At 32.1% G+C, this 72,089-nt stretch overlaps 6 protein-coding genes across 9 annotated transcripts in view; 1 reads left to right on the forward strand and 5 right to left on the reverse strand.

The window, feature by feature from the left end:
- Positions 1 to 13,710: 13,710 nt before the first annotated feature.
- On the reverse strand, positions 13,711 to 15,975 carry LOC101214048 (very-long-chain (3R)-3-hydroxyacyl-CoA dehydratase PASTICCINO 2A). Its single transcript, XM_004133699.3, has 9 exons — positions 15,812 to 15,975; positions 15,628 to 15,739; positions 15,505 to 15,523; positions 15,308 to 15,396; positions 15,147 to 15,200; positions 14,462 to 14,532; positions 14,287 to 14,368; positions 14,054 to 14,150; positions 13,711 to 13,952 (listed from the first exon to the last, which is right to left on the reverse strand). The coding sequence occupies exons 1-9, from the start codon at positions 15,880 to 15,882 to the stop codon at positions 13,882 to 13,884; spliced, it is 666 nt and encodes a 221-aa protein (XP_004133747.1). The 5' UTR covers positions 15,883 to 15,975; the 3' UTR covers positions 13,711 to 13,881.
- A 1,224-nt stretch (positions 15,976 to 17,199) lies between these two features.
- Positions 17,200 to 26,578, reverse strand: LOC101217250 (mechanosensitive ion channel protein 2, chloroplastic). 4 transcript variants are annotated; one of them, XM_031883185.1, is made up of 14 exons: positions 26,340 to 26,578; positions 25,185 to 25,337; positions 25,019 to 25,078; positions 24,668 to 24,828; positions 21,509 to 21,632; positions 21,306 to 21,400; positions 21,077 to 21,190; positions 20,799 to 20,859; positions 20,149 to 20,298; positions 19,951 to 20,061; positions 19,590 to 19,757; positions 19,379 to 19,492; positions 18,766 to 18,822; positions 17,200 to 18,559 (listed from the first exon to the last, which is right to left on the reverse strand). In XM_031883185.1, exons 1-14 carry the CDS (start codon positions 26,430 to 26,432, stop codon positions 17,678 to 17,680), a joined length of 2,343 nt encoding a protein of 780 aa, XP_031739045.1. In that variant the 5' UTR covers positions 26,433 to 26,578; the 3' UTR covers positions 17,200 to 17,677. The 4 variants fall into 4 exon arrangements, with proteins under 4 accessions (XP_031739045.1, XP_011650599.1, XP_031739047.1 ...); XM_011652297.2 differs by having other exon boundaries at positions 26,336 to 26,570; XM_031883187.1 differs by lacking the exon at positions 26,340 to 26,578 and adding an exon at positions 26,180 to 26,317.
- Positions 26,579 to 32,316: 5,738 nt separating this feature from the next.
- Positions 32,317 to 36,776, forward strand: LOC101217480 (protein NETWORKED 2D). Its single transcript, XM_011652298.2, has 2 exons — positions 32,317 to 32,752; positions 33,036 to 36,776. Exons 1-2 carry the CDS (start codon positions 32,659 to 32,661, stop codon positions 36,599 to 36,601), a joined length of 3,660 nt encoding a protein of 1,219 aa, XP_011650600.1. The 5' UTR covers positions 32,317 to 32,658; the 3' UTR covers positions 36,602 to 36,776.
- A 163-nt stretch (positions 36,777 to 36,939) lies between these two features.
- Positions 36,940 to 40,990, reverse strand: LOC101214291 (protein ecdysoneless homolog). The gene is made up of 5 exons (XM_004133700.3): positions 39,742 to 40,990; positions 39,006 to 39,341; positions 38,681 to 38,814; positions 38,025 to 38,191; positions 36,940 to 37,393 (listed from the first exon to the last, which is right to left on the reverse strand). The coding sequence occupies exons 1-5, from the start codon at positions 40,884 to 40,886 to the stop codon at positions 37,214 to 37,216; spliced, it is 1,962 nt and encodes a 653-aa protein (XP_004133748.1). The 5' UTR covers positions 40,887 to 40,990; the 3' UTR covers positions 36,940 to 37,213.
- Positions 40,991 to 43,847: 2,857 nt separating this feature from the next.
- LOC101217714 (AP2-like ethylene-responsive transcription factor AIL6) lies at positions 43,848 to 48,499 on the reverse strand. The gene is made up of 8 exons (XM_004134218.3): positions 47,973 to 48,499; positions 47,272 to 47,860; positions 46,904 to 46,986; positions 45,358 to 45,366; positions 45,180 to 45,268; positions 44,967 to 45,040; positions 44,748 to 44,875; positions 43,848 to 44,675 (listed from the first exon to the last, which is right to left on the reverse strand). The coding sequence occupies exons 1-8, from the start codon at positions 48,109 to 48,111 to the stop codon at positions 44,233 to 44,235; spliced, it is 1,554 nt and encodes a 517-aa protein (XP_004134266.2). The 5' UTR covers positions 48,112 to 48,499; the 3' UTR covers positions 43,848 to 44,232.
- Positions 48,500 to 66,429: 17,930 nt separating this feature from the next.
- LOC101217953 (nucleobase-ascorbate transporter 11) overlaps positions 66,430 to 72,089 on the reverse strand; it is a 7,490-nt gene continuing 1,830 nt past the window's right edge. Inside the window, exons 2-10 of the mRNA XM_004134219.3 lie at positions 71,618 to 71,715; positions 71,225 to 71,395; positions 70,493 to 70,593; positions 69,812 to 69,947; positions 69,510 to 69,560; positions 68,322 to 68,609; positions 67,493 to 67,727; positions 67,040 to 67,320; positions 66,430 to 66,924 (exon numbers count right to left, since the gene is read on the reverse strand). Coding sequence (XP_004134267.1) covers positions 66,703 to 66,924; positions 67,040 to 67,320; positions 67,493 to 67,727; positions 68,322 to 68,609; positions 69,510 to 69,560; positions 69,812 to 69,947; positions 70,493 to 70,593; positions 71,225 to 71,395; positions 71,618 to 71,715 — 1,583 coding nt within the window. The 3' untranslated portion in view covers positions 66,430 to 66,702. The remainder of the gene's footprint in view (positions 66,925 to 67,039; positions 67,321 to 67,492; positions 67,728 to 68,321; positions 68,610 to 69,509; positions 69,561 to 69,811; positions 69,948 to 70,492; positions 70,594 to 71,224; positions 71,396 to 71,617; positions 71,716 to 72,089) is intronic.

A 72,089-nucleotide genomic window follows, 5' to 3' on the forward strand; every position in this document is an offset into this window, starting at 1 on the left:
CAAGCAAAATCGAATCACATTGTCATGTGATAGAAGGATTTAGATTTTGAAACTCGGGGCAAATTTGCCCCAAATTTTAAAGCATTTCTCTTATGTTTTTCATTTCAGAGCACTTGCTAAACTACACCCTTCCTAAGAACAAACCTCTGAAAGGATTCAACGAAGCAATACGAAGAAGGGAGTATTAGAGGGAGATGGAAGGCTTCAGAAAAGGATAAACGACCAATGAGAGATAGAAGATGGAGAAGGACCGACGTCAAGTTGGGAGGGGGAAGGATTCTTCGACGGAGGAGAGAAGATGAAGAAGCACCAGTTCGTGGACCAAATAACCAACTCCATTCCACTCAAATTCGTGGGCCAAATAGCCCCCACCCAATAGTTTACACCTTAGACATGTCAACAACTTTGGTATATTTGATATATAGACAAACTATAATAATCAGTTTAGCTTCCAAAGTTCTTAATTTTTTTGCCTATAATCTTTTTTACCTAATTAGTCTATAAATTTGAAATTGTGTGGCTGATAGATTCTATAGTTTTAGTTTTACATCTAATTGATCCTTGATATGTTAATTTTTTTTTAAAAAAAAAGATTATTTATTAGTGTTATATGATATGTAAGACTGAATTCTATGTTTAATTGAAACTAACAATATAATTTTATGTTGAGCATGATATATATATATATATATATTATACAAATTTAAAATATTTCATGAGTGTTTGTTTCAAGGTTGATATTGGAATAAGTAAGATATCCTAAGTCCATTAGTTTCAAGGTTGAGATTGTTTGGACAAGGCTTAGAAAATCGAGGCTTCTTATACTCTTTCCCATGTGTTTGAATAGTGTTTTACAATTCAAGCTCATGGGTTAGATATTTTTTTTGCTAATTTTATATAGGAAGTTTGTTGGTTAACTTTCAAACACCACGTCCGATGACTATCATCGATTAACCTCTAATCACCATTTCTGACGACTCTATTGGTAAACTTCAAACCACCAACTCCGCAACCACCAACCAACCTCTGGTCATTACTGACCAACCTTAAACGCATTAGTAAGATAATATGCATACCAAATATTGTGAAGTTCTGATCGCGTACCACCAACACGATAAAGGCCTGCAGCAGGGATATTGTGCAAAGAGATTTTTGATAGTAGAACATGTTTCACGAAAGGATTATGCGATGGAAGGTCACTATGCAAAGATAGTGTGTGACGAACAACTGGACAAATTGGGGATACTCCACCTAGGAACAGTGATGTGAGCTTGATTGGACCCTACCGTCCAATCAAAGTTAAGGATAAGGGTTGGGTAGAGATACATGACACTTCTCGATTGAACCACTTTTTGCCGTCGACAAAGGTAATCATTTTGACATGGAAAAACTCACCGGAGAAACCTATAAATAAAAGAATTCATATCAGTTTAAAGTGCTTTACTCTGAGCTCATTTAAGAGAGAATTAAGAAGATTTATGAGTTTTCATTAGATCCAAAACAAGCCTAGATCTGACAAGAATTGCAAGAAAGTGCAAAGGAAAGTCTTTGCTGAGAAAGCTAGGCTAAGGAGCTAGTTGACTGTAATTGTGAGTGGTTTTTCTTACAAAATATTTCTAATTAAAAAGGATTTCTAAAATGTGTTTGAATCCTTAAATGTATTTCTATTAAGACCATGAATTATATGATTTTCCTTGTGCTTTCAAATTCTTGAAATGCATATATGACTTACCACGGATAAGATTTGTTGTACACTAGAACAGTATGTTCTGGAGAATGTATGATAACAAATAAAGATAGAAATGAAATAATCTTTGTACCTTGTGTGATATAATGTCTCACACTTGTTGTGTGTTCTAGTAGGAAATAATATTGCGTGGAGTTGGGAGAATTAGGGAATAGTGTCGTGTGAAGTTAGGGAGGGGTAGAGAATAGGGATAACCCTAATTCATCGATTTGTGGGCTAAACAGCCCCTAATAGTTTACAACTTAGACATGTCAACAAATTTGATATATCTCATATATAGACAAACTATAACAATCAATTTAGTTTCAAAAGTTCTTAATTTTTTTTTGCCTATAATCTTTTTTACCTAATTAGTCTATAAATTTGAAATTGTGTGGCTCCTGGATTCTATAGTTTTAGTTTTGCATCTAATAAATCCTTGATATATTAATATTCTTTTGAAAAAGATGATTTATTAGTGTTATATGAGATGTAAGACTGGATTTTATGTTTAATTGAAACTTAAGAATATAATTTTATGTTGAGTGTGATATATATATATATATATATATATTATACAAATTTAAAATATTTGAAAGGTGTTTGAAGGTTGGTATTGAATGGGTAAGACATCCTAAGTCTATTAGTTTGAAGGTTGGGATTATTTGCACAAGCTTTAGATTAAAAAGCTAAGTCAAGTCTTCCTATACTCTTTCAAACAATGTTTTACTATTCAACCCCACGTGTTAGCTCTATATTTATATTTTCTAATTTAATATAAGAAGTTCGTCTGTCTACTTCCAAACACCACGTCAATGACCATCATCGATTAACCTCTGGTCACCATTTCTGGTTGCTCTATTGATGAACTTTGGATTACTAACTCCACAACCATCAACCAACCTCTAGTCATTACTGACCAACCTTAAACACATTAGTAAGACAATATACACACCAAATATTGTTTAAAGACTGCGTATTTAGTACATGATTGTTTAGATTCGGTACTCAATCATGTATCATTTCCTACACGACTACGTATCGTGTGTTGACTATAATATTTTTTGTATTTTTCATTGTGGGCTTGTGGATTTTTTTCGTTTTTGAAATTGTTATTTTGCCGCTTTGTTATATTTGTTTTAAAAACCCTATAAAAAACTGAAATAATACAAATTTCAAGAGTTATCCTAGTGGTAAAATTGCCTCCTAGCCTCCTTTAAACTGGTCCAAGCCTCATTTCTTACATTATTTCCATATTATTTTTAAAAATCTATAAAGCCCCGTCAATAAAATTTATGGATTCACCGTATATGTGTCTATCTTGTCTTAGATTTTTTTTTTAAAAAAAATCTCATAAATTTCTAAACTTTTAATTTTGTATTAATTGATAACTTAAAAAGTGTGTATCAAGTTATTAAACTTTCAATCTCACAATATGCCTTGAGTTAGTTGCAAACGTAGTAGTAGTAAGACCTAAAGTATTAACGAATATAACAAAATAAAAAAAAATGGATGCATGTATACAAACGTTTAGATTCCTTCTCAAGATCTAGCAATTATAGGCTATTTGTCGCCAATAAGTATGTAGTAACATAGTTTATCATATTTACAATTTTTTAAAATTGTTACTAAACCCATAAAAGTACTCTTCATTATCAATTTACAGTGTGTTTGGAAGTAATAGTTGTAGTATTAGTGTTTGAAAGTAATAGTTGTAGTATTGATTCTCGATAGGTACTGTTCATTTTCAAAAATTGATTTTCAAACCTTCAATTTTATATTTGTTACCAAATTTTTTTAAGTGATTTTCTTGTATTTAGAATTTCCTTATATTATGTTTGATTACCAAAGTTAATTTAGATATACCAATTAGTAATTATATTTTTTATTTAAAAAATAATTATCTAACTAAATCATATGATAAAGATCTATTTCTGTCTGTTTTATTATTAAATTCTTGTATGCATCATTTATACAAGTATATATAGGTATTGAAAAAAATTCAAAACATATATAATAGTTTATTTTATTAACAATGACTAACCAACGATATAATAAAATATATCACCTAATTTTTTCAAAATTAATTTAAAATGATTTTATATATTTTTTATATCAATTTTAATTCACATCAAACGTTAAATAGTGAATTTGGTATGTCAAAATAAAACATAAAAAAAATTACTTATAAAAAAATGAGAAGAAAATAGGAAAAAAATAATGACTTTCAAATTTGATGGATTTTTTAAAAATAAGGACTACAATTATTGTTGTGAGATCCAATATTTAAACATAAAAAAACAACCATTTCCAAACTTTATACCATCCTTTTCTTCTTTAGTGAGTAAAATTTGTACGTAGTTAAAAGGACAACATTACCACCAAGTAATAGTAAAAAATGTTACAATAAGAGGACATAAGTGTCATAGAAAGATCTACCATTAATATTCTAATAATATATTTAAAATCCATTTTATATTAGTATTGACATAAAATTGAAATAACAACATTATATATATATATACACTTTTAATATATTATTCAAAATGATATACTTCATATCCATATATCAACCACCTGGTTGATATGCTTTTCTTTTTGTTTGAACATAGTACATCAATTTAATGGATATAAAGTATATCTATATAATTTAGCATTGATATACCAAATTAAATGTGACTAACTTGCCATCAAAATCATATCACATTTTCAAAAAAGGAAACAAATTAATTAGTGTACTTTAATTTATATTCATTGTATTAGTTGAAACAATTAATGCAATTAAGACGTGCCACGTGTTGAATTAAAGTTTTTGAAAACAACATGACTTACAAAATGAGAGTATTGAAACCCACGTCATCAAATGGAAAACAATTCAAAATCAAAATGAGAATGAAAACAAAAACAAAGTTATGGTAACGTGTTATATCAATTACATAAATGATTACTTTACTTAAACAAGTATAATTAGAATCTAAATAGATACTCACCCATAAATGAGAGTATAATTAGAATAATAAAACTAAAAAGAAAAATCATACTATTATTATTATTATTATTATTTTGCCATATTTGGAATTTGAAGTTGGAAATATTTATTTGTTTAAAAAGTTTTTTGTGTGGCAGTATTTACTCATTTTTGGTTTGGTGAGAAAAGTGAGGATATCATGAAGATAATGCAATCCAAATTATTATGGTTGGTGGTAAAGTCAAAAGTGTGGATATCAATAACACCCGTTTATTGTGGTCTTCATCATTTTCATTTTATTTTCAAAAATAGCAATGGTTTTTCTTTTTTCTTATCAGCTTCCAAAGCTTTTATCTACCAATTCTTAGTAATATCAAACAAATTGATATTGGTTAATTAAATGTTAATTATGTAAACTTTAATTAGCGATTAAAAAGTATGTTTTTCAAAATTCTAATTATTTATTGTACTAAAACCAGAAATTAAGAAAGAGAGTGGGTATGAGTGTGGAAAGGTATATAAACTAAAATAATAAGAATACGTGGTCAAAGTAATTAGAAATAATATAAAAATATATGTATGTTGAATATGTGATGGACAACATACACACGTGTTTCTTAATCAAATAAAGTTAAAAGCACTAAAACCTAACCCATTGGATCTATATATTGTTTTACAAAATACATAATAAAAGAAACACTAGTTCTCCACCTCACCCTATTCATATTTGTGGTATAACGTCAGGTTTCTTGTTACGCTTCCAATTTTACTTCAATCGTGTTATGCCAAATTACATTCATTCCTTTTATTACTATCTTTTTAGTCCTTTCCTTTATTTCTTTTAAAGAAATTCTATTTTTTTTTAAATCATAATTTTATTTTTTATTTTTGCAAGATCCTCCTAGTTTTAGAACAAATTGTTTCCTATCCCTCTACGTTCTTCACATTTTGGAAGGTGTATTCTACAAATTATAATGCAAATTTGTTATTAATTATTATGGGATATTGTGAAGTTGACAAAATATGTATATTTATATTTTATAATATAGGATTGCATGGTTGAAATAATTTAAAATAAGAATGCAGTTTGTCCAAGTCGTCAAAATTGATGGTTGTTTTGCATGGACCATATTAATAATTAAATAAAGATATTACTAAATTAGAAAAACGAGAAAAATACGACAGAAACCTTTCTTTTTTCATCCCATATAATATAAAACCCCAAAACTATTAAGAAAACACCACTCTAGTTTTTTTTTTTCTTTTTCTTTTTTCCTTGAGTACTATTGGAAAATAACATTATGGGATTTGAAAGTAGAGACAAAATCCCATTGAGTTGTAGTAAACGCTTGGGCTGAGAAAATGCTACAAAGATGTAAATAAATATTGCAGAATGATTTTGGGAAATGGTTATGTAGTATGTGAGATGCATACATTGCATTTGAATTATGGTGAAAGAAACAAGAAGAAACGATTTATTTGCCAATTATGATGAAGGATTTAAAAAGAGAAGATTTCTTATGATCTATGAAAATGATTGTTTGAGATAGTGGGAATAGTCTAGACTGATTTTGTTTCAAACTCAATGCCTTATCATCACTATCATGTATTATTCTTACCACCTAGTTCTTGCAAAATGAATGTAATGCGTCGAGACCAACTTTGATAAGTCAAAAGGTTTGAGAAAATTTCACTCATTAGACTTTTTTATCTAACATTTCCATGTTTTGTTTTATCTCCAAGTAGCAAAGGACATCTTGCGTTGAACTTGTAGTTTTTGATTGCTTGCTATGCCCTTGCAATTGCATCATTGGTAGTGGCTACTGTTACCTCGCGTAGCATATAGAGCCCTAGGCGAGAAGAGTCAAGTGATCGCCGATTTTGGAGTCTGTACTTAATCCTTTAGAAAAACTTATGTACTAAGAGTCTAGTGTATTCTTATGATTTGTTCATCGATGAAGTTTTCTTATTCCATATATGACAACTTTGTGTTTTACAATTTATGGCATTTACTTTCACTTACTAGGCATTTAGCGTTTTATCTCGAGGGAGTGACATACTGAAATTCTAGGTGGCACGTCTCCACTTAAATTTGAGTTTGTAAAATATACTAACTTTAATTTTCTTTGTATTGTTTTCGTTGCAACTGAATTTTGCAACGATGATTAACAAGGCTCCATGACAAACAATATCACGTGATGAAATTTTTTCATGAATAATTATAAGTTTCATTTTTCATGATAGGTCTCAATAAAAAAAATGAAACTATTATTAATTTAATTAAATGTTGAAAATTCATTAAAAAAAACTATAGTTTATAAAGAGATACTCATTTAGTAAGCCTTTGTGATATTGAAATTTAACAATACATGGATGTTTAATATTGTGTATGATTAGGGATTTGTTTAAACAAGTCTAATCATATCAACTCAAACTAACATCAACTGAATGAAAATTTACATTCACTCATTCCTTCGTTTAAATCAAAGTTCGATCTTTGATCTTTATGATTATTGTACTATAAAATATATTAGTTTAACAAACTAATCTTTTACCATTCCGAATGTATTATATTGTCTTTCAAAATTTAATATTGTATTGTTTGTTAATTAATTTAATATATATAATTTCAAAAGGAAAAAAACTTAGCACATGCAACATATTTACGTATTCTAGTACCTAAAAGAGGGGCAAATATCCATTTATACCATTGAACACTTTTAAAGTTTTATCAATTTAAATCGTAAACTTTCGTAAGTGTATTCAATTGAAACCTCCCATTATGTTTGATTCGAATAAATATTATGTGAAACTTGTAATTTTTTCCATTGATATACCTATGAAATTTTAGAGTTTAAATTGATATGCTTATGATTGTTCATGATTTTAATTGATATAATTGTTGGTTTAGAATATAAGTTAATAAAACTCTCAAAATTTAGAAGAAGTATACATTCCATATATATATTTAAGGGTTTGTTTGAATTGATTTTAGAAAAAAATGTTTATAAAAAAACTAATTTTTATTTAAAATCTTTTGATAAAAATAGTTTAAAACACACCCGAAAAGCTATTTTGAGGGGTTGTTAAGTGGTTTTTTTTTTTCTTTTCAAAATAACTTATTTTAAAATTAAACGCGCTAGAAAAGAAAATGTAAAAAACAATATTAGGAAGCCTTTGAAAATGATAGGAAGTAAACTTGAATTAAGAAGATAAAAGTTTATAGACAAAATGGGTAATAATGGAATGTAACCTAACTTTGATCAAAAACAAGAAAGTAAACCTAACTTATAAATCTAACTGCCTTTTTAATTATATACTAAATGTGATTTCATTTAATACCATTGTCTTTTTTTATATTTTATTTTATGTTTATCATATTTATGTACTTAACAAAAATAGACCTTTCAATAATTTGATAAGTTTTTAATTTTGCACCCATTTTGGATAGGGTAGAAATGGTTTTGATTGAAGCTTTTATCAATTTACATTTCAATTATTTGTGATAGTAATTTTGAACCTAAACAAGAGATCTAAAAAGAGAAAATAAATTAGGAATAAAATTTAGGAGAAAATAAGTTTCAATATTATTTATGTAAATTTAGTAAAAAATAAATTGCCACTTATGAGTGTTATTATATAAGAAGAATCACAGGGGAGGATGCCTTTTGAAAATATGTTATAGCAAATATTTGTTATTATTCTCAAACTATCACTCAATCATTTATTTCTTTCTCATTTTTTAATATCCTAATCATTCTTTGTTTTACGGAAAAAAAATTGTTTCTTCAATAACGTGTGTATTTCTTCTCCCATTTCTAAGATTTGAATCATTATTTCTTATATGGAAAAAAAAAATTGTTCTTCCTATCTTAATCTTGATTTTAGGATATCAATGACACATTATTCCCAGTACGAAGTATACTAGTTATTGTTCGGAGTAATTTAACTACAAAATAATAAAAACTAGAAATACAAGTTGTTGTAGCATTTTATGTAAAATATATAATGAAGCCTTAACGCATAAGATTGGAAGAAATCAAGGAGAAAAGTAGAAGGATTGATCAAGTTGGACATTGTGAACTATAAAAGAACTTTATCCCCGTTTTATCTTGTATAATTGTCTTATTGTAAGATTGTGGACAAAAAAAAGTATAGTTTGCCGATAGAAAGTCAGGTGAGAAGATGCACATAACTAGCAAGGCAACGACCATAATGAGCTAGGCGATCTGAAGCACTAGCAGACAAAAATGGTTGACGCAAATGTCAGAAAAAGGACAGAAAGACATTTGCACCTTCGATACAACATTATCAGAAGAATTAATGGAGTGTATAATAACCTGTCACATCAACTCTCGCCTATAAATAAAGGTGTATAATTCAGTATTAAGTGAGAGTCACATCAACTCTCGCCTAGAAATTGGATTTCGGATAGCAAGCTCACACTTTCATACTTTCTTAAAGTTTTAAGTGAGAGTCTAGAATAAAAGAGAGAGAGATTTCCCCTCATCACAACAGGCAAAAATCTGAGCCAAGGAATATGAAAAATCATATTATGAGGCTTGATTCATTTTTTGCGTTTCATTTTTTATTTCATTTGTATTAATGAGTAATATTTACTTTATGGTCAAGAGGCGTAAAGTTTTAATTATAATACTAATACATTTCTTCTACCATTCTCCCATATCTCAGTTTTACCATTTTTATCCCGTTTAATTAGTCAATGAACCACGTAATGTTCTATTAATATTAGAGAATCTTGATGTATGTATTATACGTTCTGTTAGCTAAATGCGACCATTAGTGCTTGTTTGATTCGAGAGAAAAGAAAATTGTGTTGACTGTGATCACTTGGCACATGATAACCCATATTCAACTAACCATGCGATGAGGAGATTGTAGAAATACAATCAAATCCCTAAATTCATCTTTTGTATAGGTTGCAGAAATGCCAATCATGTGTGTCGAAAGCACTGAAAGGATGCTCGCCTTAAATTAGAATAAATTTCTTATCATGCATACAAATTGATTAGATACAAACCATAGCTTAACTTTAAGTATTTGAATCCTGAAAGATGAGCAATTATGACAAAGACACCGAGAGGATGCTTGTCTTAATTATGAAGTTAATAGTTCCTTTGTATGCCTCAAAATGTTAATCCATAACAAATTGCAATTAATTAGTTAAATATTATCCTTTCATTCCACGTCTGCTATATGAGTTTGGATTTCTCTACATTTCATTGGCATGCCTCTCTTGCATTGCTAAACGCACCTTAGTGTATGTAATTAGGAAAAACATATTGTGCATACTTATACTATATAGACTATACCACATAAGGTTAATTAACTGCGCGATAGACTCAATTAGAACACCAATTCTCTGAGTTCGACCCTTGACTTAAGTACTAGGAAACCTCTCTTAGCTTACACTTGGGTGATAGAGAGAAAAACTTGTACTTCATGCATGACATTAGGAAATCAGCAGCACGTAGGTAGGACGTGTATCTTTTATCGTATCATCCTATCCTAGCCGCTTACTCAGTTGCTCAATTAGAGCCTAACATGGCATATCTTCGAAGCAACGTCTGTAGATAATCAAAATCAAACAACAAGCACATACCTTAATTCAATTGGTGCGCTTATTTATCTTGCTAATAATACAAGATCAAATATTGCATTTTTAGTAAATTCATTAGCTAGGTATAATTCCTCTCCAACAAAAAGACATTGAAATGAAATTAAGCATATACTCTATTATTTTCGAGAAACAATTTATATGAGTTTGTTTTATTCAAATCAATCAAACTTTTTCCTAGTAAGGTTTTAACGAGGCATATTTCATATATATTGTAACGTCCCAACTTTTTATACTAAGTTGAAATCATTACCTTAAAGATAAATAAAAAATTCCATACTTTCTTAAAAAGAGAAAAACTAAATTATTATTGAAAATAATTTAAAACAAGTGTTCATAAAACATAATTTGACAAAATTAGTAAGAATATCATGAAAACATGTCTGAACTGGTTCTAACTAATTTTAAAGAAAAGAAAATAAATAAATAAAATGTTTAAAATTAAAATAGTGAAAACGAATATAATGAAAAGCGAGAATAAAATTGAGTCCCCATATGGCATTTCATAGGTCCTTCATGTCGCTTGCCAACTTTCCATTTCCTAATGGTGAATATAAAAATATATCTAATAACACTATTGGTGTCGCTAGGTGATCGATTCACTTTCCATTATGAGGTACCAAAAACTATTGTGTGCTTGATGGAACACACACAATCTAATGATCCCGTTACTCTGATTAGTTGGTGAATTCGAAGGAACCCACATGAAATCGATATGTAAGTGACCTTGTCAGACCACTCATAAAACATGGTATGACAGACTTGTGGTTCCGTCGAACGCACACAATCATAGATCTGTAAAAGGTGGTGATTCTAAGAGACATCGTACATGTTGGTACACATCCTAATAACCAAAGTTAACCGACACCATAGTTCAAAGCATGTAGCAAACACCATAAACATGAATGAAAAATCAATCATAAAGTCCATAATCATGTAATCCGTATATCATGCATAATCATCATAATATATCAGTCATCAACTACAACATCACATTATGCATTTTAGCTACCATTAGTGCGTGATAGTAAATACATGCAAGGTAAGCTTTTACCTATTGTCAATGCATAGTCAATCAATACATACAATCTCTATATGATTAGAGAACTAAAATTGTATATTTCTAAAATTGATTAACCAAGCACACCATCTTTCATAAACCACTAAAATCTTTAACTCTTCCGTTTTCCTTCAAAATACTTAATTTAATAATTAAATTTAAAATATATAGATATATATATCAATATTTTAAAATTTTTGTAAATATATCCAAATTTAACAAAATTGGTCAAATTCTATCAATGATAGAAATTTATCAACAATAGACTATGTTGCAAATATTGATTTATCACTAATAAATCGTACAAGTTTATTAGTCATACAAGTCTATCAACGATAGTTTTGTTATATTGGTAATTTTTTTAAAAATATTATTATATCCTTAATTATTATTCCTAGATGGTCATCAATTATAATTATCTTTTATTTATATTTTTAATTATAAATTAAGAAAAACATTTATATTTTCAATTATAAATTAACAAAAACACATGTCATCCATCTAAATTTAAGATTTATTAAAAATTTAAGGGTAAAAATCATATTTACTTTTATAAATTTGTAACTAAGATTTTAATTTTCATTAAATTGGACCTCAGACCAAAAAATGGTTGCAATCTTATAAGGTTTCAGTTCTGAAATGATTTTAAAAAAATGCATTGTGGGGTTTAATAAAACTAGTACAAAAGTGGGGTTTAATTAATACAAGAGCTACATATTTTTTAAAAGAAAATTATGAGTATGAAAGCTATTAAATGCTCGATTTCGAACCATAAATAGACAAATCTTTGATTTTAAGCATGCCCACTTTCTATTAAACTACATTTAAATAAATTGTTCATGACCTGCTAAATTGATGAAGAATCAAAATCTTACTACATATACATATATATTATAATATGTTATCAGATTGGTTGATTTTATATTATCTTTCAATTAGTACTGCACACAACTTTGAAGCCTTCAAATGAATATAATTTTGATAGACATTATTGAATTGAAAGTCAGATGAATCGAAGGTTCCACAATACACATCATCGCATCCATAATTCTTATTAAAATATTTCAATATTTAAATAAAATACTCTGACCATCAAACATCAATATAAAATTATACAAAACGTCAAAGATATTCACAAATCAGTAATCATTGATGCGGAAAGGAACCACAACGTTATAGTGTTGATTCAATCGTAAATGTATTCACCTATACAAATAAATCGTTACATAATAACTAAAACTATGTACTTCAACTGAAATTTAAAATTAAAAGAAAAATAAGAAAATAAAACTATAGTTCAGTTGTTTAATTATCAAATTACAATGAAACCATTACAATAGAAACAAAGTGAAAATCTTCCCCTTACATCTTTGAACTAAAAATGCCATTACACTAGTGTTTGACTAACTTTAACATAGATTTTAAATCCCATGTGTATCCTTATGGGGCATTTGGAGCAAATGATGAATAGTGAAAAGTGAGAAGATATAAAGTTTAAAGAGTTGTAACTCATAAGACCTACTGTATAAATAGTTGTTGAGGTATAAAAATTGATTATTAGAATGGTAGGACTAGTTGGAAATGACTTCGGACTTAGGTCCATTAGCAACATAGGAGAATTTTGAAATGCCAAGAAAGTATAAATAATAAGGCATGAAATGTTTAAGATTTAAGTGTGCTGGTAGTGATAACATAACTCTATTACCACACGCATGCTATCGCTAGTCGGACGACTGGTTTACGTGATAGGAAAACATAAGTAACTTGTCGTTTACAAGACCCACTAAGTCCATAAATCTTGGGCCAAACATCCTAAAAGAATATTCTATTTTAGTTTATGAATTTTCTAAACAAACCAAACAAGCCCACAATTATATGAACAATTTGTTTAAGAAAAAGTAAAAACATGGACGATTATGATTCTTTACAAATTAAAATAGACATTATAAGCATTGAAATACCAAATTAGTTTTTGCTTTATAAGTTTAGGGACAAAAGTAAAATTTACATTTTGAATAAACCATATTAAAATTTTCATTTTGAATCAATCATATTAATGTAAAGCAGTTTTCTAAAGTCTTTAAACATGGGGATGGCAATACCATTTGTTTGTTTTTATATTATAATGTTAATACAGAAAAAAAAATCCAAGCCAGATAATATTAGTCCGCCCATAAGATAATCTTATAATTCTGAAAATGCTAGATGCAGGATTCCGGTAATTCATCAAATTGTGTTATATTTTATAAATATTTTGATTTATTTCGCTATATATGAAAATGTTATACTATATGACTTCTATATCGAGAGATAATTAATTTTAGTTTTAATTTTTGAAAAATCATACTTGGTTGCAACTATTAACTAAACTGGTGAGCAAAAGTCCTGAAAAAGATGAAGAAAATAAGAAATGAAAATCAGAGATAAATATTCTAAAAGTACATTGAATTGAGACGAAGTGAATAGGATAACATTAGCCTTAGTTCTTTCTACTCTTTTTTGGATTTTGAGAGCGCTTTTGACCTCTGAACAAGCATGTAGCTATACATATGAGGACTTCCTGCACCACACAATTTTTGAAGAGTTAAACCAAAGGAACCAAATAAAACTAACAGAACCAATAGAACCACAGCAAAATCAAGAACTCGGAACCACTCGAACCTGGTGCATAGATTGCAAGGACAAGAATCGCTGCATAGAAGTAATCGAACGAGAAGTTCCATTTGTTTGGCATCCTATAAGAATACTTCCCAGATTCCTGAAACCAACTCAATACAATCATTTTCTGCTATTGAGATGATGACAATAACAATCTTCTTAAAGAAACTGTGCCTTATAGCGCTATATGTGGGTTCAGTTATTAGTGAATTACAACATAAAATTGGATTTCTTACCTTCATGTAAGGAAGAGCCAGATAGATCAGACCGATTTCACTACTGATACCAGTTACATACAACAATAGGAATGTGCTATACCTACACCATATGAATGAGAAAACATTTTAATATCACAGGTGCAGATAACATCACGAATTATACCTCTTTTGCTGCATAAATCAGAGTCGGTACCTTAGCCATATAAGCAACGACGGTGCAAAACCAAACGTCTCCTTCATGCCATAAAATGCATATCGGATAATCTGCAAGCAGAGCATCTTCTCCTTTTAACTGAACCATTCGACTTTTGGATGGAAAGACAGAAATATAAATGAAAACTATCCAGTAAAGCTAAAGTCACTACTTCGCTATTTTCCTTCATGGTACATCTTGAAAACTATATGGCTTGATTAACTTGGAGATATATTTCGAGATTTGTGTCCTTAGAGCTACACTCGTTTTATAAATACTTCAAGAAAAGCAGTTTTTACTATCCTACAAATCATGTCAAACTCAATCTGAATCTACTAAGTTGAATAAGTAAATGACCATCTATCTAATATAGCTTTATGACAAAGAATACACAGTGAATGGCGGCACACTTGACAATAAAAAACAAGCTGACAATGAGCACATTTTTCAAGATGATATGCACATCACACATCCACCATCTAAATGCAAAAAGATGATTGCAAAGATTTTTTCAGAAAGATCTTGGACAGATCTCTTGTTTTTATGAAAGGAAACAACAAACATTTTTCATTGTTATAATAAAATAGACTAATGGTCAAAGTTACAAGAGCACATTAAGTACTAAAATAAAGGGTGAATAGATCAAGTTTGGAATCAAACAAGCTAGGGGGTCTTGGGTACTTGCCTCTGTGATGGACCAGCTGATAACCAAGGAGGTAACAAGTATATGATTTCTCACCTTCCAAAAGCAATCACAGTAATCAGTTTAGCATCAATTCAAATTACAAATATAAAGCACTATTTTATGATAAATTGAAATGGGGGAAAAAACGAAAGGGAATCAACCTCGGGGAAACTCCATAAGATGCCCCAAGTCACATACAATCTTGAACCTATCTGTGGTAATGTTGCTGATACAGGGGATCTTACAAGACCTAATTAAACCAAAACCAAAACCCCAATTCAACTTGGTTCTTAAAGGCAAAAAACAGGGCAATAAAATCTTTTCACCCAAATTTGTGAACGAATAGAAAACTGCTCACCAACGAGGCCATGGAGAATCTGTGAAGTAGGAAATAAGAGAAGTAATTATAAAGGAGTTCATATTAAGCAGTAAAACGATAATCAGCTCACATCCAACAAACCCAGAAACGATATGGGCATACCTCTAAAACAGCGGCGGTTTGGGAAAACTGAAGAGGGCGTTCAACGGCATTGTAGACGTGTTGGTGACCAGATTCCTTCAACTGCTTGATACAGAAATAGAAGACTTGAACCCTGAAAGAGGGAGTAAGAGTTTGAGAGAAGTGAGTGGAAGATAGATCGAAAGAGAAGTGATAGAGAAGGTACCATCCGAAGAAGAGAGTCCAATTGTAAAGAGTGAGGTAGAGACGCCTAAGAGTTGACAAAAATCCTGCCATTGATGGAGAAATGAGAAGAGGATTCAGGATCTGGCGAAGCTTTATATGAACAAAATGGGGAAGGCGTAAACATCAGCGCCACTTCAACACAACACTCCCCAAAAATTTAAAAACAATTATCAAAATTTATTTTTCTTCCTGAAATTATTACAAACCAAAAAAAAAAAACTCTTTAAAACTAGTTCAAAATTAAAATTTTTACTGTTTAAATTATATTTACATACATCAGTAAGATCATTTGCTCTTTAATTTTTCATGTTTCATAATTTTCTTACAATATAACAAAATGTTGATTCAATCCTTGTAGGAATGTAAAAATGTCAATGGATGAAAGTTTAATATAACGTATAAAATACAATTGTTTACTTAAGTAACTTTCATATAGAATGTCATGCATTAGAGTGATTTTGAAATAATTAACATTATATTTTGTTAAATTTAAAATCCATGTGAAGCATGTCTTTCATTCAGTCAAAATTGGTTTCAATATTTGATATTTCAAATGTGATTTTCATTTTAAGTAACACAAAATCTTTAATTCAAAGTTTCTAAAAATCAATTAGGATTAAAACCTCTTCTGTTATTCTTATTAATAAAAAAAAAATACTCTTAAAAATAGATGTATAGTTAGTTATGTTATTTTGTTGGGTATCATTATATTTTGTTGAAATGAAAGTTGGAGAGATCCTTAATAATGTTGGTGTTATTTCCCCTATAATTGAAAAACAGTTAGACAGCTCAACTGCACCAAATGTAGGAGCATTTAGTTGAGCTTCCCAACTACCTTCCTTCTTCTTCATTATTCTTTAATGCTTCTCTCTCTCTCTCTCTCGCTCTCTTCAGTAATAACATCCCGATTTTAAATATGGGAAGTGGGAACACAAAGTTGGACCAACTACCCATTTTAGAGTGTCCATTTTGAAATAACAATTCAACAAATGGCTCAAATGATAAACATACTTTTCTTTTACAAAAATGAACCAATTTACATGAACATACAAACATATGCATACCCCTGGTGAAAAAGAAAAACAAAAAAATCAAAACAAAACAAACTATCTTGAGATTGGAACTAAACATCTTCTGATTCAAAACAAAAATGCAGTAATAACCCATGTTATCTCAACGTAGCCACAACATCAAGCAGATATTAAAAGAAAAGAAAAATGAATTAATTAAAGGCCATTTAATATCTAATAACGATTTTTAAAAAAAGGTGGTACTTTGGATCATCCCATCTGACCACTTACACCAGAAAAAAAAAATATTCCAAAAAAAAAAAAAGGAAAAAGCAAAATTTGTCCGACTCGGAGTACGTTGGATGCAATCCAATCAACTTTGATTTTGCATAAAATGGTGTAACAAATCACCACAAACTGAGCCATTTGGGTCATTCCTGGTATTCTCTTGAACAACATTCAGATCTTTCAACAAAAGGTATTTGATTCAATCCAGCATATCCTTTGTTAGTACATATAATTTATAGTTCACAAGATACAGGTTTTATGTACAAAGCGTAAGCTCTACACTGGAACTTTTTCAAAATGAAGTGTTGTCATCGATGGCCGCTTCTCCCGAAAGTAATCAGCTTGTTTCAGAATTCAGTGAAACAAGAGTCAAAACAACACCAATGTACATTCATGGCCTACACTAATTCCGTTGCAAACAAACTGTAATCAGGTGAGAATACTTTGTTGCAGCACTGAAAAAAGGCAGCTTCAAAGGGCCTCAATGCAAACCTCTCTGTCAAAAAAGTTGTTTACTTATCTGGATACCCTGCATCAAACTAGTCTCACTATTCACTAGAGGATGTGGTAGGAGATGAAGGAGACTGACGTTTCGTATTCTTATCTGTCGTTGTTGCTCCATTGAATGCAGCCAAATCTTTTGCTCCAGATGCGGTAGTAGGTACATTGTCCTCAATAGGAAGTGTTCTCTTAGAGCCGTCCAAAGCAACACCAAGGATTATATTCTCTTCTACCCCAGGCTTCTTTGTTGATGGATTTGAAACTGTTGTCTGCTCACCTTCGATTCTTGGTTGTGAAGCTGCTGCTGAAGTAGTTCCTCCGGGTTTCTTAACATCTTCCGGAGAGGAAACAGCAGGAAGGGAAGGCTTGAAGTTCTGCATGTTACTTCCCAAGCTGTCTTTGGATTGCTTGGGACGGGAATCTTCCAATGAATTATCAGCATCTGATTTAGTTGGTTTGGCATTAGAAGTTGGCGTATCAGAGGTACTTGCAGCAGACTTTGATGATGGTTTATATTTCAATTCATTGCTTGATTTGTCTTCAGAGGCTGACATTGAAGCTTTGGAATGCTTTTTTGTATCACCGTCTCCTCCAGTCTTGACTTCTATCTTTCTATCAGATGACATTGTCTCTTTAGCTGCTTTACTGTCACCTGATGACCGTGCAATGGGCTTACCATTTTGTTCTCCAGTTGTACGTGATGTCCTGCTATGGCTTTGTTTTCTATCTTCTCCATAAACTTTGTAAGGAGGCTCAATCATCAGCATGCGGCGATTCAAAGTTGCACCACGGTGGCCAAATATTGAATCAGAAAATGGAACATTTTCCAAGTCTGAATCACTATGCATCTTCTGCATTGTGCGGATTGGCGTTGCAAGTCGAGCCCCATGGTGCCTAATGACTCTAAGAAGATCCAAAATTATAGCTTCCTGATTCATCAGATAACAAGTTATTGAAAAGAAAAGAAAGGCTCAGAAGTCAAATGTATTCAGACAATCTCCAGACCAACAAAATGGATCAATGGAATTTCTGAAATTGCCAGTAGATAGTTGAAAGAATGAAAAGTATAAAGAAAAATTTAAAAAACAAAAGAGTGAAAATAATAGAAATAACAAAGCAGAAAAGATCAATTTACCTTTACACATAGGTATTCTTCAAAATGTGAAGTCTTGACAAAACAAGATATCAAAATCTAGCAAAAATAGGACATAAATCAATTAGGAAACATGAGACAGAGCCCCCTACAACTTAATATAAAACAAACAACGATTTATGATGAAAGGGTGCATAATCTATCACTTGTCCTGACAACAATCACAGATCCTAAAATTATAATGTTTGAAGACTAAGTCAATTGATTAATTCCCCAATCTAATAAATTCAGGATAAGTAGAGATCTTAGATCTATAATGGGGCCAAATCCAAGAGACTTTAATTTTAAAACTGCCCTTCCAAATATTGTCATTCCACCATACCAGGTAAAGCGACCAAGCACACTTAAAGATGCATCAACCAACTCGACAATACAAACTATTCACTTGGTTCTTATTCAAGTTGGCAAAATTCATCAAATGAATATCCTAATTTGCAACATTGCACCGGCATATTTGCTAAAGTCATTTTTCCATTACCCCATTTAAATATGCTTTCCTAAGTAGGAGTTTATTTAAATTATTCAAACGTTTGAGGACAAAATTGAAAACTTCAAAGAGAAACATAATATTTAAGCCAAAATGTCTAATACTGACCAAAAGTGCCTGATTTTCAGAATCCACGTTTTCCAAAAATACTCTCCTATGCAATCTCTGTTGTTCAACTTGAGGGTTCTTTGCCAAGACTTTCCGCATGTCTGCGACAATGTTCTGTGGAGAGATAAGAATACAATCAACATAAAATATGTGCCTATATAGAATGTATACATACATTCATACCAAGAAAATCAAAACAAAATATTCTCACGTTAATTTTATTGACGTCCAAATGGCTGATGGCAAGGTGGGTTTTAATCCGCCAGTGAGTTTTTTGACTGAGATTTCTAACGACATTCATGGTAAATTGATGGTTTGGTATGTGAACTGCTTCACGATCTTCACCTCTAATGATTGTTGGCGACCACCACCCTACGTGCTGCAGTTGATTGAAATGGAAATAAATGCCTCGTGTCTTCGTTCATATACAACATGTTACTGTTTCTAACAATACATTAAGAGTTTGAAACTTCTAAGACATTAGTGTACATTGAAATACTAGATTTTGGCAAATTACTTATTTGACATCAGCATCTTATGGTACATGATCAACTCAACAGGAACATACAAACCTCAACAGTACCAGAAACTTCGTAGCCCTCAATCTTTGTTTGGATCCACTCATTAACAACAAAAGGACGAGTTGCATGAATCATCACACTTGAAAGAAAGTTGGTGAAAATCTAGGTTCAGTGAGAAAAATCTAAAATTAGTTTAAAATAAACTCCAAAGAAACAGCGAACACAAACCACACCACCAATCAAAATTACCTCACGGCCAGCTAATGTCAACAATACAGTCCCAAGACCTCCAGCTGTAAGCAATTTTTGGGTTGAAAAGCCTAATAGCTCCATGAACAATGAGATAGCAGCAACCCATACTGCAGAATATACAGCTTTCCATGCAAATTGAAAGCCCATCTGCCCATAGACAAACTTATATCACACTTCCACGGTTTGAAATAAACCATTAACAAAAGTTTCAGTGAGAACCACATGTCAAGAATACAGAAACCCATATCATATGATATCAATGCACTATTTAACTGAAAACAAATAGCTCCATATGATTGTGTACTTGAAGTTAGTAATTCATAAATGAAAAGCTGTTTGAGCGATTTCTTTCTGATACTGGCATAAACAAGATATTGGATGCCACTCAAATTGTCTTCAAAGTGAAAGTAAGCAATATAGCCATGTATAAGCAATAGGTTCAATAGGTTGTGCTAAATTGCATCATACAAGAACGTGAGAACGATATTCAAAAGGTGCCTTCAAGTATAATCTCACATACCATACAACACAGAGCTTACAACAAAAGACAACCGGTTTGTCACAATAAAATTTTCACCAACCATCAGAAACCTAACTACATGATATCTATCAAGCTTAGAGTAAAAATGTGATGTCACTGTACATACATTTCTGGCGTCACTTGATTCAGTACTCTCTGAGAAGAATTTCTGTGCTTGTTGAATCATGCTACACAGGCACGAGCGAAAAGAAAAAACGGGGACCAAGGAGAGCAAGGGTTAATAAAATTGAATTTTAAAATATTTTAATATTTATAAGCAAAAAGCCCGTGTAAGGTTAACATATCGTTGCAAGCTAAATTATCATGTTGATAGCTATGGTAGATTTCTTCTTTATACAGGTAAACTCATTGAGCATTTCAAACGACAAGATCTCATATGCTCACCTAGATAAACAATATGCAGAGGCCAGCACAGTGGACAGCGACCTAACAAAATTCAACACTCGTTGCTTCACAACTTGGCTGGACTCTGTACGTAAAACTATTGGATCTAAAGCTCTGCAAAAGCAAGATCAGGAATATCAAACAAATTGAGTACGAAAAATATCTTTGAAATTGCGACTGTAAAGATCAGTTCAAGTCTCAGCATATAAAAAAACTATATCTCAAGAACCTGCAAATAAGTGTTGCTCCAGTCCATAGCAATAATGGTTGAAGAAACAAGGTCATGACATTATACGTCCGACTTTTCTTCCAGTTACTATCATTCTGCAGGAAAATTATAGAACAATATGAAAACAGCAGAAGAATTAAAGAGAAAAGAAAGAACAAACAATGGCAATCTGACAAAGAGAAACAGAAGTTAAGTCAACATACATGGAATAGGCTTCTTGTATAACACAAAAATGGTCCAAGACCCCATACAGCAAATAGTATAATACAAACTGGGGGAAGTAACTTAATCACTGGAGGAGGACAACCACCTAATACATTACAAAACCTGCGTTATATGATCAAATGTGAAAAACCAGCAGAGCTCAAATACAATCAATTTCAATCTTCAAGCTCATATAGAAACTATATTAATGATTTAATAGACACATCACACATGAATATTTTGCCACAATGAAAATATCATTAATTACTCAAAAGATGAAGAATGCAGATTAATTTCAAGAGTCCAAAAGACAAAGGCCAGGGAACATCTCAATTAAGATTAAACTAAATATATATCGTGATGGCTTTATGTCAGTTTTCAATTTTGACCCTAGCCTTCCAAAAACTTTAGTTTCATCCTCCATACAATAAGGTTCTTCAGAACATATCGAGTTGAAACGGAACCATCCTATGCTTTAATTTTATTGATTGAACTCCCTCATATGCAAGAAGAAAAAAAGTTAGCCATTTCACATCACACACAATCCATAATAATTTACTTTAGCCATTTTTTTAGTGTGTACTACAATATAAGAAATAACTTAGTGAAAAAACTTAATATGTAAAGGGTTTATATCATATCTTGGTCCTTAAACTTTCTATCTTATTCTATTTTGGTCATTAAACTTTTAAAAACATCTGTTTTAGTAACTGAACTGATAGAAAAAGCTTACTTTGGTCCTTGCCATTAGGATTCCGGTAACTCTACGGAATGATGATGTGACTTCTAAATTTGGATGATTAAGCTCTAAATCCATCATATTACTTAAATTGATAAATAACCCACAAATCTTGCTAATTTATTCTAGAAATCTTTTCTGCCAAGACAGAAACATATTTATCAAATAAACCCATAAACTAAATTTTGTTCTTTTTTCTCCAAAACTCAAATCTCTCACATCCTCTCCCCCACCCAATACTATTTTTTTCCAAACTGGAATCTTAAGCATATCAGAAGAATATTGAGTAGAATAAATAAATAAAATAGAATTGACATATTGGTGTTAACATCTATGGCAAGGTAAAAATAAAATAAACTAAAAAAATTAAAATAAGTACAAATTAGGGGTTTTTTAAAAAATATAACAAACCAGCAAAATACTTACACTGTATAAAACAATTTAAAAAGCGAAAAAACCCACAAGCCCACAGTAGAAAATACCAAAAATAACCCAGTCAACACGCGATTAATTGGTCACTCGTGTGCGTAATATATTTGTTACACGATCTTGTATCAAGATCATTTAGATTTGGCTCGTAAACCAATATCCAACGATTTTTTTCAAGATTCTTTGGTAAATGATTGTTTTGCTTTTGCTACATGATCCAAATCTAAACGATTTTTTTTCAAGATTCTTTGGTACACGATCGTTTAGATTTAGCTAACCAAATCTAAAATATCCTTTTCAAGATTCTTGTTACACGATCGTTTAGATTTGAATGATTTTTTTTCAAGATCTTTTATATTTGGTATATGATCTTTAACCAAATAACACTTTGAAAAAAATAATACAAGATTTATGATTGATTGAAAACAAAGACCATTATTTCAAAAAAATATAAAAGAAAAATTATAGAAGGAGAGAAGAAAAAAGATGGAAAGAAAGGGTAAACTTGGAATATTTAAAAAAAATGGCCGGCTTCATGGGCTTTTTGATTTTGTTACACAGGCCGTAAATATTTTGGTGTTTTATTATATTTATGAAAATTAACCGACAAAAAATAAACTCTACGAAATTGCAAATAAACATTCTCACAAAGAATCCACCCCCACCCCCTCCAAAAAAAAAAAAGAATCGCAAAATATCCAAAACTTGAGACATGAGTTGAGAAAGTGAGTAGAATGTCAATGCGCCAAAATGGTCACAGTCAAAATCTTGAAGCCAAGTGATTTTTCGAGTTCATCAATAAAACATCAATTTACCATCTGACCTCTAATTAAAAATTAAAACCCTAAATTTTTAAGAGTGACCATCTTATTGGGTAGCCTAGGCATCCACATATAAAAGTCACCTCATCATTTCATTAAAGAGTTAACGAAATCCTAACGGTAGGAACCAAAATATGCTCTTTTAAAAATTTAGAGACGAAGACATTTTTAAAAGTTTAAGGACCAAAATAGAACAAGATACAAAGTTTAGAGACAAAAATGGGGTTTAAACCATATGTAAAGTATCAAACTTTTTCAAAAGAATGAAGCAACAAACTGAAAACGGCACATGAATTTAGGCAAAAAAATTGTATATTTAGCTTATATTAGAAAAAAACAAAAAACAAAAACAAAACAAAAGGAGGTAATTCGTCAATGAGTATTCCTTGGACAGTTATACTGAATGCACCATTACAATCATGGTAACACCATGAAAAAACGAAGTCCTCAAGCTTAATTTCAAGCTAGCCCCATGAAAATCACTAGATACACAATTAAAATACTTTTAGTGTGAGAGTAGAGATGTGAGAAAAAACAACCAAAAAGTCACGAATATGAATAAAATACAGTCATTTAAAGCCTGAAGGCTGAAGGAATAATAATTTTCTGGAGATACTGTAGGTATTCTTCAGAGGAAGGACGTTGATGATGGATAGTTGCTTTTTCCGGGACAATGTAAAGAATATTTTCTCAGATGGTAGAGACTCGATCAAGTATTTTGAGAAAATGCTGCTGATCCAAAATCCCTAATCTTATTGTTTTCTTAAAGCTCTAATATTGTCCTCAGTTCAACTTGTTTCAAATGATTAGATGAAAATTGCAATATATTAGCCAACATCACCCATGAAAGCACTGATGTATCCATCTAAAGTTCTATTGAAATCTTTCCTATATATCATAACCAAAAACCAACATAGATGTTTCATATCTAGGCCAAATGACATGGGAACCAATATTTGGGGACAAAGAAATAAACTTATCTAAACTACATCCAGATGGGGTGATTTTTTATGGCAACATCTTTGATGTTAATAGGGGATGTGTGTAAACAGGGATAAAAATAAGATGTTTATTTCTACCTATGACAGTGAGAACAATCTTATATTAAGTCAACCTTCGAAAAAAAATTAGGCACAGAATATTGATACACGAACCCAGACAAAACTAACCTCATCAATGTCACTATAGCAGCCTTCATCCCAGGAGGATCCAGTGGTTGGTTTGTCATCAATGATGACTGGCACCTGAATACATTGTATCTAGAAGGCACAGTGTAATTAGGTGGGTATTTCATGCTAAATAAATGAGTGCTCCAAGTGTCCTTCTGAAACTGCAATAAGAAATATTCTCAGATATTTACTCTTAAAAGCAAGAATTTCCACAAGCAATCAACACACCAAATATACATTGAAAGCATACAAACTCATGCTGATATAAGGGAGACATTCTTGATGATCTCCAAGAACAATAAGTTTTTATGTTCTGATTTTAAAATTAACCAAAGTGTTCAAAGAACTTACCAAAAGAGACGATGAACTGGATACATTCAGAAGCCGGATGCCATATCTCTGGGATGTAAACTGTAAAGAACAATTAAGTTTTGTATAAGAACAAACATAGACATAGAAACATATATTTACCTGAGAATTAATTATTGTCTGGAGGCAGGGGAGAAAGTTTCTGTACCTTCAGATTTTCTTCATGCAAATAATTTCTCCACGGTCTCAGATGATAGGACAGTTGCAAAGACCCAACAAGAACCATTGCTAAAACTAAAAAAATGCTGGCAAGATGGAACTTGAAGAACGGGACTCCTTGCAGCACAATGACAGCTGAAAACTGCACCAAATCACATTTAACATGAAATCAATATAAATGGTACAGAGACTACTACTAACAATTGATAGTCAAGAATCTAAATTATTTCTTCCATCTTCGTTATCTAACTTGCAGCTGCAAGCAGGAGTGCACACTCCATGCAGACACGCACACACAAACTTTGTATGCCATCAAATTATTGTGTTACATATAACGAATGACTAAGAGGATGCTGACTTTAAATATTTTCAGCAAAACAAGAAAATAGAGAAACATTTTACATTATATGGTCCCGCCAAGTTGACAAGTCATCGAAGTATAAGAGATAGTCAGGTGCTGGAACTTCTTTCCACCACCTCCAATGAGTTTTTTTTTTTTTTTTTTTTAGTAGAGGGGATGTTCGAGTTTTGGTGCCTAATCAGTCTGAAGGATTCTCAAGTCGATCATTTTTCCTCATTCTTTGTTTCATATCTTTCCTCAAGACCTTAGTTTTTTCTTCCTAAGAAAGTAGGGTTCTTTTCTTGGTAAATCTTACATGGTAGAGCGAACACTCAAGTCACACCAAAAAATGTTCAAGGAAAAACAGTTATTGACCCTACAAAGCCCCAACCTAAGTACGAAACTTAAATTCTCCTGGATTTAAGATATTAACATGATAATAAAAAGGGCAGTGAATTAATAAGCAAAAGGCAATAACTCAACCGAAAACTACAACATTTAATTCTCCAAACCCTAACTTCCAGACAAAGACTCAATCGCGAAACGAAATTCTACAAACAGTAACTTCTGAAAAAGTCAAAGGGTAGAAGCAAGGAAACATAATTTGAAGGGCGTTAGCTGAGTCTATACATACAAACAATAACCTGCTATTGATCTGAAATTGGGTAATCGATGATCACGATGAGAAAGGTAGTGGAATAAGAAAAAAGAAACAGTGAAGGTACAAAGAAAGAAGAACAGAGGGACGGCAAAGCTAGTTTCGGCGCAACAGGAAAATTAGGATTGAATGAGGAAGTTACCTACTGAAATGAGTATCAAATTTGGTTGACGGGTAAAGCTGTAGAGCTTCCGATGGAGCTGACCGTCGCTGTTGTCTCTGTTTCTTTGGGCGTTCATGCGTAAGGAGAAAGAAATGAAAAAGAAAGAGATACGGTCCCACTTTTCAAAAAGGACTTCGGGATGCTAAATGTAAACTAAGAGAAGAAGAAAAAAAAACTATTTTGATCTTTAGAAATTCACGTCTCCATGTTTTAAAATCCAACATTTTTAGTGATTGAAATAACGAAAACGTTTGTGGTTTAATGGAAAATTTGATTAGATGATGCTCAATTGATTGTGCGGTTATTTTAAAAAATTTAAAACTAAAATTAAAAAAGTTTTGAAATCAAATAATATTTCATTTTCATTAAGGAACTAAGAGGGAGAGGCACACTGAAGGAAGCAACTTGAGAAACAAACTTCATCTGCATCCACTTTTCTTTCTCAATTTTTAGTAATAGAAAGAAGAAAACAGGAATAAGTGAATAACCATCTTTTCAATGCTTCGCAGCAGCAGCTACGTAAATGTTTTTGTTGTTTTTGTATTTTCCTTTTTTTCCATTACTTTGATATTCTACACTGTTGCTGTTTCTTTTAGCATTCGTGTAGTCTGCAAGTTAATTTAATAGCAATTGTTATTTTACTTTTTTAATCTCTCCAACAATAATGGAGGGTCTTCTACAGTCTTGTTTTTGGGTAATGGGTGCTATAGTTACAACCACAGCTTTTTATTATCTTTTGATGCAAGGATAAAAGGTTCAAATACCCGTTTAGGCTTTGCAAGGAAGAGAAAAATCAATCACATAATAAACTCATCAAATTGAAGTTTTACAAATAAATGAGAAGATATGGCTTTCTGGGTAGGGGGGAAAGCGTTTGATTTGAGTGGGTCTTCTTCTTTGGAAAATGGAGAGATTTATTGGGTTGATAGATTTCTTAGTTGCTTACCCTTCCCTATAAATGATGGGGTTTTTTTTTTTGTGTATGTTGGTGGTTTGACTTTATCATATGGTGGTTCTCTTCTTGTGAAAGAAAAAAAAGTTTGTTGGACATGGTTGCACTAAAGAGATGGAGAATCCACAACAAATCTCAAATGAAATCCACAAAGAAAATTCTAAGAAACACAAATACATATGAATCCAATCAATCTAAAGAACTCTCGATAGTTGAAAATGAAAATTGCAGATGAAGTTTCTTTATAGCCTTAGTTTTAGAAACACAAAGACAGAGAAGAAAGAAAGAATTTGGTTTGCTTAGGAGTGTGATATACACCCAGTTGTATTAGTAGAATATAGTAGAAGGAAGAAGGAAGAAGGAAGAAGGTAGAAGGAAGAAGGAAGAAATGCGTGCCAATAAGGGGGAAGGGTAGTAAGAGTGAGAACCACAGTTAGTTACATGAAAAATGAGTTAAAAGGGAAAGGAGTACGAGAGAGAAAGGGGGGATTCGTTTTGTGAGGGGCAAAGGAGTCATATGGTATTTTATATTTTTATTTTCTTGATTGTTGTTAAGGATTGGAAGTATCAATTCTATGTTGTAATCTTGTGAGAAATCTATCAATATATACAGACACATTTTGGGCGTTCCATCGTATTGGTATCAGAGCACTTACACCTGAGAAAGAGATTGCAAAGGCACTAAAGAGAATTGAGGAGAAGCTAAAGACATTTGATTAAGAAATATCTGGAATATGTGCGAAATTAGATAAGCTACCAATGATTGAAGAAAACATATCATCCATCGTGAAAAGTATAGAACGACTAGGCCTACACTTGAAAAAACAACGGTTACTAAATTATATTGAAGGGATGGTGAAAGAGAAGTCGACGATGATTGAAGGAAAAGAAGGATCATCAATTAAAGGGAAATCGATTAAAAGTATGATTGATGGAAGCAACTCAATAGTGAAGGAAGTTAAAAATGGGGGCGGAAGGAGAAGATTCAAGGAACAATCGAAGTAAGTTTAAGAAAATAGAAATGTCGGTATTCATTGGAATTGATCCCGATTCGTAGCTTTCCAGAGCATATCAATATTTTCAAATCCACAAACTGACTTAATTGGATAAGATAATTGTTGCGGTAATCAATTTCGATGGAGCAGCCTTAGATTGGTATAGATCAGAGACCATTTGCAGACTGTGCAAGTTTGAAGAAAAGACTACTGATCCAATTCCGATTCTTGCGAAAAGGTTCGATACGTAGAAAATTTCTAGTGATAAAGTAGGAAACCACCGTGGAAGAATATCGAAATCTGTTCGATAAGCTGGTGGCGTCATTACTATATCGACAAAAGGTAGTTCTAAAAGAGATGTTCATGAACGGGTTGAAGCCTTGGATCAAAGCAGAGATTGAATGTTGAGGGCCCCCATTGGGCTTGCACAAATGATGAAGCAATCGGGAATTGAGTAGGAGGAAAGCAGGCTTCAAGAGGACTATGGAAAGTAAGGTCCAATCCTCTAATTCTTTTAAAATGAATTTGCCTCATGTTTCAAATGAAAATTATGAATTTGACCAAAGTCCCACGTCGGTTAGATAAGGGGATGATCTTAGGTATATAAGTGGGGACAACTATCTCTATTGGTACGAGCCAGTTTGGGATGATACCAAAAGTGTTAAAGATAAAGTGTTATGATTAGATTTAGGTGATAAGAAGTTGGCAATGAAGTTCATTGCAAAAAAGTGGCTAGGGTTAATCCTTGCCACTAGCTCTCTTGTCTTGGTGAAACTGAAGGGCTTTTTATAGACAACTTTAGGAAGGAAACTTTTGTTCCTCTTATCTTGTCAGAGCCCTTTTCAGTCCTAGGACATCACACCACTCCAACTAACATTCTTATCTTGTAATGAGCTTTCCTCGTGCGATGACATGATTTCTTGTCTGGAGTTGTTAGTCGCCAGGTGAGTTTCCATCGGGTAACCTATACGCGAGGTGTTCTCTGCGATTGTCCACTTATTCTTGTTAGTCGCCATGAAACAATACTTGAAATGATCGTTTGAATCTACTTCATATTAAGTAAACGTCCCTACAAAATACAGAAAGAAAATTACTACTAATAAATTACTATTAGATTACTTAGTGATTACTATAAAATACATAAATTACTATTAGATTGCTTACTGGTTTCTATAAAAAACAAACCTAGATTCGTTTTTCTCAACTTCAAAAGTAATTTTGGAATCAAGTCATAAGAATCACCGACATCTCCTTTCAACAACTCCAGAATAGATTGCTTTGCCCTCCAAGCTTTATAATAACTAACACTTACGCCATAATTCATTTGCATGTGATGTACAATATCCGTTGGTGTGGAATGATGGTAGTTATATTTAAAATTGTCAATCATACAAACACTAATAAATTGTGAAGATGCGTGCTTGTGAGAAAAACGAACCATCATAAAGCAATTATGCTCACTAATATATTTCCTAATCATCCACAATTCACTGCATTTATAACGTGATGCCCTAAAAAACTATTGACAACCATCTTAACTACATATCAACTCGATAGATTTTAAATTTGATCTTATAGTTCTAAATTCAAAATTGTTCTTCACAGCTATAAATTGCAACCACTTCAACAAAATTTACTTACTACCAAACAAGTCTTTCTCCTTCAAAAACAATGCAGAAGGCATATTACCAACCTAAAAATCTTTAAAAAGTTATAGTTCACCTCCAAAATCAGATTCAAGTATAAAAGAAGAAGAAGCAACTAAAACCTCTGAAAGTGTATTCACAACATGGACAACTAGCGGATATTTTGTAAATTGATTGTTCTTGACCACAGTAAAAAAACCAGCATATATCTTTATTTTCAAAAATCTTAACAATGTGTTGAACTCCCATAATATCCAAATTCATTAAAACTGAAAGTTCAACGAGTGAATTAATTTGAAGTTTATTTTGTATGAACTTAACAAAAGACTAAAAATTCATCCCTTCTCCCACTAATACACCAACAGTTTGATAATCTATATAATACTATTGATCATTCCATTGACCACTGTGGAAGACAACTATTGGAAGTTTAATCATAACTAAAAAAAATACTGCAAAAATGTAAAATCTTAAATTAGAGTATAAACAAAATAGTAATCTGGTAGCAATTACATGGCAATCATATAGAAATAGCAATCAGTTCACATAGACAGAAATCAAATTAAAATAAGATATAAATCAGATGTTTGATTAATAAAATTTAAACATAACCACAAACAATGGAAAAACACTTAAAATGTATAGAAGAAAAAAGTTGTTGATTAAACAAATAAATCAGACTGAAAAATAAGACATCGCAAAGAAAAAAGAAAATCATAAAAGTTTAAAGAACAGCAGAAGAAGAATGTAAAAGAAAATCATAAGCAATCAACGAATTCATAAAAGAAAAAAGAGAAGAAAATCGTACAAATCTCCGACAAAACAATGTTAATCTCTGCAACAAAACCAAACAAGGTGATGGCAAACTATGAAATCGAAACGAAACTGCAGAAGAAGAAGAAGAATAAAGGAAAACAGAAGAAAAATAAAATTTCCAAAATTTCAATATGGAAACAGAAGAAGAAAGGAAAACAAAAACAAAAGAAGAAAGGAACATGCAAAGGTAGTTTTGGAAATCATAAAAATTTAAAAATATATATTTCAAAATGTTACGTATTAATTTGCTGAAAAAACATTTACCCTATATCAATAATAGAACATCGAGATCAGTATTTGATAGAATAAAAAAATTGCTATATTTTGTAACTTTTTTTTTTGTTTAGTATGATATATCTGAAAATACCCCAAATTATAATCTATCTACAAATGAAACCAACACAGTTACTATTATTTAAAGAAATATTTTCAAATATAACAAGATAACAAAAAAGAATTAAAAAATAAAACAAAATTTCAAATTCTATAAATAATAAACACTATTTTCAACTATATTTTTTATAACACTAAAATGAAGTTAATTTTGTTAGGAAAAAAATTATAAAACTTGACACACAAATTAAAAACATTTCATATTTTCCTAAAAAGTTCAAACTCTATTTATTTCTAATATATATATATATATATATATAAATAAATTAAAATGAGAATATTGTTCCAATATAGTTTGGCCACTTGGCAGTTGGGATGATAGAAACATAAAAAAATAACAGAAATACCGGTGGAAAAGGAATTGATTTGCGCACCCGCATATGCGTGTGATGAGGCGCCCGTAGTAAGAAATGTTCTTGTTCTTCCTTACCCAAAAACACTTGGTTTCCTTAAAACACAAGTAACTCCAATTCCCCAATATTAAAACTAAAATTAATCAAACATGACGCTTCACCTTTTTCCTCAACTCGGTGGGTGACACAAAAAGCGACGCTGCCGTGTAATTTTAACCATTTTCTTTTCCTTTCCTTTTCTTTCAACACCTTTGCACTTTGTGTTCATCCTTCATAAACAAAATCATTCAATTGTCTTTCTTTATAAAAATGGATAGAAAACTCAAAAGCCAAGGGAAAAGGGCAGGCCTGCAAATTCCACGCTGCCAAGTGGCAACGTTAATGAAGTGCCACCTATGCACAACCATTCTCAAATTACTAGTTTATATACTCTTGTCATTTGTTTTGTCCTATGGTAACTTCAAATTTCTTTTTCATCCAACTTTTGTATTACAAATGGGGGAAGATCCTTCGTCTTAAGAGAGAAGATTGATGTAAATCATCCATGTCCTATACTCGTATCTTAGCTCCTCTTTAAACCAATTTTTTACGACAATAACCACGTTAATAATTACCCTAGCAATAACAATAAGAATAATTATCCTAATAATAATTCAATAGACCTAAGATGGTAATTTAACATTTAATAATTTGCTTTGAAAAAAAAAAAGTGAATAATTTAAGGACAGGGTGGACAGATCTTAAGTTGATTTTTTTGAAAAAAAAATTATTAAAGAAAAAAACAGGTTAATAGAGCGAAGTTTACTCTCCTCCATGATCTCATATTTAGTAAGAAAGGCTTTGTACATTCCATTTTCCATTTTCAATAATCTTCATCTCTCTCTCTCTCTTCTCTCTCTTCTTTCCTTTCTCTCTCTCTCATTCTCATTCTCTCTCATCTGTCTCTGAAAGGTCTCTGTTCTTAAATTGTTTTCTGCTTTATCAAAGTGTTTCCAGGTAATTCCGTGTCTTCTCTCTTCATCTAGAGAGAGAGACAATCAAACCAGAGAACCCAGCACGACAGAACAGAACAAACACAGAGAGGTTTGAAAATTAGAGAGAGAAACCAAAATTAGGATAGGAAAATCCATCAGAAACCATCAACAAAATGTTGCAGAGAGCTGCAAGCAATGCTTATTCATGGTGGTGGGCAAGCCACATCAGAACCAAACAATCCAAATGGATGGAGCAAAATCTTCTAGGTTCATCTCTTTTTCTTCTCTTTCACCTTTTCTTTCTAACAGATCAATCACAATATCAACTTCATCCATGACTTGAATTATCATTTGGGTTCTCTTTTTTTTTCTCTGTTATTTGATTTGCATATAGAATTGTATTGTTTTCTTTTTAATGGGAGTTTTGTTGGGTAAGATCAAGGTGAGTTTAGGAATTCTCATTATCCCATCAGATCACAAGATCAATGCCCATATTGATTCAAGTTTAATCAATAAATCATGGAGAAATGAAAGTTTATGGAAATTGCAGATATGGAGGAAAAGGTCCAAAATGTGTTGAAGCTGATAGAAGAAGATGGAGATTCATTTGCAAGGAGGGCTGAAATGTATTATAAAAAGAGACCAGAGCTGATAAACTTTGTGGAGGAAACTTACAGAGCTTATAGAGCATTGGCTGACCGCTACGATCACATTTCAACTGAGCTACAGAATGCAAACAACACAATTGCTTCGGTTTTTCCGGAGCAAGTTCAGTTTTCGATGGACGAGGAAGACGAAGAAGCCATGCCTAAATTCACTAAGAAGCCACCTGAGATCTCCAAAGCAAACATCCCAAAAGTTCCCAAGGCCCCCATTGATTTGAAGACTGTCATAACAACGGCAACAAAGAAGCTGAAGTCCAAAAAGAACGCGAAACTGTCAGCCACGGCTCCATCTGTTGCCAAATCTGGTTTGAACAAACAAGAGGCACTCAATGAGATCGACAAGTTACAGAAACAGATTTTGACAATGCAAACTGAAAAGGAGTTCATGAAGAGTTCTTATGAAGGCACTCTTGCAAGGTATTGGGAGATTGAGAATCAGATCAAGGAGATGCAAAACAGAGTTTTCAACTTGCAAGATGAATTTGGTGAGGGAATGGTTATTGAAGATGATGAAGCTCGTAATTTGATGGCCAAAGCAGCTTTAAAATCCTGCCAAGAATCGTTGGCTCAGTTGCAGGAGAAACAGGAGAGGTCGGTTGAGGAAGCAAGAATAGAGTCTACAAGGATTAGAGAAGTAAGAGAGAGATTAGATTCTCTCAAAGGTAAGCTTCAAGGCGAAGAATTGAGCCAGGATAAGTTGCCTGCAGAGAACGAACCTGTGAAGGAAAAACAGGTACCTAACCAATTGAATAAAGAAGTTGACATTATAGCAGACGAGAAACAAAGAGAAGAGGAATTACGGCAACAGATCAAGGAGCAGTTAGAGGCCAATACATGTTTTACCATGACAGAAATGGCTGACAAGATTGATGAGCTCGTGAACAAGGTGATCAGCTTAGAAACTGCACTGTCTTCACAGACTGCTCTTGTCAAGCAGCTAAGATCAGAAACTGATGAACTCCAAACACAAATAAGAACCTTGGAGGATGATAAGGCATCAATAACTGATGGAAAGAACAATCTACAACAAAAGCTTAAAGAAATGGAGAAAAAACTGGGCGGGATTCAGAATCTGAACCAGAAGGTTGAGAATGAGAAGAGCAATTTCCAATCCCAAATTATCGAGGTACATTGTAATCTAGATCATCTTTCTGGTACATTGCCTAGCATTCAACAGGGTGAGGAGCCTGAGCTAAATTCTTCAATAAGCGCGGTCCAGCTCAAACAGCCAGAGGGACTTGCTGGTGTAAACCAGGGTGCAAGTGGAGCACATACAAAGCTCAAACAACCAGAGGAAGTTCCTGATCTAAAGCAAGGTGCAAGTGAAACACATACCAACCAAAAAAAACCAGACGAAAAGTTGAAAGCTCATGGTTCTGATGATCTAAAGCAAATGGGATCAAATGAAGCATGGCAGACAACAGATTCGAGACAAAATGAAGAACCAGTCACTGAAATGAAATCATCAAAGCTGCAATCCCCCAAGGAAAAAGAATCACCGAGTTTCATAGGTCAATCTGAGAAAACCGATGCAAGTGGTAAGAACAGAAATCAAGAGAACATTAGTCCAACCAAGATGGATCCTCTAAGTTTAGGAAGCAGTTCTAAGAAACTTGATGTTAATGCCACTTCTAGAAGGCTAGTAGTTGCCGATACTCAGGATAAATCAGAGAGTTCAAAAGGTAGTTTCAAGAAATTCGATGTAGATACTGCTGCCAAAAGTGGGGAAGAAATTGCCCAAACTTTGTCAAAAAATACTGGAGATGATCCCAGGAAAGATGATGCTTATGGTTCTGCTAGAAATCCTGTAGAGATTGTTCAAAGTTCACAGTACTCAGAGCATGGTTGTGAGGGAGCTGATGTGAATGTCACTACTAGAAGTCGAGTAGAATTTGTTCAAATCCAGGATACATCATCACAGAGTTCAAAAGGTGAGAACTCTGATACAGACAACACTATCAAAAGGCAGGATGCGATCCTTCTAGGGTCGTTATTGAACAATGAAGGCAATCCTGAAAATAATAGCAGTAACAGTTCAGATAGAAATCCAGTAGATGTTGTTCAAACCAAGGCTAATTCTCCGTATTCAGAAGCTAATGTTAATGGTACTCTGACGAGTCAAGTTGATGAAATTCAAAAACAGAATAAAAATCCAGAACGTCCTTTAGAGAAAACAGAGGATGTGATGAAAGAACAAAACAAAGAAGAGAAGACTTGCGTAGAGGCAATTGGCGCAGAACAAGAACAGAAAGCAGTGGATAAAGTAGATGAGCCAAATTGGCAGCAGTTGTTCTTGAGTGGAATAGAAGACAGGGAAAAAGTCCTCTTGACTGAGTACACTACAACCCTTCGAAATTTCAAGGATGCTAAGAAGAAGCTCAATGAAATGGATGAAAAAAATCGGGATCACCACCATCAAACATCAAAGCAGCTAAATGAATTAAAAACTTCAAATGCCCTGAAGGATCAAGAAATCAGATCCTTGCGCCATAAATTGAATCTTATGCAGAAATGTTTCTATGAAGGCAAGGAATCAATGGATCAAACCGCCCAATCGTTAGATTTTAGTGCTTCAGACGACCAGAAAACCTCAAGCACATCGGAGGATCCAAATTTTGAACCCCAGATAACAACAGGCCATCCAGCTCGGTCTGAAACACTGTCTCGTCAAATCTCCTATGATTCAGGATTTGACATCAGTAAGCTTCTAGTTCAACAACCTACAACTACATCAGAGATCGAAGAAAGACTCCGAATGAAAATTGACGAACTTTTGGAGGAGAACTTAGACTTCTGGTTGAAATTTAGCACTTCTTTTCATCAAATACAGAAATTTGAAACTGGGATACAGGATCTAAAATCAGAAGTAACAAAACTTCAAGAAAAAGGAAAGAAGCTGGATGAGAGTGGCAGTGGAAAGTACTCCTTGAAATCAGAAGCACGACCATTGTACAAACACCTGAGGGAGATACAAACTGAACTTACCGTCTGGTCCGATAAAAGTGCAGCACTGAAAGAGGAGCTACAGACCAGATTTTCATCACTGTGCAACATCCAAGAAGAAATAACAGCAGGATTGAAGGCGAGTGCCGAGGATGATGATTTCTCATTCACAAGCTATCAAGCTGCAAAGTTTCAAGGAGAGGTTTTGAACATGAAACAAGAGAATAACAAAGTTGCTGATGAATTACAAGCAGCTTTAGATCACACAGCATCTCTTCAACTTGAGGTAGAAACCTTCCTGTCAAAGTTGAATGACGAGTTCAGACTTTCTGGGTCAAAGAAACAGGAAACACCACAGCTGAGACACTCAGAGAGCCGAAACAGAGTTCCTCTAAGGTCATTCATATTCGGCGTCAAACCAAAGAAGCAAAAGCAATCGATCTTCTCTGGGATGGCACCTGTAATGCAAAAGAAGTATTATGCTTTGAGAACCGGAACTCCTATGTAAATTATGTATGAACCTTAATTTTCTTTGTTTTGCATCTTGGAACGCTTTTTAGTCCCACTTTTCAGATTTTTTTGGCCTGCAATATACGGCAGAAGTGAGATTTTCCTAGACATTTGTAAGCTTGTTTTTAAGTTCTTTTGGGAAATACACATACCTCAAATTCTTTGTTTCATCAGTTTGATTGATGGGAGAAATTTTATTGTCTCATTTTGGAATCTTGGTAAATCAATTATCAAATTTCTAAGGTACAGCACCACTCAAACTCAAATTCTGAAAGATCAAGATTGGTTCACACTAAAATAATGCCACACGATGTACCTGTAAATGGCGATTGGTTCTTCACATAATAAGAGTTTCCTCTATTTCCAACTAATGTTTTAGAGGCAAGGCTCTGGTTTTGTTTCTTCTGCGATGCTATTTTCCATTGATTGTTAAAAGGATAACACATATAAACACCATTTGTCAATCTCAACACCATGTGATTCATATCTTTTAAGCAATAATCTAAAAGCTCTAAGCATGCGATGGAAAGGAAGGTTCAGTCGTAGAGTGTATAAATATCACCAGCTCTGCTTTTTTAACACTAATTTATATAAATACAAAATTCACGCTTTATTTGCCTTTGTCGCCATCTCTCGGAAGCTTTAAACCCATGAGTCCAAGAAGATTAGATGTAGGACCAGGTAGTCCTTCTTGTGACGAAAATGAATCAAGAAGGCTCTTTACAAGGTTGACATCCACATCAACAGGAGTGAAATCCTCCTCCATATGGTCAGTAGCATTTGATGTTCCCTGTAATATTTTTAATTGAAGATGTGAGAAGTACACAAATAATAAATAAGATGTTGCAAATTGTAATCAAACTGTAAATAAAAGATATTTGCCACCCAAAAGCATACCATCGATCATATAACCCCATGACTCGATTGTCCTGACAGTAGAAAAACAAGTTCTTTCCACAAAACCATCAAACAAGACCAATAAGTTTTTCTTTCTTAGAACAAATTCTCTTGAATACGCAAAAACTATGAAAATCCCATATGGATTTGACATCATTTAGTTGATGTCATACAACAAACTTATTGAATACCTTAGCAAAGAAACTAGTCAAAAAGAATTTGATAATAGTTTCTTTTGACAAAACCCCTTTAATGAAATTCTGGAGTTGATTAAAATTTCAAAAGATAACAGAATCCAAACAAAAAATAAAAATAAAAGACGCCACATTGCCACCAACTCCACAAAAGCATCTGATTTTCATTAATTGAGAGGGTGAAAATAAAATCTAATACAAAGAAATAATAGCTAATCATAGGGTCATTCTTAGAAAGACCAGAGTTAAGAAGTGTCATAGTTGAATGAGGATGAAGTTGGGAAAAACAAGGAATTTACGGTATCATGCACAAAGAAGAAAGAAAATTACCTCATCTTTCTGAGATGTTTCTCCACTAGCACGATAAAAACTTTTCTTGAGGGTACTACTCTTCAATTCTTCATCCAATGTATCTGAATAGGATTCCATGAATCTATTCTCCCTATCTACGTCAATTGTATCTGTGGCATCATCACTCTCTTCGTCTTGAGATTCATCTGGAAAGCATGGAACAATTGCAACTTAATGATTAGAAAAGAATCCATCAGACCTATTTTTTAATAAGAAATAATTTTACTGAAAACAACAATTTTGTTGGGCATGAAAACAGGTTTAATGAATTCTGCAAAAGCAAGACTGCAGGATATGGTAGAAAAATTTACAATCCAACTAGGGATATTGAAATATTTAAAAGAATCCAAATCATAAACTTCATGATAATTCATGAACAAAATCCAAACTGCGTTTAAGGCAAGGTACCCAATAGATGCCTAAACAAATAAAAAAACGCACAAACAGCACACATATAGCCAGTGTTAAATGGTACCAAGGAAATAAATAAGTATATATATATATATGTATATATATATATCAAACAGAACAAGCATTGAGGGTTCTTCCAAATTATAGCTTTTTAAATTATGAATTGAAAGATAATAAATTGGCCAAAACTGAATAGCGTTAATGAAAGGTAGAATTTTATTTACCAAAATCCAAATCAGAAGAGGATTCATCCTCATTTTCAGCATCAGTAGTAGTCTCCATGGATGTGTTGTGGTTCGTCACTGATTCCATCTCTTTAATGAAGCGGTCTACATCGATATTCACATCTTCTTGCTCCCTTTAAACATAAAAGGTTGTATTACATTAATAGATCAACATATGGGCGCACAAAAATAAAATTTGTAGCATCATCAGATTTGGAACTACGGCTGTGCCATTGTGCAAGATGTTACAAAAGGAAACCACAACCAAGGGCCTTGCAGTTATTATATGAAAAGGAGTAGTTTGATTCGTTCATCTGTAGCTTACCTATTATCAGACACCTCTACTCCCTGGTAACTTGATAACTTTTTAACAAATTTCTGCATGGATTTTGATATATCACCTAGATCAGACTCGTCCATACTATAGCTGGATGACGGATCATCTTGGTCCTTGTTGGATTTTTGTTTCTTGTTAAATTTAGAATTAGAAATTTCCATTTCCTTCTGCCTCTCTAAGAGGGCTGCATTCAATTCATCATCCCCATTGTAAAGCCAAGAATCATCATCAGAAGGAGGAACATCTAAACCCTTGAAATCTTCCAGTGAATAGGGAGAAGCAAGAATCTCATCAATGCGCCTTACTGGAGCACTCATCATGTTACTGCAAAACATCAAAACATCTCAGCATGTGCAATTAAAATAGACAACTACGTAAAAACTTCACTAGAGAATGGTGAACAATGGTTAAACTGGGAGAATAGTGTGATTAATCTGCAGCACCACACTTATAAATCAAATGTAGAGTCATTGTTGTACTATTATTAGATTCCAAATGAACGGGGAATCGTGTATGCTGACAATTCAAAATTCAAATTCAAATGACAAACACAAGACTCTGCAAAGATCAAATTCACCATAAAACTACAGATACAATCAATGACCCGTTACACAAGGGCTATACAGCAGATGAACGAAGTTAAAATAGTTAGTTTGCTGAATCTATATGATCAAGCTCCAAGTAGCCCATTGTTGGAAATTTCAAGAGTGAGAAGTATAATTACCTAGTTCTTGCAAAGAGTACACTGTTCCTGTAATATTCCTCCGCATTCTGCATCAATCTCCCATACTCCCTTGAACCCGGAAGTAAACCTTGGAAGTATCCGCTACTTTCTAAACTCTCCTTAAACGCCTCCCATGTCTTATTTTTCCCTTCAGAACCCTCTTTCCTTCTTAGTTGATATATCATCTCCAACCCGCATGCTATCTTCATTCCCAATTCAGCTTCCTTGTGTACTGAAGCATTGATCCTATTGGGCATCGGATAACATTTAGGCGCTTGAAAATTCTGCTGCATCAACTGTGCATACATTGCCTTCGACATCTTAACGGACACGCATACCAATTCTTCTTCTCTTCCTCTTCCCAAAAACTTGTCCATCTTTGCGGCAAACTTCATGGTGTCTATGTCACGATCGTAAAACCCCTCCACCGCCAGCGAAATCAAGCAGGGCTCATGCTTCAACACCTGAGCAACTGATACAGGAGCCCTAACCCTAGCTCTGTGCATGTTCCTCTCTGCTCTACCGGGATAATCCGAAATCTTTTTCTTCACAGCCAGCTGAACCGACTCAGACGCCCTGGATTCCTGATCAAAATCCACCAAGAACTTGAGCGAATCAAACAAATTAGGATCACGTAATCGGAGTTTTGGAACAATATGGAGGCTACCATTGCGAATGAAGACGCGATTGAGACTATTCTCAGGGTTAATCCATCGAGGGATGTGGAAAGCAGCCTCAATAAGCAGAAATTCGCCGTCGGTGTCCCAAACTCGGATAGACAGAGAAGGAAAACAGTTGGAAATGTGGAAAAGAAGAAAGACAGTGAACCATTCGTCTTCAAGGTTGTCACCAAAGCGAAGCTTCCCGTGAAGGTGTGGAAGGTGGGTGGAACAGATGCAGGAGGATTTGGTGATGGAAGAAAGTGAGAGAGCAAAGGGTTCGTGCTGCCATATGTAGTTGGAGGTGAATGTAGAGATGGTGTTGATGATTTGAAGATGAAGGGATTGAAGGAAGGAGGATATCTCGGCAGTGTTGCTGGAGCTAAGAGAGGCGTCGGAGAATATGGCGTAGAAGACAGTGTCGTCAGGGAGTCTGGAGGCGGTCTGATTAAAGATGGAGGAAGAAGAAAAGGGGCCGGTCGCCATGGAAGTTCGTCTCAACTTTGAGAACTTTGAAGCTGCTTCTATATCAACACTCAAAAATGGTTCCCCGAGACGCTCATAAAGTGGATCAAGAAAAGAAAAGAAGAGAAGAAACAAAATGTAAAACTAAACGGTAGAATTAAGTAGAACTTTGGAGATACTCTCAAAATAAAACAAAGAAAAAAAGAGAAGTAGAATATTAGATTCAATTAAACTTTAGTTTTGAAAAATACATCACTCCTAACCAAAAATAACCACCACCCCCACACATTATATTATTACTAATGGTCAACTTCAAAATATATGAGCTCAGTGTTCTTTCTCGTTTAAAAACGACCCTTGATTAAAATTGATAGACTTCTATCACTGTCTACCAATATCACTGACACAAGCACATCAGTATCTGTCAATATTTGTAAATATTTTATCAAATTTGCTATTTTTTTCAATTCCTCAACAAAAAATTCTCTAAAAAAAATCACTAATATATTTCACTTTCTCCAAAAATTTTTGGGATTTTAATCAATGTGTATGACTTCCAAAATTCACCAAATGCTACTATTTAGAAAAGTTGGCAAACTTGAGGTATACATAACCACTAAAGGCCCATTTGGGGAAGGGGTGAGATATGAAAATGTTATTGCAATGATAGTATGTGTTAGGAAAGAATTATGTTAGGTAGTGTTACGATAAGATGTATATGCGAAAAGGATTATATAGGTAGTGTTATGATTTTTTTCTTATAAAATATATATTGTAGATCTAATACACAAATTTCTTAAATTTATTTTATTAAATAATCTTACTTTTTTTTTTAAATCATTTATCTTAATTTTCTTAATTACTATTGTAAATTAGGTTGTTCGGTTAATTCGTGAGGAATGTATCTTTTTTATTTATAAATTTATTCATTAAGTTAGTCCATAAATTTTAAGATGCTATTAAAATTGAAATTTGTATTTTGCTTTAATTTAATCTCTTATTCACATTTTAAATCTATTTTCATTAAATTCTCGGTTAAATTTAATTTTGTCAGGGATGAAAAACAGTGTAAATTTTCTTTTAGTTCTTTTAAAATGACTTTTAAAGTAAAAATAATTGAAAATTTTCTTATAATCAAATACAAAATTGAAATAGCTTTAAAATTAAAACGTAACATTTTAATCAATTGAAACCAAACTCCAAAATTAGAACTAAAAGTATAGCATTTTAATATATAAGGACCAAATTGAAACTAAAACTAATCCTAATGTGTAGCCCATAAATTTTGTCCTTAATTCTACTAATATGGTGGATTATATTTATGTAAAACTATTAAATTTGTTTCTTATTTATGGTGTATGACCTCTTTTTCTAAAGATACAATCGAACGTGAAAAGATACATGAGACAAAAATTTAATACCTATTGGCATTACAATTCCATAGAAAGAAGAGCCGCAAAGAAATAGAGCATTAGCTCACAATATATTTAAACGGCTGAATTTTCTTCATCAACAAAGAGTATGTTTATTCATAAAGAAGAAAAACACTAATTACAAAAAATTTAACAAGGAATCAAACTATTTCTTTTTTCTCCATTGTCTAAAGTAATTGGAACTTTGGCTCAATAAGCACTCCATTCATCGAACTTTGACTCTGTTAACAATATATAAAATCCACCTAAGACAAAACACAACCTTACAGTAGTTCAAAAGATCTACATGCATCCACTGACACTTTCATTCTTCATTTCACAATAAATTTATAGGGGATTCTTTAAAAGGAAGCCCAATTAACGAACATGATTTCATTTCAACACATAGAATTCAAGTAAATACAATCATTATGTTTCCTCTCCAAAATCTTATCACAACACAATACGAAAGCAATAACATTCAGAATATAAGTTCATTAAATAAAATACAAGGAGAAAAATGTAGGCATGACACCATCTGGAAAAATGATTGAACGTGGCCACAGTGAGAGCAAGCATAGACTAAAAGTAAAAAATCCACATGCCCCTAAACTCCTAATAATATTATGAATTCCATCTTCCAATTTACTCTCATCCAATTTACTCTCATCCAACGTTGTGTCCCATTATTCTTGGGGATTCCAATAATTTCTCCTTTTCTTTGCTAAATGAACACAAAACATTCAAACAATTCGCTAATCAGCTAAAATGTAAACATTCCACTCCAAACTGACGTTCACTATTTTTCTTACAATGTCAGCCAAGAACAACATCTTTCATGCCCCAGGAACCCTTTTGTTCGCTTCGGAACAAGAAAACAAACGAAAATGTTTTCATGGATTGAGTTCTCCTTCTTGCAAAATTCTTAATATCTTTGAGCAATTTTTCTTTCGATTCCATTCCTACTCCCGCAAGTGCATGCTTGAGTAGGAAGTTGTGTTAACCTTATAAAATAATCGACATATGCGATTTAGCACCAAAGTCGTACCAAATTTTCCTCCCAAGACAGTCATTCGACAACACCAATTCACATCTCATTCCAACATTTTCTCCCGTTTTCCTTTTTTCAAAAAACTAACAGTAACAAAGGATTATTTGGTCGTTGGAGCCGAATATTTGTATAAAACTGAAAGCCCATTGTATTTAATGCAGTAGATTTAAGCTATACACGTAATTTTACATTAAATTTAAGCTTTCAATGTTATTGGGTCTCTCCATTGTGCAAGACTCATAGGCAGAAACCTCTTCAATGATTGAGGCCGAATCAAACTATCTGATAATGGGCTTTAAATTAGATAAGACCATAACCCACAAAAAAATATCCCTCTTGAACCACATGTTGCCCATGGAATATTTCGTAACCTCAAAAGGATTTCAAGGGCATACTGAATGTATTTTGGCTCCCCACACAAAGAAGTCATCAAGTTGCTGGAGCCACAAACAAATACTAAGAAGAACAAGCACCGTAGTTCCAACGATCGAAACAAAGAGAAAAAAAGGAATAAAAAAATAAAAGCAGCAAAAATACCCAATGGTATATTATATATGTGAAAGATATTTCTAATCGTAGTAGCCTTTTTTTGTTTGTGAAACAAGATGGAGATACAGCCTTTTCTTTCCACATTCAAACATGTCTAAAAGTTCTAAAAACCATATTTGAAGAAGAGGTGTATTGAACTTTACAAAATTCAGCTTTTCCTACAAATAACAAGCTACTTTAGTTTCCATACCAAAAACCCTGATCTCCCCCCTACCCTCTTCTTCCCTTTTTCAAGGGGCTCAAGAGTTTACCTACAGTCATTTCGGGATAAAAATCCACCTCGCCCCGTTATCAAACTAAGAGTTGGGTCATATTGTTAGCTGCATTTGCATTGATATCAGTAAAAATGCAAAACCTAATACGATTGGTGAGGCCACACAAAAAACTCGGCTGCTTGATGAGGTCCCACAGTCCCTGGTACTGCAATGCCTGGGCTGGTCGACTCCGATGAACCGATGGCATTAGGTTGAAGATGATGGAAGTAGTTATGGTGATACAGCACAGCTGCAGTGTCGTATGGAATGCCACAAGGGATCGGCGGGACAGCTTGCATGGCAGTGCCAAAGTTGATATTGTTGCTTCCACTGCTACATTGGGTTGCTTGATCGTGATTTGGAATTGGCTTCTGATCGGATTCCAGGCAAAGCTTCAGCCTCTTTGCTGCTCCTCCAATAGGCAGTGCACTCTTCGCAATAGCTTCCACATCATATCGACTCATCTCAAAGTTCGTCACAGCATTCAAACCTCTAAACTTGATTGCTGCTATATCGTAAGCCTCAGCTGCTTCCTCTTCAGTAGCTGCAAGACAAGGGCCAAGTTAGCAATTAAACACTAACTCTCAATGCATCAACTCGACACAAATAGACCTACCAAATGTTCCAAGATACAAGTCCTTGTTCCCAGCAACGCGACCAATTCTCGCCTGCCATCGACCCTGTTGGTGATGCCTTGTTACACCTCTATAAATAGAAGCACCTCGCGAGAAACCACTGCTCTTTCTGATGTCCAAACAAACACATTCAGCAAACAAAGAAACACAAACACCCACCAAAAACAAGAAACAAAACAACAAAATAGCCCATGAGTTACCTTCGCAAAGAAGCAATAAACTCTTGCCTGGTGACTTGTTTCATTTCCTCTAATTCCTTGGCATAATTCGAAACCTAAGAAAGAAAATTGAAAAAATGAGTAAACAAATACTTAAAAAAAAGAACATTGTGGATACATATGCAGAAACATGAACGCTACGAAGTAGATATCATAGTATATAATTTATGGAAAGAGAGAATATGTAATATTTACAGGAAAATTTGTGGTTGCTGTGGGACCCCAGTACTTCAAAGCTGCCAAATCATAAGCCCTAGCTGCTTTTTCCTCCTTATCATACCCACCTGGACATTACATACAAAAAATACATAAAATATATATTACAAAATCAATAACATAATTTCAAAGAACAAAAAGGGAAAATTTTCCATACCTAAGTAAACTGAAGAACATAGGGTTGAAATGTGAACAGGAACAGAAAAATCAGCACCGCAGATTTTATGCAAAAGAAAATCAAAAAAGGTCAGCTCAGTAAGTCGGCAAACAAACATATTGAAGTAAAGGTCAAAGTTTTAGGCTAGTCAAAGAAATCAAATGTCATAAATTATGACTCAAATAAGCAAATTAATTAAATAGTAAAACACGTGATTAGCAAGTGAAATCAGTTTAATTAGCCTCATCAATATATCGTATACCCCTTCTCCAATTTCTCTCTCAACATTCTAAATTCTAATTTATTTAGTTTCCTTACATAATAGTATTCCCCCAACAGAAACCAAGAGTGTTCAATTTCATCTGCCAAACAAGAGGTCATCACTAATTCCAACTCTCCGAACCATTTCATCATTATATTGTAGAACCAAAATTAAACAATCACTTTATAATAAGTTTGTGTTCCTAGATTAACAGTGAATTAACACCATTGTAATTAGCAACTCGTCATCAACATAGATGTGTCCCTCAACAACCAAGAGAAGTTACGTTTGAAGTCTCAAAACCATTTATTTTATATTTATTCATGTGTCTGTTCACGATACAACCCACCTATATCCGTACAACAATATCTTGAAGTCTCAGAGAAAACTCATATGGTATTAATTAAAACATAAGTGGGTGACTACAATTAATTGAACTCGAAACAACAGCAAAGAACAAAAATAAAAAAGGGAGAAAATGAAATGGGTTGGTGTGGGATAGGTATTGTCAAATCTTGAAAGATAGAAAGGAAAACAAGGAGGGGGGAAATGGTGGTGGCTTGGTCAAACCCTAGTTGGGGGATGAAGAAAGCAAAAGCAAAAGCAAAAGTAGAAGGTTAAAAACTCTTCAGAGAGAACAGATGATATGATCAGAGAGACAGACTAGTGTTTCAGACTCATGGGATGGATCCCTCTAAATTAATTAATTTAATAAATAAAGAAAACAAGCCTCTATTTCTTTCTCTGATATATAGCTGTGGATGGGAGTCGCATCAAAGTGACTACTAATTAATTCTCTCAATACAGAGAAAAATAAATAAATAAAGAGTTTAGAAAGAGGCAGATATGAAACAAAATGGCGGCACATCTGATCAAATCAATCAACAAATAAAAGAAAAAGTAAAAAAATTGGAAAAAGAATAAAAAAGAAAGAAGAGCTGGAACTGAAAATGGGAAAAAAGTACACATTACATATACCATCAGTCAATCATAATAAAAAGACTGATGATAAATAAGAACTCAAGTTTAATTTTTTTATAAAAAAATTATTTATATCCCTTTTCTTTTCTTTTCTTTTCTTTTCTGTTCTTTTCTTTCAGATCCACCATTAAATGAATCTCTGAAGCACCCTCATGCATGCAAAAGCCTCTCTTTTTCGATTTTTTTTTTCTTTTTCAGCCTTTCTTTTCTTTTAGAATTTGAAACGAAATTTAAATGAAAAAGAAAAGAAAGTTAATATTATATCATATAATTAAGAGAGAGAGAGAGAGAGAGAGAGTTAACCTTGACGTCCTTTCCTAGCCTGACCCTCTCTTCTACAGCTGTTATCCCATAGATGCGCTTCGTATCTACCCGTCCATCTGTGCCTGCATCCACACAACCAAACACCAACATGTTTCATCTTCTTCTCTTTCCCCCTTTAACTCAACTCAGTAGCGACTTTCTTCTCTAAAACCCATCGATAGTACTTTAAAAATATCCGCTTCTTTAACCACTCGAAAAGAAAACTAAGAAGGTTATGAAATAGTGCGGTATAATAATAATTAAAAAGAAGAAATTATATTAACTCCCATTTCAGTAAATCACCATTAAATTTTTTTTAAAGAAATAGCAAGAGATGGAGAAATAAGAAAGATGAATGAAGAAGTCACCTAGTGACTCCTCTGTAAATGGAAGTTCTCTGGCCAAAAGTGTCAGCAATTTTCTTAGAAGAATCAGAATCAACAGCCACAACGACGGGCGCAGGAGCGGTGTCGGAGGATTGAGCGACGGCGAGAGAGAGAGCACCAGTAGAGAAAGAAGGGAAATCATTGTTGGTAAGAGAAGAGTCAATAGAATGAGCAGAAGGGATATGGGTTGTAGGAATAGAAGCAGAATCATCAACTTCAGAGCCAGAGTTGGCTGAGAAAGCTTGAAAAGCTGCAATGGTTTTGAGATCTTGTTGGTCATGAGGGAAGTAAGGAGCGGAAGCATGGTCGTAAATATGAGTTAAAGAGGAATCTTGGGTGTCGGTTTGACTGTCAGAATATCGCACCATGGGAGAAGAATCACCAAGGAAATCTTCAAGCTTGGGTTGATGATGGTGGTGGTGGTGGTGGTGGTGGGTTTGGGTTTGTGGATGAAGAAAGATAGTGGTTTGGTCATCTTTGACAGCAGCAGCAGCAGCTTCTTCTTCTTGATTGTTGAAGAAAAGTTGAGATGATTTAGAGTGAGAATTAGCAGCATTATTGTTACTCCAACCTAAACAAAAACCAAAAGAGAAAGAAAAAACGAGAGAGAAATTAATGATATAGAGAGTTATATAGGTAATGTAATTGAAATGAGTGATATAGAGAGAGAGAGAGTATTATACCATGATAGAAATTGTCGAGAAGATAGTGAGGGGAGGGGGAGGAGGAGGAAGAATCAAAAGGGAGGAAGGGGGAGTCAGAAGAGCGAAGCATTTCAATGGGGGAAAGGGAGAAGGAAAGCCAATTAGTGGCAGGAGCCATGTAATAGTAAATATTAGTGGTGATGAGTGTGTGAGAAATGGGAAGAGAGTAGAAAGAAGGAGATTTAAATGAGAAAAGAGAGAGGAAAGGGGATTAGGGGATTCCCATATCAGGAGAATGATGAAGAAGGAATAGTAGTATTACGAGAATCACGAAGAAGAAAAAAGATGCATGCAGAAAGAAGAAGAGAGATGAAGGAAGGAAGGAAGAAGAAAGGGGGGTGGAGGTGGAGATGAGTTATAAGGGGGGAAGAGGGTAGCGGTTCGAGTTGGTGTCAAGAACCCAACCGGCATTGAACACACATAGGAAGAGAGATAGAGAGATAGAGAGATGACTTTTGGCACTGCGGTGAGGAAATTTTGTCTGAAACAAGGTCGCGAAACATCCGGGCTAGTACTGCAAAATGTAGCTACCACTATATCACCCAACCAAATTTTATTTTTATCCTTTTTTTTCTAATTAACTATAATACTTTCTTTCTCTTTTACATCCCTCCCTTTTTTAATAACTTACTCTTACCATTATATATTTATCAAATTTTTAACAAATCTATATCATTTTCTTATTTATTCATTCTTTCAATTTCTTTTTACCTTCTTTTTTAAACCTATACTTTCCTTTTCTTTAACTTTTTTCAAATTATTTCTCATACTTCCAATTTTAATACTTAGATTCAAATATATAATTACATTTTTCTATACAAAAAATATATAATTATCTAAATTATTTTATAGAAAAATTGTAAAAAAAATATTTACCTTTTGTCTTCTAGTGGTACAGTGGTTTTGAGTATAAATAGTTGGTCAAGTTTTTCTTTTTTTTAAAAAAAACCTTATTTAAATGGTAAAGAAGTTTAGTTATTATAACTAATTAAATCTAACAATTTCCTAATAATTTTATCAAACAACATTAAATATTGAATATTTTACATGGTTTTTATTAATTTAAGAAATTCCAAATTTACTACTGAGTGCATGTAAACAAATAATAAGAAAGGATAAGAAATACATTTTTGAAAAAATCAATATCAATATAATTATATTTTAATCTCTACACACTTTGTATCATGTTCTGGAGTCTTAATGATTTATAGTTTTAATTTTTACATAAAAACTATAGAACAGATAATTAACCAAACATGTGTTCAACTAAGAAAATTCAAAGAACTAAACTTGCAATTAACGTAGTTTTGTTTCAAATTTGATGTTATTTAACTCTCTCGTAAATTTGTTTCAAAATTAATAAAATGTTTTTATTGTATTTAAAAGCAAAAAAGAAATATATATATATATAAAAAAAAAGGACGCTTGGCGGCCTTAAACATTTAACAAAGAATAAATAGCAAATATATGTATTCAAAGTATGTAATATAGACATATTCAAAGTATCCATCCAACTACAAGTTTTTTTAAATAAATGATAATGGGTAAATAAATAAATAAATAAAAATTTGAATGGTCAAATATAATAGTGAGATAACTTTTTTTTTTTTTTTTTTTTTTGGTTGTGAGGAGTAAATTTAAATTAAAGGATGAAACTTAGTTGACCAATGAATTAGAGTGCTAATTTTACCCACCTGTCATGCATGCACATCACCTACTTATTACTTAATTACTTCTCGTGAGTCCGTGTTGTTTATTCTGTTCTGTGTGGACCTTTCTTTTTTTTTCTTTTTAAATTTGTAAATATTTATCATTTCTTTTCTATTTTATTGTAATTATTTGTTTTGTTTAAAGATGAAATCAGGGAAATGGCAGTTAAAAATGAAGGATAAACCAATGAGAAAGATATCCTTTAGTTGTATGTATTTGTTTTCTTCTTTCTTTTAACCCTTCTTCTTTTTATGAATTTCATGCCCAATAACTTATCCCCTTTTCTTTTTTTTTTTAATATACCAACATTTTCCAATCTATATACATTTCCATATATGTTTTCATACTCTAATACTTTATATATATATATATATATATAAGAAATAGAATTTGATGCAAAATTTTAAAGAATTTGGGTGGAGATATTAGAGGGATATTGTAAATTTAATTAGTATCTATTTGCTAAATAGATTACTTAAATGCACTTTATTCTATCCAGATTCAAATTTGAAAGCAATTTATATAGATGTTGTTTTGATCGAAAAGTAATGGTCGAAAACAAAAAATTAGTCAACGATTAACTAACTGCGTGATTGTTATTGGTTAAAGGAAGGATTATAAATAGATGAAACCAAAAAACAGATCATCTATTATGATACGAAAGTAACTCTCGTACAATTCGAATCAATTTCCGATGCTTTGCTCCAAAAGGGGTATGTTGGCGCATATTTGTTAAGTAAAAGATTCGTCTTTGACAAAGTAGATCTTGGAAAGAATATTCTTGTCCAATGAAAAAACAATCTTAAATTGAGACCGTTTCTGTTTTCACTTTATTATTTCTTTTCGGCATGTTTATTTAGAAGGATTACTTTTTTCAATCTTATAGAAGGACTGAAATCTCATGAAGCATTACTGGATGCCAGTTGTCCAAAACGTTCCAAACTCTAAATTATCTCTTATGTTTTCTTTTTTATTTTGTAAAAGAAAATTTTAACTTGAAAATAAACTAGGGGTATTTTTAAAAGCAACAAAATAAATTATAATATTTACAAGTTATAACAAAATTTTGAATGGTCACTGATAGACTTTTATCTTTATTTATCAATGTCACTAATAGAAACACATCAATGGACATCAATGTCGATTATTGATAGAATCTCAAAATTTTGCTATATGTTGTAAAGTTTTTGTCAAACAATAAACTACGCACAAAGATCCAACCGTATAATTATCCTTTTGTCGTGTGAGTGATCATCCATATTCATATAGCCAAAATTTCAAATTTATCCCGAAAAGAATTTGGCTTGATTTCGAACATAATTAGGATCGGAAACTTTTTATAATCCTCATGAGTTGCCATTATTCGCCATGAAGAAGACGAATTTTAAGGCAAAGGGAATGAAGGAGTGGAAGAAAATAAAAAGTAAAGTGAAGGAGTGGGAAATTTTGGACTCTTATACCATCTTGGGATATTGAAGGCAATTCGCAATTGAAATCAATTATAACAAATGAACGATATATGCTATATGCAATACGTTAAGTAAGTGTATGAAAAGAAAGGTGACATGCATTAAAATTTAAATGAAGAAGATGTATTAATTGAAAATAGGGTGCAATTTAAAAGAAGAAGAAAACATAAAGAAAACGGTGGTAAATACAGAAAAGGTAGATAAAATTTGGGAGCACCGACCAGCACATGAAAAGTTGAGTGAGAAATAATTTTAAATTTTGGAAAACTGAAGTTTTCTTTTGTTTTTTGTTTTTAATTTTAATTTTATGCGGGGAAAAGAAACGTAAGAAGGTTTGAAAAGAAAAAACAAAATTGAAGTTTTTTGGAAACGTCAGCAGAAAATGGGAATCCTAGAAAAAGAAAAAGACAAGTTTTTGTTTGGTAAATTCCCTGAGTAGTTTTTTTAATTTTGGATGCCAAAGGCCAAAAAGGCATACACAAATTTCAATTTCAATTTCAATTTCACATTCATTCATTCATTCAAATGATTTTAATAAATTTAATTTCAGAGTACCAAACTGGGTTTGGAAATGGAATATTGCAGAAACCACAAGCTCTCTCAAATGCTCTCATTTTTAATATGCATGTGCTCATTAAACTACCAAGTACCACCCTCATCATACTAATATATTAATATCATAACTATTTCTCACACTATTCATTCATCTTTTAAATAAAATTAAAACTCTTTTCCTTTTCTCACACCCATTGACATTATTATTAGTGGGATAAATGCCCAAATCCTTACACTAACCCTTTTCACATTGTTTCATTTTATATACCTTCAAATTTCTATGTTTTGTATTTTAATATTAAGCATTTGATTCTAAAATATAAACTATCATTTATATACTTTTAACTACATTACTATGTATTATTTTAATAGATACTTGTATGATGATCAGAAGTAGAATTTGAAAGCAACCTCTCTGAATACTTTGCCTTCTTCATAGCTAACACTTCTTTTAAATTATATTTTTAGGTATATATCAATTGAAATACATTTTAAATAATAGGTTAGTTTTTATCCATATAAGAAAACATTAAAATATTTACGGTATGTGTAACAAAATCAAAAAGTCTACGAAATCAACTATTATTTTAAAAATATTTCAAGTTTCTTCTTCTTTTCGATTTATTGTGTAATTTTTCTTTTCTTTTCTATCATCTTTTATACAATTAAATATTTTTCAATTTATTATATTTTTTAAAAAAAATCTCTATATAATAAATATTTTTTTATGTATAACTTCAATGGTTATTTACAAGTATACCAAAATCAACCAAAACATTTACAAATATATAATCAGTAGACTGTTATTATTGTTTATTAGTAATATTGTTAAGCAATTTTGATGAAGAAAGAAAAAGTTGATAGAGAAGGTTGAATAAAAGTTGTATATATTAGATTATGTTAGGGGAAGAGAATCAAATTACATTATTTGGATAGAGAGAGAGAGGTATAAGATAATGAATAAATGAATGATTTAAATAAGTAAACTTGGCAGTAATTTTGGGACTGCTCTATTCTATACTTATAGATTTAACCGTGTTTGAGGGAACCTTTTCTTTTTCTTTTTCTTTTTTGTCTTTGTACCACTGCTCAAAGCCTACCCCTATTTCCTCTAATCTATTTTTTTATCATCTAATATTCCAATTCTTCAACTTACCTCACAATTCCAAGTTTATGAGAAAGTAAGAAAAGAAAAGAAAATAGTGTTTAAGAAATAGATGGGGAAAAATTAGGGAGGAAAAAATGGTACGTATGATGGAGTAAAAAAAGGGGTTGTAGAGACCATAGAGCGAAAAAGAAGGGAAAGAAGAAAGAGTGGATTATTATTCTTATTATTATTATTATTAGTTAGGGATTGGGAGTGTGAAAACCCCAAGTTTATATATGTTTGTAGAAAGCAGTGCCCATTCTTTGTTTTAAACCCCCAATTCCCTCCCTCTTTTTCCCTTCTCAAAACACTCTCTCTATTGTATCCACCTTCTTACTACATAATTAACTAATTAAGAAATATGAAATGTTATAAAGTTGACACCAAATCATAAAATATGGTGTAATAATGTCACCGAAAACTGGAACTGCAATTTGATTCACTTCATACCCAACATTTAAATAACACTCCATAATATAAGATTAAATCAAAAACACATACGACAAAACTTTATATTGCTCATTTTTGGTTTAAAGCAAGGGATTTGTTCTGTAAATTCAACTTCCATTATTCATTTCTATTTCCATTAACCTTGGATTTGGATTTGAATTATTTTGAATTACCTTTTTGTGTTGTTATATATTATTATTAGAGAGATCAGATGGAGAGACAAAGTTGGGTGGAGCTGTTGGGAAATAGACCTACACAAAGCTTTGTGTATTAATTATAATCATTATCAATAATGCAACCCTTCATTTATATAATTTCATATTACCGCTAATTAATTATTATATTTTATCAAACAAAACCAATATCTGTTTCTAAATTTGTCCATCACGTTTGGGAGTTGTTAATGTATGGCTTCAACTATCTCTTTTTTCCCCCTCAATTTTTGTTTGCCTTCATTTTCTTATTTAATCCTTTTTAACTTCAAAATGTTGCTTTAAAATGTGTTCAGTTTTGATTTAGTCTTTTAGTCTGTGGTTTGGATTTTGTTTCAATTATCATATTCCTTTCTCTTTTTACTCTTAATTCTAATGTATTTACTTTTCGCAAAACTCCTGAAAATATGGAATTTCCATAGTAAGTACTAAACATATCAACTCAACTTGATTTGGTTAAATTTAATAAACACTTAATCAAGTGTAATGTAATTTCGTCTTTAAATATTTATCTATAAATTTTAGTTTTTCAATTTATTTTTTAAAAACATGCATCGACTATAATTGTAAAATTGAAGCTCCAAATTTTAGTCTACATTTGACATACCTTAAATGTTGTGATTTCAAGGGAAAAAAAACAACACTGGGAACAATTTTTTGTTAAAATTTTGCAAGCTCTCTTTGGCAAATTATTGAAGGGTTTAAATTAGATTTGATTTCTGCAACAACGTTTAAGTTAATTAATTTTGTGCACAACTCCACATTATAAAAATGAGTGAGTTTTGCATAGTTAATTTTGAGAATTACATGTGGAATCTGAACAAAATAAAAAACAATAAGAAGAAGAAGAAGAAGAAAACAAAAAACAAAAACTAGTTTGTCCCGACCACCGGAAATTGATTGTTTAAAAGTAGTCCACGCCGGAAATTAATCCATTGTTGTTTCTCATTGATTTTGACCTATTTCTATTTTTAATTCCCATCTTCCCTTTATAGTTTTACTTTATAGGTTCTGGTCCATTTCCTCTTATTTTATTCACTTAGGTTACCCCTTTAATTACCAATTATTCAAACTTACATAAATTACCCTCATACCCACTATGCATATATATGATTTCATGTGCTTTCTTAATATGTTCAAAATCAACTCTAAAAAACACAATTATGTTCATAAGTTTTTAATATACAGCCCTATGGACTCTCTTAATTATTGTTCCAATGTCACACCTTCTTATATATTATACCATACTGTTGTTATCACTTCTTACATAAATCACCATCCACTAATTATATGCGAATCACCATATGTGTTTGAAATGGTAATTCATGTTCTCTTTTTTCTTAAATGTTCATAGTTTGATCTTATATTTGATGTAAAAAACTCAAAATACTTCAAACACAAATATGATGGGTTGTAAAGATAAATTATTTGTTACCCAAAATGATATATAAATATAAAATGAATAAAATAATTACTATGTATAGCAACAAATTGAAACTACTTCCACTTAATTAAGTTATAAAATATTGAAAAATTGCATCAATGAATAAAAATATTTAAAAAAGTAGTTCATCACACATTTTTATTTTGCATATTACAAATATGAAAAATATGGCTAAGTAATTAGTGATATCATACCGCTGTTAAACAGGTATTAGAGAGCTATTATAGAGTTATCAACTTTTAAATTTGCTACTTTTACAATTTAGAATATGAAGTGACATAAGCATTATTATCATAATTTTTTTTGTAAGAAGTTCTAAAAAATTTGATTGATTTTGATATATTTTGTAAATAGTTTTTTTTTTTTTTTTTTGCTATATTATAAAAATGGTTGTATTTGTTTGAATTTTTTATTTGCATGAAAAGAATCATTTTTGCGAAAAGGCTTAAAGAATAAAACAATGTATCGGCTCAAAAATTGAAGGGGGTGTAACCTTTGTATCCATAATGCAATTTGGTGTCTCTTAAGGATAGTTTGTTAGGCTATTAGATCTTATACGTCTCTCTATTGTTCTCAATGGCTTGGAGCATAGCATCTACATTAAAATTAACTAAACAATCTCATAATAGTGTACGAATTACTCATCATCACATCACATTGTTTATTAAGTACTAATTTAATATAATCGATTTAATTATATTTATGTATTTTTAAAACTGTTAGGTTTGTATTTTACGTAAATCTTGACCTTTCAAAATCCACCATTTAGTTTGATTTGGTAAAAGGGTAAATAATAGTTGAATTGGGAAGGAAAAACCGAATTTGCATGGAAGAAGGAATTGAATAGATTGGAAAGTTTGAAAAGGCAAAACCGCCCTAAAGATTTCGATAGCATTTAAGATAGATTGACAATTAATACAAAAAGAAAGTCGAATCCATCTTTGACGTGTGGAATTGAGAGATGAGTATACAGTTACTAAGAATAGGTAAGGCAAAGTTTTGAGTTTTGATAGGCAAAAAAGATTTTTGGTAGACGTATTTTGGGTGTATTTAGTAAACAGGAGTATAAACAACAATTGGAGTTGCGTGATTTGAGGATACTACGGCGCTACGTTTCTTACTAATTATTTTGACGTAATTTTAATTTATTTCCCCGTCTTATTCATAGGGTGCTCTATATTATTATTATAATATAATAATAATAATAACAACAATATTAATATTAATATTAATTATATGAACATATTCATTGTTCAAACATAGTCTACTTTCTCCGTATGGGACGTGTGCCCTTTCCCCCCATTTTCTTTGGCCTTTCACTCATTGCCCTCCACATCTCCTTTCACCCATTTTCTCTAATGTCTTATACACACGTATGGGATCACATAATATGGTCATAAACTTATATATCCGAGAGGCTAAACTACATATAATACAACAAATTACTTCTTTTACTCACTTTACTTATTCTCTTTCCTGATATAATAAATAAGTATGTCACCTAGATATGAAGTGGAATAAGTCCAACTTTTATGAGAGAAAAGTATTTAAGAAAAGGTTAAGTTTGATACGAAGGAGAAGGAGATGCATTTTTATTAACTTATTTGTCTTTGTTTTTTTTATTGAATAATTGTGTATTTTATTGAAGTTGGTTAAAAATGAAAAAATGTAACCATTCGTGAAAGAATGCAACTCATGGAATTCAAAGTTCATGACCACATTAATACAAAGGTTAAAAGATTGATGTAAATGTGTCAAATCAATGGATGCTTATTTATGATTTTCTAAGTTCACACTTTATTACTCTATGTTCATGATCATATAACAATGTAGATTGTGTTCTATTTTGTTGTCTACTTGTTTTATATGAATTATTAAACAATTTAACTTTGAATTTGAGTATATAAAGGTTAAAGATAGAGTTTGTAGCGTTAAACATCTTTTTGTTGCATTTATAACATTTAGTACGATCACATTAATCCACTTTTATTTAAATATTATAACATTTAATTTGACGCATCACATTAAATTATCTAATATATATCTATATCTATATGGTGATTTTTATATCCTTTATTGGTTTGTATTTCCTTTTTATCATTCTAATTTTGAAACAGGCCCTTTTTTTTTTCTTCATATTTATTAGTATTTCTTTTATTAACAAGATGATAATATACATCTTTCTTACATTCTAATTTACATTTTATTTTTACTATGTTAAAAGATGTTAAGAGGAATGGATTTTTAGCTTTCCTATCTCTTCCTTTAAAATCTTTTATAATTTATATTTTACCCTTAAAATCACGATTTGTAGTGTTTTGTATTTATCTTAATTTTTATTTTTGAATTTTCTATTTAATGTTATATTTGCCTTTTTTCATTATATTTTAAAAGCAATTCTTATTAATTTTGTCCTCATAGCTTTCTATATTGTTTTCATTAACCAGATGTGTACTTAGTACAATGTAATTTTCTTTTTTGCATTCTTTCACATTTTATCTTTGTTAAAATATCATCAATTTCTTGTTGCATTCTACTTGAAAAAGTTAAGAATTAAAAAAGAAGAAGAAGTTCTACTTCATTTTATCTCTTTTATTACTTCTATGTTCAATACTACCATTTAAAATCAATCAAAATTATATGTTTGTTCAATCATTTGGATGGATTTCATCCAAGAAGATTGTGTTTAAAAAACTTTCAACCGCATTATTTCTTCTATCTTGTGAGAAAATAAAACATAAATAATATAAGTATACCCTTTATTTCTTTATTACTTTTGAATTTGATATCCATTATAAATTAATTAAAAGACGTGATATCCAAACTATACATCTCGCTTTCTATTTATTATAATGCATCTACTAAAATCCAAATTAACTTAATTTTATTACAAGTTTCACTCACATCACCTATGTGTCAACACCATATGTATCACCATATGCAATTTATATTTAAGCATATTAAAACTTAAATATAAATGACTATTTTCCAATAATATCCTAAATCCGTACAAAGTGGCATTAAAATCACTTGCTTTAGTAAAACTCGTAATGAACAAAATCACTCGAACTCGATTGATTCTTGACATCTTTCTAATTTCATATTTGCTTTATGGAACTTTATTATTATTAATAATTTAAAAAAAAGACCAGAAGTATATATGTATTCGTGTATGTACTATATACTATTCCAAATAATCCAATATGAACAGCCTTGGTGTTAAAGTAAACCATATCGTGCTCAAATCACTTTAGGTGTTAACCGTTGAATATAATTTCTTTGTTCAAAGAAAAAAAAAAGGGGAGAAAATTAAAGAAATGATTAATGTAGGCATGAAAGAATCCAAGTTGGTGCATGTGAAATTTCGTAGAACACGTGGTGTAAGCAGACAAAAGGAATGTGAAAACCCCCCTTTGTAAGTAATCTTTATACACATAATAATAATAATATCAAATTAGATATCATATGAATATATTTAAATATATACCCTTTCCTAAACTCCATCCACGTCCTTCTTGCTCTCTCTCTCTCACATTAAATCAATTCACCACACCAAACCAAATTCCTCAATCTTCAATCCTACAGTGTTATACATACCTGCCACGTGGATCACACGTGGTCATATACTTTTCAAAGTAACATGCACCCATCATCTACTCCCTCCCTCCCTCCCTCTTTCTATCTCATCTCTCTACCTATCAAAATTCCATCCATGTGCTGACGTGTACCTTCATCCTCTTACTCTCTTCTCTTTTTTTAATATTATTCATATTCTACTTTTAGCATATTTGGCTAAAATAATGTTGCCATAAAGTATAACATGTATATTATAAAGTGCTATTTTCTGCTTATATTTAAATCATATATACAAACCTCGTCATTTTCCTATTTTCAAACCAAACAATGGGGACACAACACACATCTTTTTCTTTTTATTTTTCTTGTTTTTTTCTTTCCGGCTACATATATATAAAATGGACTTTGTGTTTGATATCAAACTGATGATTGAAATTATTAGAACTGTATTTATTATTGGATAAAGACAATCTAAGAGAAGATGGACATGTCAAAATTGGACACCATCTATCATAATAATATAAATAAAGTTTATGATTGAAATTTGTAAATTAAATGAATAGTACTGGTGTCAAAAGTGGATTCAGTTCGGTAATAATTTGATCTCTGTAGTTAAAGTGTTATTTAATTGATTTGAACTTAATTACTACTTTTAAAAACTTTATAAAATAAATGAAGTTTCTTTCTCTACCTTGTTCAAACCTAAATAAAGAGGATGATAAAGCAGGGTTAGGGAGTTTGGACTTTTAATAATTATAAAAAAAAAAATTCGAATTAGACTGTTTTGGATTTAGCCTCGTGTATCTTACTATTATTGTTATTATTTTGCATGGACTTGTTTACTTATTTATATATGATTTTTTTCTATGTTTATACGAAAGAGTTCATCATTGCAAACATACTATTTGTATGTTAAATTATTATTTTTTAAATAATAATAACAACAACAATAAAATATATCATTCTTGAAAAACTCACAAATATGAATATATAGTACTTTTACATAAAAATAAAGAGTAATTTTGTTCAAGAAGTTTAGCAAAGTATACTTTTCTATAGTTTTTTGTCCATAAAATTTGGCCCAATCTTATTTTTAATTAATTAATTTATATAGTTGTGATTGTTTAGACTTGTTTACATACACCTCATTTAGGCATGCTGGCTATCCTAGACTTCTAACTCTTTTCTTTCAATTATTTTATCTACTCTAATTAACCACTTGGCCACTAGAATATATTTCCATCATTTGAAAGTAAAAACTAAATATAGTATTCTCATAAATCAAGAAAAGAGGATCCGTTTAAGGAGAAGAAAAATCCCTCCTAACATCCTTCTCTCATAACGAAACCATTAGTTATGGAATTTTGATGTGATGGAAGTTAAGAAAGAAAGGATTATGAATAATGAAGAAACAGAGTTTTTGGTATTAAGTTGGATAAGAAGAAGAAGAAGAAGAAGAGGAAAGTTAGGAAGGATAGTGAAAAAAGAAAAAGAGGGGATTGGTTCCAAGTCATCCGTCTTATCTTAAGGGTAAGAGAGGGGGGGATTAGGGTTAAGTTAGGGTGTGATTAGGGGCATATGGAGGCGTGCGACAAGAACAATAATAAAGAAAGAAATAAGAATAATAAATGAGGAACTTTTGACCTTTGACCGAAGGCACGTGCGTTGCATCTTTAAAATTTCAAAATTATCTCGAAGGATTCGGTGACGCACGTGCACTTCTTCCCATTTCCGCCACCCCCCCCCCTCCCTCTGACACAAAACAATTTTAATAATTGTCTTAAAATCTTAAAAACTTTGCCTTTCCCTCTCCCATCTCTCTTCCTTTCCTTTCCTTTTCTTTTTTCTCTTTTCTCCTTTCTAAATATTTTTATTTTTATTTATAAACAAATGCATTTTAAATATTTTTCCAAATTCTCATTATCTTACTAACAATTCATTAATAACATTATAGAATATGAATATTCTATGCTCCAAACATCTCTGATTCATTTTTTTTATCTTCGTTATATTAAGAAAAATCTATTTCATTCACTTACGTTTTATTAATATCAAAACTAATTCGATAGAACATAGTATGGAATTAAGTATGGTAGATAGTCAACATGATTTGTTATAATTCTCTCTATAACTTTTCAAAAGGTATTTATATGTTCACAATTAATTAGTGCAACTATTCCATTCCTAGTTGAATTCTAAAGCAATTTTAGGAAGCTATTTTTTTTACTTTTAAAATTTTAACTTGGTTTTTTAAAACTATTGTAGAATTTATATAATAAAGTTAGATATAAAAGTAATATCTATAGGTTTAATTAAAAAAAATATATAATGGATACGAAAGTGTGAAATTCAAATATTTTAAGATTCTTATAATTTAGATAGTAGATTCAAAGTAGTGATATTTTGCTGGTTTTAGTAATAGGTTTCATTATTTTTTACGGTGACATCAAGGTAATAGACACGTAGAAAAATGGATGGAAATATGATATTGACAATGAACATTTTTATACATGTATATTTATCTGTGCTAGGTTATCCTTATTAAAATCTTTTAAACAACACATGTATTAGTGCATACATATTTAGATCCAAGTATAAACGCTGTAAACAAAGTGTTTGACATAGAGTACAACGTTGTGTATGTCAAATATATCTTATTGTGTTAAATTATATATTAAAGCTAAAAAGTTGAAATTTATATTCTCCAACTCTGTTTTTGTTATTTGTATATATTGTTGACTTGTGCCAAAAATTGACATCTTAGCTTAGTCACAGTTCCACCAAAGTTGAGTGCCAAAACTGAAAGACAAAATATATTGTAGCTGTCCTATTACATTTTTGTCAAAACTTATTATAAAATTATAAGAATACTTGTAATGAATGCATGTAATGCAGCTCCTTATTACTTTACTACGCATATTATGTTGAGCAGAATGAAAGTGTTTGTATATTTGGAGTTGTTCAAGGGAGTAAGAGAGTAACCCTGTAGGCTGAGCATAGCCAATTAAGACTCAACCTTCAACTGGATCTAAAGGTTCTACATTGATGGGCTTTAAGCCCATTTCAATATAGCACTACCCAGTAGCCCAAAATATTATAATTAATTATTGGTAACTTGATATATAAAAGAGAAGGGGATTTAGGGACGGAATATCAGTTGTTATCATTGATAGCGACAACAACTCGTTATAATTACCAGTTTTTTTTCTTCGGTTTTCTTAATTTGAAAGTTAAAATTGATAACAATTGATAGCTGTTTTGCATTGCAATCACTGATAGATGTTATTGATGATAGTTTTTTATTTGAGAAATCTGTAATCAGTTGATATAATTGATAATGACCATCAACATTAGCTTTTATCAATAGTAGCCACTGCAAATTAGAGTAACTTTCATTTTGAGAAATATGATATCAATTGTTATAGGTAGATGCTATTGTTCATGACTACAACCAATAATAACTTTCAATTTGAGAAATGTGGTATCATTTGCTATAATTGATATTTTCTATTAGCATGTTGCTATCAATTGATATTTCTCATAGCTATTATAAGTATTTTTTTTTTATAATACTATCAACATAAATGATATCACTAATCATTAACATTATCTATGAATGTTGTTTTTATTAGAAGGATATATTTTTTTTATAAGTGATATGTCCTTTGTAAACATATCAATTTTGAAAAAACTGCATCAACGTCCAAGCCTTCTATGTGCAAATATGCCATCAATTGCTGTTTAATCTTCTCCTTCAATTATGTTTTCCTTGTTCTTGTTTTCCATGGAACAAAACAAATACTGTAGCTTAATTGCCCAGCTTCTGAAACAAAGAAGAAACAATTTCTTCTTTTGTATTCGGAAAACAATAGTACCTATAACACAATGTCAAGCACGTTGTCAATATCATTAATAATATATCTAACAAAAGGGTTGCAACAAAAGCAACAAAAAAAGTAATGAGAAAACGATTGGTAACCTAGTTTAATGCAAAATCACCTACGCTTGGGGGGCAGTGTGCTCGGTGGAACGAAACTTCGCTATATAAAGAGTTGAGCAATTACAATGTAAAAGTACATATATGACAAACTCACTTTTTAGCGACTTATGTATAGCTTGCTCTTCAATGTTTCAACTTAGGTTTCTCCTAAGTTTTAGCTCATCTCACTTCTACAGAAATGCCTTTTCAAGCTTTGTATGAGATCTCCTCAATACAATATGCTTAGGCTCTCCCGAGAGTAAGATCTTCTCACAATCACTATATTTAGGCTTTCCTAAATACGATATCAATATCGAACTCCTTCTGACTTTTACAATGACTACCAAACCAAAAGCCTCAACGAGAAGTACAAGGATTTTCAATGTTAATACATGAAGGTTGAGGCTTAGACAAACCCTAAGCTCAAAACGTTCAAGCACACACTTTTCGCATGAGGTGGCTAACCGTAAAAAGTATAGTTATGCAATATAAATATGACTAACTTTTTAAATATATTTTTGGAGAAAATAAATATTATTTGTAGGAGAATAAAGGCTCAATATTTGCCAAAGAATAAATGCTCCACTAATATGCAAATTGTTGGAGTTTATGTCCTAAAACTCATAGTTTGTAGTTTAAATTATATTCTACTCATAGTGAAAATTGAATACAATAAACTAAGGTCCCGAGGCTATCTAGTGTATACTTAAATTTTGTGTAAAGACATAAACGTGGATCAAATTCGAGTATATAACCCAAACGGTCTATAATATATGAATAAAGTTGCACGCCTTATTTTGGGACACTATGGCGATGCAGCCTGCTTTGTAGTTACTATAAACAATGTGATCCTGAATTGTTTATGTAGAGACATGGAAATGGGGACATTATATGTAAAAAATTTACATAAGACTAAAACAATGAAATAATCACTTTTAAGTTATAACATCGTTGACGGTATAAAACTAATTATTTTGATTATTGATAATCTAGGTAACTTAATCTTAATCCTCAACTAGCTATGAACTTTTATTCAAATGAAATTATTCTTAGATATACATAGGTGAAAGCAATCAACAACGTTGGCCCAATAAGCCTTCCATTTCAGGGGTAAGACCGAGTGGATGGCTAGGGACATAGGGTGCAAGACGAAATTCACTTCTACACGCTTTAGTGTTAGTAAATAAGTTGTTCGCTTAAGGATTGAATCCAAGTTTTGAATAAGGGGCCCCACCCTCTAATTGGCCTGAGAGAGATTTAATTTATAGGTTGGACCTTAAACTAATTGTTCAATAGTGGATTAATGAGACATTCAAGAGCAAGATGTAGTTTCGGGAAATAAAACAGTATTTTCATCTAGTCGAGGTTACGAGTAATCTGTGAAGGAGTAACTTACCGATCATGATTATATCGGATGGATACAAATATATCTAAAGTTATGAGAGTGCAACTACGAAACTTTAGTCCTATCAACCATCCTTTTAGTCTTGTCTTTCCCCATCATTCCCGATTTTGTGAAGTACATAAGATTTACTTTAACAATGTCAGAGTCATTTTCAAATTCCAACTCCTTATACCACTCTTCAGACCTTGTCAAGTACATTTCTTGTGACACTAAATGATAAAAGGACTTGTTGCGTAGTGATTCCATAATTGGAGGTGTGTGTACTAGTTTCATCGAAGACTGCCACAATCTAGTCTGTCATAAAAAAACTACTCCTTCAAGAATTTGACGATCACTTCGGTGATGTCAATCTCATCGAGTCATTTCCACCAGCTTGAACTTGTCTTAGTAAAGCGTGATGTAGAAGAGAGTTGTTGAAGTCAACATTCATATCCACAAAATGTGAACAAATATTGTCCTCTTATATAAACATGTCAAGTTGCCATTTCGTCAGTTTCTCTTGCACAATTCAACTTTCAATCCTAAAAAAAGATGCTAGATAAGTAGTTTGAATGGGAACATGATCCTCCTCAACAATTCTGAATTCATGCATTTCTTATTGGAAGAACACGAAAAAAGATCAGCATATAAGAAAACAGAGAAAATATAGCGTCAGACTTGAACTTTTGATTATGTTTGTTCCAATTTTTACCATTCCTACTTTCTATTACTCGTTTCTCGTGTCTAAACCCTATTTGTTTCACTTTTTGGTTCCTTATTCTAGTGGATTTTGTTCAAATATTTCTCATTTCAGGTTTCTATTTCTCGTTTCAGTCCTATGTCTCATTTGTGAAGCAATAAATATTCTGATTTCTTTGTTGTTTTGTGTTTCTGTGTCCAGTGAATTAAAATTTGTGATGTTTTTATTCAAATATCACATGAAAGCACTAACGTTACAACCTAAATAGTATACATGCACCAAAAATTAGAAATATAAAATGGGAAAGCATGTTACCTTCAATGAAAGCTTGAAGGGATGCTTGTGAGACGAACAAATGACGACCACTCAAATAGTGTGGAAGATAAAATGAGAAAGAATGGGAGGAAGGAACAGAAGGGAGTTCGAGAGGAACGAACGAGAGAAAATATATGATGAGAGACAAGTGGTTGATTCATTTGTTTCAATTCAAACTTTTGAAACAGATAAAATTGGCTTGAACGAGAATGAGTAGCGCCAAACGAAGAAGAGAAACAAGAAAACAATTGAAGCGGATTTAATGGCATTATTTTGGCAAATTCGCAAGTGAGGAACGTCATCATAAAACCATTGCTCGTTAGAATTTGAAGTGAGCCAAATTTCATTTAGACCTCCATTTGGCCATTTGTACAAACTTCCGAGACAGACAGTTGAATGATGGTCTCACTTGCAAAAATGGGAAAACACCAATGTAAACCACAGGTCTGAGGAATATTAACTCATAAGCCTTCTGCAGTCTTACTAGGAAGAAAGAGATGGCCATGATTCTCTTTTAAATCTTTCTTTCAACCATCAACATCATATAACTCAACGAAAATAAAGTAGAGGCAATTGCAAAAATGTAAAATAGAATGCCCCTCACAGTTGACAAAAATGTGCGATTGATACCTCACGATACTGATTTGTTATTTGATATATATTGTCGTATGATTGTTAATGATACTAATTGTTATTTGATTGTTCTCTAATTACTATACGATATCGATTGTTAATGATACTAATTATTGTATGACTATTATCTCATACCAATTACTTATGATATCAATTGATATCTGATTGTTGTTTGATTAACCTCTAAAATGAGTTGTCTATTACCAATTGTTATTTGATTACTTTTTAATTATGATTGCTGTCCAACTACAATTTGATTTTGATAATTATTAATGATAACGATTGTTGTATGCTTTCTATGTGATATTGATTGTTATTTGAATGAAAGTAATACTGATTGCTATTTGATACTAATGGCTATTTAACAATGATTGTTATCTCATTACTATCTACTTATTATTTTGTACTGGTTCAAATTTTATTGATTTTCTATATGATTGGTGTCTAATTGTTATTTGATTGTCGAACAATACCAAATGCAATGTGATTGTTGTCTAATTATTATTTGATATTAATTGTTAAAGATACTAATTACTTTTAAATTATTGCTTGATTACGGATTGATATCGAGTATATCTTATTACCATTTGATAATAAGTGCTAATGATATGATGTAGTCTAATGTAAAAATTATTAAGTCCTAATTTAATATAATATCTATTAAAGCCAAGTTAAAGATAATTGAATTTAAAATAATAACAATAATAAAAGATTCAGGAAGAAGTAAATTCACGTTTAAAAAAGAGAAGAAAAAAAGATGGGTTTCTCTTTCTCTATCTCTCTAACAAATGACTTTGAAATTTTCCTAAAATTTGATTAGATGAGGGAGGATATGAGAGATCATAAGAAAGACATGAAAAGATTAGTAAGAAATGTAAATTTGGAATAAAAAGAAAATAAAGTAAAAAAAAATCATTTGAATCATACACACCTAAAGGAAGAGTTTCATACAAATGTGAGACCTACCCTCTTAATTCAGTTCCTAAGTGGTATAGAATAATAACATTACAATAAAAAATATTTTTAACAATGAACCATCAATGTTTGACAAAAATGGTTGACACCCTACCAAATTTCCACATCTTTGTAAACCTATAAAATCTATGTATGTATGCCATTATCTAACCCGGCATTTTCATATACACAAACACCTAGACCTGCAAAACAACCTTAAAAACCTTTTTGGAAGGGAGTAAGTTGCAACCAGAGATGGGTCATTCTTGATGTCTTCAGCATGTGACCATATATAGACTCCTCGCTCTTGTCGACTTCCTGGAACTGTGTTTTCGAGTACGATTGCTATCAAGAACGTCACGACCATGTTCAAGGACATAAGGGCATTGAAGACAAAGTCAAACTGCAAGATATCACATATAGCTGGATGAGTGGAAGAGAAGCAAGACAAAAAAAGAACTTGAAATCAAGTTGTGATTCAGAAATTACTGCAAGGGATATTGATAGTAGTGACTCACTTGTTTGTTTCCTGTATGGGTTGGTCCATTAGAAGCTGCAGCATAAGGAACTAAGTAACTAGGCAAGATCAAGCTAGTTTCAGATTGGAACTGCTGAAAATAGGCAGGAATTGACAGGCCAAGGAACAATGAGACACCAACTATTGTCATGTTTCTGATACTTGCTGTTTGACTATACTGCAGTGTCGAAAGCCCTAATGCAACCATAAGAGCCCATGTAAAACAAAGGACAGAAGCAGCCAATGCCAGTGGTATGGAGGCAAGAACAGCACCAACTTTGCCTAAAAAAAAAAGGAACTTGTTGGTGACCCCATCGAAGAACCATTATGTATTAAAATTTCAATTATTGGCTGGTGTGTTTTAAGTTTTAACCCTCAATCAGTAAGCATTCATCAAAATTGCTAAATACTCAGGAACATCTTTGATTTTCCTGTGATAGGACGAACAGTTTACCTATGAGTGAGATGAAAATCAAGAAAACTGCTCCGACTTCCAATGCCCTCCGATTAGCTACTTTTGTTACATGAATAGTATGTACATTTTCTGTTAAAGTTGTTGATCCGGCACCTGTACCCCAGAGTCCAGCCAAGATACTACAGAAACCTTCCACAGCAATTCCTCTGCTAACAATTCCTGGAGTTGGTGGCTTTGCAGCAACACGCAAAGCCACGGTGTGATAGGTACCGATCTGAAAAAAAAGAGTCATCTTTCTTGATCAGATGCCTCAGGTTTAGAATTCCAAATATGCACATATTGGACTTGGTAATCTGTTTTGAGAACTGGAAATCCCTGAGGAATAAACTACTTTTACAAAGTAGTTAAACGCCAAGTGTGTGGCTTGTGGCTTGTGGCTTGTCTATTCAATGATACAGTGATAGTTTCCGTATGTTCTTCCTTAATTAACACAAGCATAATTCAGAGTAAACAATTTGACATGATGATGCTTATTGGGTTTACACAGATTTATTTTTTCCTTTTCAATTTATTAGTTAAACTACAACTAAACAATGGTTAGGATATCTTCAATCTTTTATATATATTCTTGACAGTCCTCATATTTAAGTTTGGATATTAATTTGATTTATGAATCTCCACGCATTAACCATAAATTAGGATGAAAAGAACGTAGTAGAGATCCTGAATATTGGACTTGGTAATGTATCTAGTCTGAATGATGATCAGGGATAGACTTCAAGACTTGGGAATGAAGTGCAAGACAATCTCGTCAATTGTCGTAACATCAAGTGAACAGACACGGTAAATGAGTATACGAGGTACTTACAGAGTCCACTGATGAAACCAGAGAAACCATGATCATGATAATTGAAGTTTTTATATGAAAGATTGGCACACCCCACTGCAAGGGGTAAGGAATTCTAACCCACGCAGCAGTCCTCCATGCACTTGAAACATCAGTTCTGCAATGTTTCATCGTATATGCATGCCTTCTACATGCATCTACTAGGATATTTGAACTCGGAATATCTGGGCTGCAGCCTGTGAAATTATATGCTCCACCAGCAGTCAAAAAGAATGCGTATGCCCATATAATCACAACACTAAGAGGAACCTATAATCAACAAAAGAAGAAATTAAGATCAGAGGAGAAAAAATGACCCCCAACATACCCATCTAAAAAAAATAATGAAAAATCAATCATACTTTAAAACAAAAACTCATAACAAACTTTTGAACAAGAAACTTATCAAACTATAAATCATGAATTTACAACCAACTTGACTAAGGGAAAAAATAATGCACAACCTAAAACCATTCTCCTCAGTATTTTACCAGTTTGCTTGGAAAATAGCGCTAATTCAGGGTTTAGAAGAGCTGGTTACTTCAGTAGTAACATTCTTGACATATTTAGGAACAAGCATGCCTAGATTGTATTTAATGTATTTGGGCTAATTACTTTCTGATGGTTTCTCTATAGGGTCTTTGGTATAAATTAAATATTAATTTTATGTTGTATCTTTTAGCTACTAAAATTAAACCACATTAGAAAGTTATTAACCATCGTGATCTCCATCAATATTTATATAATTCCAGATTCCAATTAAATGATCAAACTCACTCCCATGATTAAAGATTTAACATTAGAGAATTCTAGAATACAGTCAAACAAGTGTCATAGTGACCAGGATATCATACATTCTCCATGCTAGTATATCTATTTTTCATAGGTTCAGGTGTAGTGGTTAACAAAGGATAGATTTTAAAAGTTTGGAAGGTCAGAAGTGATACAAGGGGAAGCAATACCTAATAGCGTTGAAACTTAAATTATTCTTCACAATTGGTTTGAGTGAATTAAAGAGGTCTTCTTACGTCCTTCTAGCTTTCCTTGAGAAAATTCATAAACTTCTTTCGCTAATGGAGTATTTCGAAATGAAGAAAAAAAGGTAGACTAAACCGAAGAATTTGTTGCAACAGTCAAGCCACCATTCTTCTAAAGGTAAGATATACATACCGCATAAATTCTGAACACACGATGGCTAAATATGGATACTCCTCGAAGGTACTGAAAATGCATTCACAAGCGCCAATTAGGTAACATGTCAGTCACAAGAAATGTGAAAACTGTTTGGTAGAGCAAATTTTTTGAAAAGATACTTCAATGAAAGTTGCAAACAATGAATAAAGTGATCAGATCTGAAATTTTAGTCAGAAAATACTAAAACGCTTGATACGTTTTTTCCCCCTTTTTCAAAGAAAAAATTGGACTTTTATTGAGCTTGGTAATCAATTGCTCAACTTCTAAAAGTTGCTTACCAGGGTGAATATAAGAAGCAAAACTATATGTGGGACACTGATCTCCACACAGCTACCAGCTTGTGGAAAGCCATAGCTGAAAAATGCTAAACCTACAGCAGCAACCGTAGGTGCAACTACAAGTGGGTTTATCAACCTACAGATTATGAGAATGAGCATGGAGTAAGAATCTTTGCTAGTTACAGAAGAGTGAAGACAATAGAATAGCATTTTCATATGTGAGGATGCAGGAACTTAAAACGATAATTTCGTACGTACACAAATTTAGTTGTAGTATAAATCTTGCTGTGTAGCACATGACATCAGAAAAGAATAAACACACTAAAATGATGAACTTATCATCATTGCTAATCTTATTGGCCTCCTAAAAGTTTTTCAGAGGATACCCCATTTCCCCATCACGTTCTGTTAATTTTCTAGATTATTCAAGGAAGTACTTCTCTAACATTGAAACTCTATAACTATCACTCTCGAGATAGGGAAGATAGTAATTTAACACATGCTGCAATTACTTTTGTTCAATAAAAATAATCTACAAGCTCTCATAAGGAAAGCTGTTGGGTAAGTGACGAGGAAAAAGATGTATAAGAGATTAGTTTTATACATGCTTCATAACATAAGGTGTTGAATCTGTGATAAAGGAATTGATACTCAGCACCATATCCAAACAATTTTTATTACCTAAGGAAAAGGGACATTAAACCACTGAATCCTAAAATACTTTGAAATATTGAACTAACAATGATTGCTCCTTGCAGTTCTCGCATTATATGCTGGAATTTCTGTAGGAAAAGAGAACAACATAAGTAACTATAAATATTAGATAGACTTTTGAAAAGGGCTAATAAATATATATTGTAAGGGAGAAAAATATAGAACACATAATTCGTAATGAAGCTTAAATAACCCTAGTAATAGTTGGTAGGGAGAGAGAATTCTAATCACAATAGAAATGAAGATACAAGTTACAGAAATGTTGAGGGAAAAAATGCTAGTGCATCTTACTCAGAAAAATGATACATAAACACCAGGTATAATAAATATTTTGTGTACGTTGTTTTTATTATTATTATTAGAGACAAAACGTTTTTAAGAAAAGTGAGAGAAACAAAGGTAACCTCAAGGAAACATATGGCCAACACAACTAGGGATTAAACAGAACATTTAAAAAAGAATTCTAACTGTAAGTAATATAAAACGGAAATTTTCTAAACAGACTAGTTACGTGGGCCAAAAGAGAAGCATTTTGAGGACCAAATTCCACACCTCTATGCAAGATCCCTCCATCCCATAACACCCTTCAATTCATGATTTCCAAATTTTATGAGAACAGTTATCAAGATTTTTTAGTACAAATCAGAATACAAGCGATTTTTCCAGCAGAGAGGACCAAATTCAGTTCTCAGAGCTTACATGTTCAGTCAAATTGCGGTACTCCTGAGCATTCATGATAATTAGTGCAGGAGCCAAGTACACAAATGAGCTTCCTTGAACTAATGGTAGGCGGGTACCAAAGTAGGAGTGAAGAATTGTGGTGATGCCCGAAACCAGTAATAAAGTTGAAATTACTGTGGCTGTATCTTTCTGTCATCATTGAAACAACACGACTCAGCAAGAACATTCTGACTCCATTAAAAGTTGGACAAGATTGGGCTCGTAGCTGCACATCAGTGAGCAGCCAGGCCTGTTAACTGAAGTTTATGATTTTCTAGTCCTTTATCTAGGTAAACAGGCTTGTTAGCACACCTGTCTTTTCCTTAAGACTTTCATTTGAAATCAAAGGAAGATACAAAAAAGGATGCTTACGTCAGTTCCACCCATAGCTGGTACAATAATCAGGGGCATGAAAACAACAGATCCAACCAGCGACAAGTACTGCTGAAGGCCATAATAAATTAGTGGAACTGCGAAAACAGGCATCAAAAGCATTAGAGACATCCACAACTATATGATGGAACATAAATTCTTCCTACCAAAACATTCAGTTCCATTTCGAATGAGTTTCAAGCATGCTCATTCATTCGTATTTAAAAATTTTAGGGAAGCACACATTGGAGTGTGGCTATTTTAACTTTATAGAACTGAAAGTAACCAAAATGATAACCCTGCATAAGTTCAGTTTTCTCAGCTGTTTACAAACTAAACAATCGACAGGTTGATCTGGTGGGAAAAGGATGCTGAAGGCAATTTTTAGTAACCTGCTGTAAATATCAGAGGTGAACCATGGGGTCATTCTCTTGTCACCTCACAGCATCTGTCCATGTTAGTCAGTCAGAGT

This window comes from Cucumis sativus, chromosome 3, assembly GCF_000004075.3.
Source record: "Cucumis sativus cultivar 9930 chromosome 3, Cucumber_9930_V3, whole genome shotgun sequence".
In the NCBI taxonomy this organism is placed as follows: Eukaryota; Viridiplantae; Streptophyta; class Magnoliopsida; order Cucurbitales; family Cucurbitaceae; genus Cucumis; species Cucumis sativus.

Bases quoted from the DNA above. Each gene is read 5' to 3' on its own strand.
- LOC101217480 (XM_011652298.2), top strand. From the start codon at position 32,659: ATGTTGCAGAGAGCTGCAAGCAATGCTTATTCATGGTGGTGGGCAAGC. The intron at 32,753-33,035 runs GTTCATCTCTTT...TGGAAATTGCAG, and splicing joins GATGGAGCAAAATCTTCTAG to ATATGGAGGAAAAGGTCCAA.
- LOC101217250 (XM_031883185.1), bottom strand. From the start codon at position 26,432: ATGAACGCCCAAAGAAACAGAGACAACAGCGACGGTCAGCTCCATCGG. The intron at 20,299-20,798 runs GTATGTACAGTG...GTCTATGGGCAG, and splicing joins AATCAAGTGACGCCAGAAAT to ATGGGCTTTCAATTTGCATG. The intron at 18,560-18,765 runs GTAAATTGATCT...CTGATGAATCAG, and splicing joins AAGAATACCTATGTGTAAAG to GAAGCTATAATTTTGGATCT.
- LOC101214291 (XM_004133700.3), bottom strand. From the start codon at position 40,886: ATGGCGACCGGCCCCTTTTCTTCTTCCTCCATCTTTAATCAGACCGCC. The intron at 38,192-38,680 runs GTAAATAAAATT...CATGCTTTCCAG, and splicing joins CTCTTCTGATTTGGATTTTG to ATGAATCTCAAGACGAAGAG. The intron at 37,394-38,024 runs GTAATTTTCTTT...AAAATATTACAG, and splicing joins AAACATCTCAGAAAGATGAG to GGAACATCAAATGCTACTGA.
- LOC101214048 (XM_004133699.3), bottom strand. From the start codon at position 15,882: ATGGCAGGATTTTTGTCAACTCTTAGGCGTCTCTACCTCACTCTTTAC. The intron at 15,201-15,307 runs GTTGATTCCCTT...TGCTTTTGGAAG, and splicing joins TCTTATGGAGTTTCCCCGAG to GTGAGAAATCATATACTTGT. The intron at 14,533-15,146 runs GCAAGTACCCAA...CTCTGCTTGCAG, and splicing joins TCAGCTGGTCCATCACAGAG to ATTATCCGATATGCATTTTA.
- LOC101217714 (XM_004134218.3), bottom strand. From the start codon at position 48,111: ATGGCTCCTGCCACTAATTGGCTTTCCTTCTCCCTTTCCCCCATTGAA. The intron at 45,041-45,179 runs GTAAATATTACA...TTTCTTTCTTAG, and splicing joins CAGCAACCACAAATTTTCCT to GTTTCGAATTATGCCAAGGA. The intron at 44,876-44,966 runs GTAACTCATGGG...TTTGGACATCAG, and splicing joins TTTATTGCTTCTTTGCGAAG to AAAGAGCAGTGGTTTCTCGC.